At 36.3% G+C, this 72,089-nt stretch overlaps 1 protein-coding gene across 2 annotated transcripts; it reads right to left on the minus strand.

Moving 5' to 3' along the window:
- Nucleotides 1-7,962: 7,962 nt before the first annotated feature.
- On the minus strand, nucleotides 7,963-50,297 carry Emc2 (ER membrane protein complex subunit 2). 2 transcript variants are annotated; one of them, XM_085831802.1, is made up of 12 exons: nucleotides 50,177-50,285; nucleotides 42,885-43,278; nucleotides 36,131-36,244; nucleotides 33,622-33,686; nucleotides 33,180-33,265; nucleotides 31,322-31,379; nucleotides 21,682-21,767; nucleotides 21,485-21,544; nucleotides 18,546-18,627; nucleotides 17,638-17,748; nucleotides 15,337-15,441; nucleotides 7,963-8,341 (listed from the first exon to the last, which is right to left on the minus strand). In XM_085831802.1, the coding sequence occupies exons 2-12, from the start codon at nucleotides 42,940-42,942 to the stop codon at nucleotides 8,255-8,257; spliced, it is 912 nt and encodes a 303-aa protein (XP_085687928.1). In that variant the 5' UTR covers nucleotides 42,943-43,278; nucleotides 50,177-50,285; the 3' UTR covers nucleotides 7,963-8,254. The 2 variants fall into 2 exon arrangements, with proteins under 2 accessions (XP_085687928.1, XP_021039030.1); XM_021183371.3 differs by lacking the exon at nucleotides 42,885-43,278 and having other exon boundaries at nucleotides 50,177-50,297.
- Nucleotides 50,298-72,089: the final 21,792 nt, after the last annotated feature.

Genomic DNA, 72,089 nt, shown 5'->3' on the forward strand with positions numbered 1-72,089 from the left:
AATGTAAATGAAATAAATACCCAATTCAAAAAAAAAGAGTAAGGTTAAAAATGAAAAAAAAAATTCCAATGAAAAGCCAGTGCCCTGTCAACTGACAGAGTACAGTGTTCTTGATCTTTTGGGGTTTTATATTATTAGAAACGCCTGCCTCATGTATAGAACAAGGGAACACGACTGTAGCTACATTTTGTGTTCTTGGAATGAATCAATGCAAGTAACGAGAAGCTTTAGTTTCATTGCCCAGAAGTCAAGTTTAATATGCTTTCTTTCCCCTTCTCTTCAACTGGCTGAAATACAAGTTCCACTGCAAATGCAACAACCAGCAAACACAGATGCCATCATAAATATATTTTGTGCCAAGCAGAAAACTCTGCACTGACGAACAACAGAACTCCCCATGGCAACTGCAAGATACTCTGGGCACCATAAAGCCATAAGGCAATATTATAAATAAAATGTATATATCCTTTAGAACTAAAACATAAATTTGGGTTTAAAGGGTTTTTTTGTTTTGTTTTGTTTTGTTTTAAAGCCACTGACATTTACTGTAACTTAGTGGATAATTTTTCTGTCTGGTTCATATTCTTAGCAGATTGGGAAATTTCATAAATCTTTCACTGTAAATTTCTGCAAAATGTAAGCTGCTGTCAAGGGGTTCCTGCTGGGCTTTAAGCAAAATTTGTCATAATCAATTAAAAATAAACCTAGCATATAACTTACAAATGTTGCTAATTAAATTCACAGTCTGATAACCTCACTTTGAGTGTTGAGAAGCTTAGCACTTCTTTGATACTCCTTGCGGACATCAGTTGGCATGGAGACAAAATATGAAGTCACCACACTTTCCTAAGCATTCTCTTTAGGACAAGTATATGCTAGAGGAGAAGGGAAATTGTCAAGAGACATTCTTACTGGGAGCTTTTCTCTCGTTGGTAGAAGACATAGATAGAGAACACCAGAGAATGAGAGCGCTGCTTCAGCAGCAACCTGAACTCAGCATGGCCCATCTTGTAAGCAGTATCATCTGCCCTCAAACATTCCAATAGTGAAGTAAAAAACTGCAGCTCTTACAAGTGCCATTTGTAAGAACTATGAGGAATAGGGATTTTTTTTTTCAAAGAACTGAGGATTTTGGTAGTTGTAAGTAGCTCAGGTTTCAAATTTTAAAGTTTTTTTTTTTTATCATTGTTGATGAAATCTCTATCAGAATCTCTAGTATATATTAATGCTTTCTCTCTCTCTCTCTCTTTTTAGCACTGTCCAGTTAGTTGAACAGCCTAGAGAACTCAACATCGTAAGCAACAGTATCTTCATTAAAAACCTTTATTTTAGTGGTGAATTGTTAATCCGCTCTGAGCTCCTAGTGGCGATCACACTTCTTGCCATCTGCTAGAGTTTTCTGGATTCACAAATGAAAGAAACACATTCAACCTTTCTTTATATTTTGATATGCCATGACCAGCTCAATGGTTGGGTACTTCCAAACCTCCCCCGCAGCTAGCACACACTCACCTCTGGTATTTCTCAGTTAACACTTTCTAAATCTGTTTTGTACCTTTCCTGCCCTGTTTTCCTTCTGGGCAGCCCTCCCATGGGGCTGCCTTCCTTCTGCACTTCTGCTGCTGGACGTTTCTCTTCAGAAGCTCTGAAATCTGATCAGTTTCAGTGTCATGGCACTTCTCTTCCTTCTCTCTTCTGCATTTCTTGCCTGGGAATCCTAAAAGTCCTTCTGCTTTTACCCTGCCCAGCCTTTGGCCTTTGGCTCTTTATTGATTAATCAAAAACCAATTGGGGATAGGGACTCTTAGCATCTGGAGATGCAGACTCCTGTGTGATTTGGGGAGCTGAATTAAGACAAAGCTTTAGAACCAATAAATCTTAAAACCAGCCCTCCTTAGTTTTTGACGTTTTGTTCCAGGTCATGTCTGCCTGCATATTGGTTACTTTTCTCATTGCTATGACAAAAGAAAATTCAAAGAAGGGTTGTTTTAATTTTTTTTTATGGTCATGCTTTAGAAATGAATACAGTCTATCACAGCAAAGGATGCCGGCAGGAACACGAGGTAACACTGCCTAAAGAATTAGGAAGCAGAGGGTGGTGAGCAAGGGACCCTGTCTATGGAATCTCAAGTCTTGCCCCAAGTGAAGCACTTCCTTCAGGTTCCAAGCCCTCCCCCTCTACAGGTTCCAAGAACTTCTACAGCAGCAGCAGCAACTGGCCACCAAGTGTTCAAACACATGAGTCTATGGATACTATTCCAAATTTAAACCACAATAATACTTGAAAAGCCACAGGGATCAAATCAAAGGGTTTTAAATTTACATTTGTATAAACATTTGAAAATGTTTCCTACTGGAATACAGGCTAATGTGCATCCAAAATGCAAATTTCCATCATCAAACAATATTCAATGACTAGGACCTCAATTAATACAATTACACTTATAATCCCAATGAACACACCAAGGATAAATGACGCTGCCCTTGTTAGATATACACATAAGTATTGTTTTATGCACATTATTTAACTAATAATCATATATTCAAATTAATCCTAAGGCTTTAAAACTTGTAACTCTTGAACTTAATTTCTTATTTATGACAAGTTGGCAAGTTAAGTGAATTGCTGAATTGGGATAATCAAATAAGAAAAACATCCATCAAATATATAACAACTTTAGAAAAGTCTGATGTCAAAAAGCATATATAACAATGTTCCACAATTATTTTAACCTCTGGCATGATTTGAATAAAACATGACCACATTTTGTAGTTTTAAAATAAAAAACTGCCCCTAAATGGACTTCCTTGTCTGTCCTCAGTGGGAGAAGATGGGACAAGTCCTGCCGTGACTTGATGTGCAGGGGCTAGGAGGAATACACAGGGGAGACTTCCCCTTCTCAGAGAAGGGGAAGGTGGAATGAGGAGAGATCAAGGGCTGATAAGGGGTTGTAAAGTGAATAAATAAATTTTAAAATAATAAAAAAATACCAACCTAGCCTGCGGATTCTATAATTTAAAAAAGGTAAACACTAGGTGGCGTACTTCTACAGGCTTGTGAAATAGTATAGAACTTGACATGAAAGCTTTGTTATTTCAAACCAATAATTGCTAAATTATGAATTTTAACTAATCAACTAAAATTGATATTTTTAACATATCAACTATAGATATAATGCTATTACTGCTACAAAATATGCTATAGAATAGTCACTATTTCCTTGTGGGAAGCTAAAGAATATGATCAAGAATGTGAAGTCTATAGCTTCCTACCTCAAAATGAAAACAAATATTTCATTGAACACCTTTTACTGTTTTCTTTAACCTTTAAAACAGTTTTCTTTCTAATCTTTATAATAATGTTTTTTGTGCAGGAATTGGAGTCATATGGAATATACATCATTAATTACTCTATTTCAAAATTATTCTACATGTTCACAAAACATATTTTTGGACAACCAGGTGGCTGTTAAACACACTAACTGAGCTCCTGACACTGGAGGGTGTGTTTGCTACCCACAATCTTGATTATTACTGGTGATCAATCATTTGTTTGTTACCATGTAGAAGGTACTATTTGGAGTTCTTTTTAAGTTCTTTTTAGTAAGATGTGTGTGTGTGTGTACATACACGCATAATATATATGTATTGTATCTTCAACATTTTCTCACTACCCTGATTCTGCTCATTAAAATTTTAATTACAAAAATGGTAGGCATCTGTATTCCAGTAGTTTGTTTTAAGTCACTGAGGAGTTACCAAACAATGGGGCTGTATTTTCTCTGATCCTCTCTGACCCACTAAGAATGACAGGTAGGCCAGAAAACTGAAATTAGATCCAAAACCAGTTGTCATTTGAGCTGAACATTTAAAAGCAGTGGTTCCTTCTTACCACTCTGGAGACCTTCACTTTGACTTCCAATTGCTGTGGACAGCCAAAACTGTTACAAGGGGTCTCAGAAGATATGGCACACTTACCCTTTCATGTAATTCATAACCCATTTGCCTAAGAGGTACTTGAAAATAAATTCAAGTCACAAAGGACACTCAATACTTTATCACATTAGATGGGCAGTTCTTCAAATTTCTAATTCATTCTCTTATATAATTTTTTTTTTACTGTTACATGTATAAGCTTTCCTAATTGTGACTTTCTTGCAAAAGGATGGTCTCCAAAGTTACACAGTAACTTTACAGAAGTAGAGAATTTTTTCACATATCTAAAAATCTTAAAAATGAATTTTGTAAACTGGAGAGCTGTTTCTGCAGTTAAGAATACTGGTGGTTCTTGGAGAGGACCAGAGGTTAATACACAGCACCCAAACGGCAGCTCATAACTATCAGTAACTCCAGTTCCAGAGAATCTGATGCCTTCTTCAGGCTTCCATATGTAGTGCACAGACAATAATGCAGGTGAAACATCCATATACATACGATTTTTAAAATGAATTTTAAATTCTTACAGTTTTTAAATTCTTGTGAGCAATAGAGATGCAAATATCATATTGGAATTCACTCATTTTTTAATGAAGGTTACTTCTAATTTAGTTTTTGAGATATATCCAAATTTACTATAAGCTGTAGAAGAACAATGGCTAAGGAACTCTGTATTCTTGCTTTCTGCTGTGTTATTTTGTGTGGGGCAGCAGTATTGCATACTATAATACAAAGCATGTATCTTCCATACATTATGGTGATGATAATATTTTGTTGCAAAAAACCCCTGCAATTATGAATGTATACGGATGTGTACCTATAGACATACAGGAAAATATTTACATATGAATATCAATAGGGTACTTTATAAATGTCTAATGTTTCTCAGGATATTGAGGGCACTTAACATAAATAGAAATAATTAACCTTAACTTCTGAGAAATTAAAGTGATAGTTACTTAAAAGTGATAAACTATTCTTAAATTAAAAAGAAAAAAAATACTCCAAAATATAAAATACATGGGGTAAAAGGTTTGTGGTAAAAAGAAGTTTGAGTTAAAAAAAAAAAGAAAAAAAGATACAAAGCAAAAAGAGAAAAATATAATACAATGAACACTAACATAAAAAAAGGCTAAGCAGCAAAGAATGCAACATACAGAACTCCACAGCAACAAGTCTCCATTGTCCACCAACTTAGTATAACAATGGGTTTCCAATTTCAGTGGCTCTCAGGATTACCTTTCAGATACACTAAAACGCAAATTGCTGGAATTAGTAGGGCGTAGCTCACTTGATAAAGCATTTGTCTAAGTGTGGGTTCAAGGTCAAGGCCCTGGATTTGATCCCCGCCCAACTCCTCCAAATAAAAGCACATGTAAACTACTGGTCTGTAATTCTGATATTGTAGATTAATGTAGTAGGGTCCCTTCTGTGTTCTAATCATAACTACATACTCCTAAGACTCATTAACTAAGGCCTGTTAGAGCAGATTAGATATTAGAAGTGACTTCCCTTGCAATTTCTTTTGCTAGACAGCAGAGTGAAGATGTGAGGTTACTCCAGTTCTGTAGCCTATTTTATTGTTATACCTAGCTGTTAATAATGCATTTTACTTTGTGTGCTGGGTACTGAATGCAGGGACTTGTCCGCGCTAGGCAGGCAATACAGCAGACTACATACCCTGCCACCCTCAGACCCCATTTTGTGAAAGGTCTTACTAGGTTGCTCAGGCTGGTCTCAAATACAAGCTTCTCCCGCTTCTCCTTCCAGAATGTTATTTTCCTAATTCACTAACATATATACTGTGCGCAGACACATGCTGGGATATCTTCTAGAAATGTTCAGTCTAACAATTTATATGGCCCATTTTGAGTTATTTTTTTTCCATTAAAGTAGATTTGAGGACAGACTCTTTTGCTGTTTTGTTAACTATCTGTAACTGCTCCAGAGTATTTTGAAAAGTTGCTCCAACACATTGTTTCAAACAGTACTGTGGAAAATCAAATGTCCATCCAGCTACGGGGCTGTTTCTTGGTTACCGATTCATACTGACCACTCCAGGAGTCCTCCTGCTCACTGCAGCCTTCTATCTTAGCACCTAGCAGCACCATCCCTCAATTTTCTTGTCTTCAAGTGCTAATGCTCCTCTCTGGCGATGCCTTTTCACACTCAGCAGAATCATCTTTCGACCTACGATAAATGGAGAATCCTGACAGAAATTACATTAATTCTACAGAACCACTTTGAGAAAACAACTGTTAAAATGTTAAAGCCTTTAACCCCGAAAAATGATTTTTATTAGCATGAGTCATATTCATCAAAAATTTCTCTTTTGCTTAACAAAAAACAACAAACAAACAAAAACCCACAAAACCTTATTGACCTTATTGAATTAATGTATGAGTCCAGTATATTTTGGACGCTACCTTAAACTTTTTCTGTGGACAATCTTTTTAGTGGGAAGGAGATGTAATTCTTTCTTCCTTTTCAATTTACGAGTCTTTTATTTCGTTTTTTCTATGAGATTATGTGGCATAAATGAAGAACATTTGTCTTTGCTCAGCACCTTACAGAGAATTTATGTAGTTTTTCTGCTGTTAACTTGCCATTGATTCTACTCATCAAGTAGGGAAAGTTTTCTTTTGTTTCTGAGGCTTTATTCTGAATCATAAATGGAAACTGAAGTTTGCCAAATGCTTTCTCTACATAGATCTAGAGTTTTTCTATTATGATAAAATATATTTATTTTCAAATACTTAGCCTCACATTTCTGACACAGCGTCTACTCATGTCCTGTATCTGTCACAGAAAGGAAATTCTGTCACTGTCTAAACAAAACAGCTCACTGTAAATAAAGAAGAAATAGAAATTATCTGTGTACTTATATTAAAATTTATAAATTACTACTATTAGCAAGAAACTTAGGCAGGAAGTTATTTTAAAAATACCTTTAAAAGATCAAAGGAAACCATGGGCAGCAGCTACGGGAAGAACTAACTTTCTTACTATACAAATACAACTTCAGAAATACATTCCTATCTAGCAAGGGAGAAAAGGTGCAGGCACGAGATTATTTATGGTGAACATAAATGCTTCATAATGCTGAAGATGCAGTAAGTAGGTTTGTATACACAAAACTTATATCTTTATGCTAACAGATCGGTGGTGAAAAAGTATCTTCACATGGGCAGCATTAGCTCACAGAAGACTACAAATTTCTGTTCATTGCTCATAAGCTTATAAAATGAAAATACCTATAACATGTAAGATTAGATAAAACACCAAAAACAATTTTCTGGTACAAAGAATTATTTAAACAGTTAAAAGTAGCTGATAATGGAAGTAGTTGTCAATATTTTCCCTAACCCCTACTCACAGCTGGAGAATAAACAGCCCTGTATAGACAGCTGCCTGGAGCTTAGCACTCAAATCTTTTCTAACCTATGGAGACAAGCAAAGTGCTGTTGAAGGCAGAGTACTGGCTATGCACTACTCAAAGAAACAGACAAGAAACTGTAGTAAAGAGTTGACTATATAAAAGAACAGTAATGATATTTTTAAAGACAGTTCAGATTCTTCCTTTCCCCTGAAAACTAAGGAGAACCCAGTGATAACAATATCCTTGATATTTTTATGATCCTAAATATATTATATGTAATTCACAATTAAAAGTTTTAATAACTATAATGTGTAAAAGGGTTAATTCTAACTGTTTAGCCTATTATTGCCTTTGAGGCATTTTATGGATAAAAATGTCTACATCAAACAAAACCTTCACAGAGCTATCATCAATTTTAAACAATGTTATAATTTATATAAAATTTATTATTAGAACAATTTGAAAGAATAAAAACCCCAACAGCCCACTGAAATGTACAAGAAAATCCAGCCTGACATTGTAAAATACTCAAAATAATTTGTTTCCGCAAGCTATATATTTGTATGTTTCTCCTCACCACGAGAACTTAGCTGACAAATGAGCTCTACAATAACACACGAATTCCAATAAAACAAAAGAAACTGGAATTTTTCATACATGAGTTTAATAAACCATGGTTTATTTAATAAGGTGTAGGGGTGATAGACAAGGATGGATATACAATCAATAGGTCTTAACTCTCTGTCCCATGGATTACCTCCATCTCCCTGCTTCCTAGCAGTACAAGGCAAGCTGAGGTTTAGTTAAACATTCTTTATAACGACCTCTTCAGAGAAAATTAGAATACAAATAGCACTAGATATTTAGTAAATTAAGTCACAGGCCAAAAAGTTCAACTGTGTAGTTTTGAAATCTAACGTCAAATGGGTTCCTGAAACCTTAAGACTGAGTGATCTGCAATGTCTCCAACATGTCTTCAACTGCCTTAAGAGAGTATTTGGTTTCCTTCTTACTTCGACCTGCAAACTAATTAAAAAGGAAAAACAGTTCAGTTAGGTAGGTTCAATTTCATTGCAAAGTTTAAACATCATACCTCATCTTCATACTGTGCAAGAAAATATTATTTTATCATTCCTGTGAAATCACATGTACTTTACAGTCTGAGCAAACTCTGAGTTTCATGGATATTTGCAATAGGGTTTCATCTTCAGTTAAAGTGTACAAATATTTCACTACATACTTGGGTAGTTTAAGCTTATTTTAATTAGCATGATAACTTACAAAAGTTTAGATTGAATTTTAAAACTACCCTAGGTTCCAAAACATTTATGAGGAATTGAATAACTTAGATGAAGTTTAAACACACACATAGAGAGAAATAGAGTTGATATTTACTCGTCTAACCTGGAAATGGATGTTTGGAATTTCAAACGAGGTGCACTATACGTGCAAGTACCTTAATTAAACATTTAAAAGTGAAAATGTACAGACTTTGACATTATTTAAAATAGGTCACAGTTTTCAAACTTGAGATTTGTTACTTTGCTGGATGATACACTACTTGCCTACAAAGTTCTAATTCACTTTATAAAACTAATTGGGATTAAATTTTATAATGAAAACAAAATATATTATATCAAGTCCTAGGTTCCTGTATACAAAAGCAAATTCAGAGCATATTAAATTCAAACTCATCCACTGGGGAGTCAGTGCTGACTACCCCATGCTGATTTCAAAATGAGCTTTCTAACTGTGCTGACAATCACCGTCATTTGCATCAGGTCTGATTTAACACAACAGATTTACCCAATAAGTGCTTGTTCCCTATGAGGGTGGGGGAAAGTCTATTAATCTGTAGTACTTATTTTCCCATGGTTTAAGTATTGATTAAAATGTGGTATTAGCAACATCTAGCATTCCTAGTTAACACATTTTCCAGCAACTGTCTTTTGATGTAAGTACTTAACAGTTGATTTACTCGTGTTTCTTTTTTTTGGGATGCACTGAATGTGGCAAATGACCTGTTCAGAAGATGGAATGAAAGCACAGATTACAGGAGCACAGGCTTCATGACTGGTAACCTCCTCTGACCTGACTACATTTAGCGCAGTAAATCCCACAGCATTCGGTGCTGCGGCTCAGAGTCTATTTGACAGAGGAGATAATACAAGAACATCCTAGAGACAGTGAGGAAATGCAAGGCACCAGCCTGCCATAAGGCATCACAGCCTAAAGGACAGAAATGTTAAAAATAGCAGTGCTGTTTAGGAATTATGGTAACAATATCATATTTAAACCTTTAAAACTCCTGTTAGCAATTAAAGATTACAGAGAAGGTATGCTTCTCTTGCAATTATCCAGCTGATAAATTTACCTGTGTGGGATTTACCAGAACAGAAAGACTTTTCTTTTACCACTGTTTACTCAGTATAAGCAGGAATAGCTCTAATCAAAGAATTTATGGATTAATTTTGAGGAAAGCTTTGATGGGTTTGGGGAAAGGGTATACAATATGGTACCACACAGTAATAATTATTCTAATTTCTTTAAATACAAAGGAAAAATAAAAATATGTGAAGCTTTAAAATCTATTTTTAAATATAGGATTTTAAAATTAATATGAAATATATTTTAGAAGTGAAAGTATGATGTTTTTCATAATTAGCCATTTATAAATACACACATAGGCTAGTGACACCTCCATTGACAACCACTGCAATTTAGGATAAGCCAAGCTTGCTCATTCATGTCAGAACATATTGAAAAAGGTGCACATATAAATCTATCATTTCAAACTCTTCATGACATGCAATTATTTCTGTCTATTCTAGAATTATATAGCAAATGAAATGATTAAGCCAGGATCTCATTTTTTCCCTCAAATCATAATTTAGTTTTCCGTTTTCCAAATGAACAATAACAGAGCCACATCTACAGTTATATAATAACATATGGATCGCTGACAGGCAAATTTACCAGTGTAAGGAAGAAGTGCTGACCTGAAGAACTGTCAGTAAAGTCCATAATAACCTCTTCCTGAACACTAAGTCCATGGCTATTCTCGTCAACATGCTAGACCAGGTTTCTAATTAAAGATCAGGCAGTGCTCACATTTTGTCTCATTAAGTGGAAGGAAAGAAAATCTGATGATAAAACCTCATTTTATCAAATTTCTAAATACTTAGAAAAACACTACAGTAAAGAATATATATTTGCTTTATGCTTTGCACTGGTTCATATGCCTAGATACGCATTCTTAAATTTTCAAATGCATCTTAAAATTTTATTTAGTTACAAACATGTGAGCCGGGCGTGGTGGCGCACGCCTTTAATCCCAGCACTCGGGAGGCAGAGGCAGGCGGATTTCTGAGTTCAAGGCCAGCCTGGTCTACAGAGTGAGTGCCAGGACAGCCAGGGCTACACAGAGAAACCCTGTCTCAGAAAAAAAAAAAAAAAAAAACAAACATGTGAGTCTGGAAGCTATACTTCTGATATCATTCACAAATTTTCTATTTATCACAGTTATACTTGTTTGAACAAACTAATCTTAAAAATATAACAACAAAACTCACCAGGAAGAACATTAAAACAACCAAATAATAAAAAACATCATTCTCCAATGTACTGGTGTTATTAGTTACCCAGGATAAGTGAGAAACTGAGCCAGACAGGAAGACATCTATCTACATGGAGACCTGTAATCTATCACTGTGGAGCCTGAGTCAGGAGGACTGAAACATGGTCAAGGCCACAGCCTGTGTTTCACCAAGGCCACAGCCTGTGTTTCACCAAGGCCAGTTACAAAGGAAAATCCATATACTGCCACTCCCACAAAAGCAAAAGCAGAACGGAACTCCACCTCACTACATAGTATGGAACTTACAGAGCTGAAGCCAGAACCTCAAGCACACAAGAAATGCTCTCAGGGCTCTTTGTATTGGACGGTGAGATTTACAACACTTTATAAAAATAAAATGAATCTAACAACAAAATAAATAAGGGAAGAAAATACTGAGCTAAACGGAGAGGGTCGGAGAGAAGACAGAGGAGGAAGGGAGAAGATGAACATTAAAGCAAGGATAAATGCCACCAAGAACAGGGTTTAGGTCTTCAATGGCTTAAAACATCAAAATGATGTCAGTTGGTGAAGTGGGTCTCACAAAGTAGGGGAAAGATGTTTGTTTAGAAATGTAGGGACTTTCTATAACTGAAAAGATGGTGTAGGAAGCCACCCCAAAATCAGATTCTTTAATTATTATAGAGTATTTTACATCTAAAATGAAGATACAAGTAGGGCCAGATATGATATCAATTACTTACATGAGATTATAACTGACGAAGGTGTTAGAATTATGATAGCACCTGTCTTTGTTAGAAGTATCATACTGTGATTTTAGAATAGCAACCTTGAAGGTATTAGAGTTCCTGGGTTGTAAAACAGGAGATGCAGGTCAATGGTATGTAATTTATCAATGCTATATAGGCAGTATATGTCATAGTCAAATTTAGAACCAGAAAATAGAATCTACCATTTGTGACTTTAAAAAAAAAAAAAAACAAACCACTAGATATTAATGTGGGCTGTGGGCAAAAACTGATTCTACTTCAATTCATAAATTAGTTTTTTCCTAATGAATAGGAATCTTAAATGAGAAAAAAAAATATGTATATAGTCACTCTTGACCCTTTAGTAGCCACAGATTTCTTATACAAAATATACAGATGAAAAACTGTAAAGGAAGTGATTAATGAATTTGAACACATTTTACTTCAGAAGATCTACTTCTGAAACTCATTTTAAAGAGAAAGCAAGCACTTGAGAAATATCTGCCATCATACACTCAATACATGGGTCAAAAATTAAAGGTTATATGAACAGATAGGCAATAGACTTTATGAAAGAAGGTATCTAAGTAGACAAGAAGATATCTATGTAGACACAAAATATACAAAAATGTTCAACCTCTCTGCACATTAGGTAAATACAATATAACAACAAGAAGTAACATTAGGTGCACACCAGAACATATGCTAGTAAAAAGACGACTCCTTACAAGTACAAATGAAAGTAAATGCTGATTTAGAAAACTCTCCTCCTTAATAAATATGCGCATGTTCTAAATCAGCGCTACCAAGTAACACACCAGATGCACACAGGTACTAAGACCAAAACATGTGGATAGAAAATTAAGTGTACGAGCATTCCTAATAACCTTGAGCAAGAAATAAATTACATACTAACAATTAAAAGTAAGAGACTTTGTACAACCAGAATAACTAAACTGCAGACATATGGAAGGCTGACCTCAAACCTAGCAGTGAATCAAACAGAAAAGGCAAAACAAATACTACAGTATGGTTCAGTAACCTAGGAGGGGTTAGCCAGGACTCCTGAAAAAGACAGAAGGAACGACCATTGGGAGGACCGCCTAAGACGTAATGTTTATACTTACTAGCCTAATAAACTTATTCCATGTTGTTCATTGAAATGCCTACTCATAACTTAGGTTCTTGTTTCCACATGTGGAGTAATTTAATAATAGCTGATTTTAAAAATGTATTCATGCTATGTCAAAAGATCAATTTCTCAGTAGCTTGTTGTTTCTAATAAAAACCTAAACATACTCATACACTATACATGCTATTAGTTTATGTTATTACATTGGTCCTATCTTTAAAACACACAGACACACACACACACAGACACAGACACACACAGACACACACAGACACCAGATATAGGCCATGCCAACTGTATTTGAAGAAACACAGAGTAGCTATTTATAAGGATTTTGAGTTGTAATATGCTAACAGAACTAAGATTTTCTATAATATATAATATACATAAATAAAGGTTATTTTCATGATATAATTAAGGGGCACAGTTTTTAATGGCCCCAATCTTCTCCAACCAAGGAATGCTAAAACAACATGAAAACCAAATGAACAGAAGAGAACACTAGCCCTCTAATGACATCTTTCAAAAACTCCATCATAAGCAATTTTCTAAAAATTCCAATGTGATCATGTGGCCAGTGGCAGCAGCAGGATTGCAACAGACAATTGGGTCTAGGCTGGAGCAGAGGAGAAGAGAGTAGATCACTCCTTATATTAAATCAAAGCTGAAAAGTTATGAACAAACACTAATCCTGCAAAGAGTGAGACCTGAAGTGATAAAATCTACAAACACCCCAAAACAAACAAACAAACAAACAAACAACCTTGGTAAGTATCTTCCTAGCCTTCAAATTACAGGCACATTTGAAAACTGTATGTAAACATGATTAAACAAATTGAACTATATATAAGACCTCAAACTAGCAGCCAATTACTTCTGTTTCTTGAAGCATAAATCCTTCGAAGTATGAAGAAAAATACTAACATCCGAAACCAAATTGCATAGGACAGAAACATGGAACAGGAGGAAGAAATGGTCCAAGGAAGCTGAGGAGAAGCTAACAGCAGAGTGGACACCACAGGCTCAGAGGACTCCAGGCCTACAGAACTCTGTGAGGTGTAACTGAAGACCAGAATCAGAAAATCTTAGTCGGCTATCATTGGGAGGAGAGGCCCTTGGTCTTTCGAAGATCATATGCCCCAGTACAGAGTAATGTAAGGACCAGGAAGCCGGAGTGGGTGGGTTAAGGAGCAGGGCGGGGGGAGGGTATAGGGGACTTAAGGAGAGGAAACTAAATGAAGAAAATAATAAAATATCTAATAAAAAAATAAAATAAAATTTTTTCTAATAAAAAAAAAAGAGAAAGAAAAGAAATTCAAGTCAGGCTTAACTGGCACAAAGACCAGACACCCAGAGCGGTTATAACGGAGATCTCAGCAACAAAGGGAGGAGGACACAGTAAGGCCAGGAAAGCTACCTTATCACATCTCCAATGCCCATCCCACACAGTTTCCAATGGACCAGGGCCTCACTCAATGTGGAAAAAGAAAGTGAACAAACACCACAGCGTATTATTATGTTAAAATGACAGAATTACAGAAAAAAAAGATAAAGAAAAAGAGTACGAGGCAAGAACAGTGAAGGAATGCATTTATAATTGGAATCTTAAAAGAGAAAAGAAACTGAATTCCTAAGACTATCTTTCTCAACAAGACTAAATCCTAGAAACAATGGTTTTGTGCGTTTAGACATAGTGATCCTAAAACAAAGAAAATAAGTTACATACTGACTTAAAGATAAACTTCTTTTGGACAACAAAGTAAAAGTCTAAGTCACTTGTGAAAGTCAGGGTGGCATTAGGTTTCTGGACAACATTCTATCGAAAAGCCACTGGGAAAATATGGCTAAAATATGTAAGTAAATGATAACCAATGCATGAACTGCCAAAGGATTTTATAAATATAAATGCTGTCAAAAATATACAAGCATGAGCCGGGCGTGGTGGCGCACGCTTTTAATCCCAGCACTCGGGAGACAGAGGCAGGCGGATTTCTGAGTTCGAGGCCAGCCTGGTCTACAAAGTGAGTTCCAGGACAGCCAGGGCTACACAGAGAAACCCTGTCTCGAAAAACCAAAAAAAAAAAACCATGAACAAATTTCCCATGAACAAAGTCCCCTGAAAAAAATAATTCCCCTAGAGGAGCTCCCAAACACTAACAAACAGAGGTTTGATGGAAGCTCTGCAGCACACACAGACAGGGCAGGCTTCAGGGTGAGGTCTGCCTAGTTGGCCATTAGGCCTTTCTCTTTATTTTCTGGGGCACATCTAATCAAATTGCATTCTCAATTCCAATGTGCTTCTAAGCTGCATCTTCTAGTTTAACGTCTGGGTTTTATAATTCTTTTCTATTTAAGAAATGAAAATTTACAAATAAGAGATTAATTATATCATAGCATTAATAGATTGTTTTGTTGGGGAAAGGTCATAAAGATAACATTTGTTAAAAGCCTAAGGCATTAGAAAAAACTTTCAGTGATAGACATTTAGCTTTGTACTTTACAGAGATCAAAGTGACAAAGAAATACATCCAGTAATATACATAGCAAAATTGCCAATACTAACCTGATAAGCCCTGTTTATTTGATTAGCGGCCCAACTAGCATATTTGATGTTGTCTTTTTTCATTTTTGCACTTGCTTTTGGATTAGAAGCAATATGACTTGCAGACTAAATCAAAACAAGAAAAAGAAACATTAAAAGTAAAACTCTTTCTAGTTAAGATAATAAAGACATGAAAGTCATAGCTGTAGAGAGTTGATAACAAGTTTTAACACTGAAGCAAAAACAATTTTTAAATAAAAGTAATATTGAGTGAAATCAATACTCTAAACTTAAAATATAAGTTAAAATGCAGCATAGTCCAAAATAACATGACAAAGAATATTTTTAAAGTGTATTTTAAGTGTAATTACTTATGCATTTATATCAGCCCTTAGAGCTAAAATCTCTATAACTAGGGAAAGATACTTTATACATAACAAAGGATTTGCTTAGGTTACTGTTATTTCTTGACACTGAAGAATAGCAAATCTCCAATATTTAATTGTCAAATATTAACAGAGAGATCTCAAAAACAATTTAGCACAACTACCAATATTACCAGGTGAAAACATATTCAGGCCGATAAGAATTATCTAACTTGAACAAAGCAAGTTAACTGAGCTCTGAAATAAAGAGGATATTTATCTCTTCCTGACTTGTCTTTTACTCTAGACCAAGAGCTTTCCAATTATATTCTAAACACCAGAATAGTCACAAACATTTGCTGTATCTTTAAAAATAAATGTAGTTTAATGAAAAATCCTTAGTCCATCCAATATCTATTAAACAACCTATAAACCTCCAAAATAAGAGGTTGATTTTAAAATATATGCTATATTTTTGGGAAGGGGGTTAAACTTTGGTCATATTACTAAATATACCTTGTCCTTATAAGGATCTGCCTAGTAGACTTAGGGAAGGTTAACTTTTTCTTTTATACCTGGTCTCCTTCACAGTCTTTCCGCTCTCTCCTCTCCAGTCAATGGGTTATCTGTATTCTTATAGCAATTTCTATACATTTATGAAATATTATTACATTTTTGGTGTGAACTTAGGCAAATACAATGGCTGAAAAACTGAATAGTCAACTTCTGGGGCTGGGATCCCAGTTAAATATAGCAGCATTACGGTCAGCTATGAAATTAATTATATTTGTATCTCAGTTGCACCATTTGTGAACTTCAGGTAGCAACTGGAGAATTTATTTAAATGACTGATGTGAATAACTACTGATTTAAAATGAAATTTCGGACTCAGAGCAATGCTCTGTATAAGCAAGCGCTTGTTAGTAATCACTGCCACGGAGTTTCTAAGATGGTTGTTTAACTTATTAGATAGTGTTAACAGCAGTACATCTCCAAGCCACCGGAACTGTTTCTGGTAGAATCAAAGAAAACTTCCTTCGCATTTTTCAGAGGCATATTTTAACCTTATTTCTTTCCTAAAAATCATCTCATTTGTTTCTTGCTATTGCTGCACTTTCAAACAATTCTCTTTCACTGGTATTAACAAGAAGACATCCATAAAGAGTCCATAAAAAAAAAAAAAGACCAGTGAAATACTGTCAGCACTAATTAGTATACTTGTAAAAAGTGTGTATGAATCTGAGAGAGGAAGGGGGAAACATAGCAAAAGGCAGAAGGAAGTAGAAAGTGAATTTTATCAGAACATTACATCCATGTTTGAAATTCTCAAATGATAAATATTCGAAAATAAGCAAAAACAGGTATACCACAATTTCAAAGATGTAAGGACCCATTAGAGTTTATTTTCCTAGCCTTCCTTTCTGCTTGCAACCAGGTGCTCATTTTAGTAATACTCTAGAGCTCTGCAAATTGCCCTTCTTCCCATAGCTCTTGTTAATTGATTTTTCTAAGCTGTTTGTGTGGCATACATAAATGATAACTATTTAATCTCACATATAATTTCCAAACTGCTTTTTTACACTTTTAAAAATATTTAAAATTTCATGTACTATAGATTTTTTTTAATACTTTTTATTGACATAGCTTAAAATATTAGGAAATAAGTACAATAAAAATTGGCACAAATCCCAAGAACATCAAAACAAATGGACAATATACATTATGCTTTAGTATTTAATACTGTTTAGTTCTGATAAGTCATATATGTCTCAATAGAAATGTCAAACGGCAAGAATGTACTAAAATTCACAATTATAGCATTTTTTACCATCTTGTCATAATTAACTATGCGCATCAATAGAATACAAAAGCAAGCAGGGGCAGTTTGGAAGGACAGTTAAATGCATTTTAAATGACAGCCTCTGTCAAGTGACGTTGAACACGTACATCAACTCACCATGTAAAGCCCAAACAGAGCTCTCATGTTTCTGTTGTTGAGTTTCAGTGCCTGTGCAAAATACTTTCTTGAAAGCTCGAGGTTTTCAAGCCCACCTTGGGTGTATTTGACCTGTTAAAAGTTGCAGATTGCTGAAACCTGTTTATTTTACTACTTTGAAATGTAGCATGTTCCATCATACATAGGCATTATGTAATGAGAACAGATATTCTCTAAACAATGAAACATGCTAAAAGAATTCACATTAAGGTAGTTAATCTAAAATGTAAAACACACCCTAGCTCTTGCTGAACTATTCTCTCCTATGAACATTAAGATCTTTGAGTAGCTATTATAACCAAAATGTCACACTAAAAAGCAGAGCACAATTTTCGTATCAATAGCCATGCTGTTACACAACATTGTATTTTCTATTACATGAATTATAAATCTAGACCTTGACAAATTTCCTATTTTACATGTGTACTTTAGAAATGAGAGCAATAGTCTTTTTATATTCTTTTATAATGACATATTTGTAACCTTGTGGCATTTAGTTATACTGTGATTCTTAATAGTGTGCAAATAAAACACATTATTTTCAACATGTCAATATTCTAGTTTTCTAGAATATGTATTCCATTATCTTTGTAAATGTCTCATAACAATTAAATATGATGTAACTGATTCATAATTAGGAAAGAAACCGACACATAGAAACCCACAAATACTGTAATAAATCACAACAAAATTCAGTTTATCTAAACTTTTCATTGAAAAGTATTTCATTTCAATTTTTACATTTTAGCTTTTATTTCCTCACCATTCACTAGACAAGCTTGTCTAATGTGAGGAAAATATACTTAGTAACACACAACAGACAGAAGCAGCAAAATTCAACTCAATAGTGTTGTCGCTACAAGACTTACTTCTGCATACTGCTGACAGTATAAGTGGTTATGTGGATTTGTCATCATCAGCTCCTCTAAGCAAAAAGCTGCTTTGGCATAGCTGCAAAATATTAATGGGAGAGACTGACTTTAAGTCATTAGTTTTCATAAACACACCTTAAAATTAATTTAAAACCTTAGTGACATTAGATATTTTATTTCTAAAACTATTTAAACAGATTTAAAGCATTTGTTGATTCAAAAAATTAGTAACATCAAAACCTTTATTGAAATAAATAAACAAATCTATGTCTAAATTCCAAAGTAATCTACAAATACTCAAAGGATATTCCTTTGCTAAAAGTGTGTTATTACCGAGGCACCTACAAATTAGTAACACAGGCTTCCACAGGCTCTGCAACTTTTATAAATCCACGGATCATCTAATATTAATGTTTAAATAGAGTAGCAGAAAGAAATACAGTATTTAATGAAATAGTTGTTAGTTGCTACACAGTCTTCATAGACATCTGTATCAATATGTTCTATTGTAAAGATTTCTCAATAAGTTTATATTCAAATATCAACTCAAAAATAAAATTATGTGTTTCTAGAGCTATCAATAATAGGTGAAGTTAGTTCTGATATGCCCTCCATTATTATTAAATCACGTGGTGCTTAAAAATCTATGGACGTCTGCCAGAAGGAGTTTGGTAAAGTCGCTTTTAGAACATGTGATTATAATTCACCTTAGCTTTTTCTATGCTCAGAGCTATGTACTCATCCTCATTATTTACAGAAAATTCTAAAGAATACTTAGATAATGCAAGATTTATTCCCACTGAGGTGGTAACCCTCCTCAATAGAACAAGGCTAAGTAAGGTCATTGTTTAGTACTTGTTATCAATATGTGAATATTAACACTTGGTACCTTTTCTGAAATATATACAGTCTAAATCCACACCTACCTACAGAGTAATATGTACATTTTATAAAATACTCATTACACATCCTGCACTGCTTAAAATATTTAAGCGTATTAACCCATTTTATCTTAACAAAATCCTAAAATGTAAAAATTATCGTTATAATTCCCTAATAGAGAACATAGGCACAGTGAAGGCAACTGTAACCCAGGCTGTCGCACTGCAGAGAGCCGTTATATAACCACTACCTGTCTTACCTTCATAGCTCCACACACAACAAAAATCTATGCTGATATAGTAATAAAATGTCAATGGGTACAAAAAAAAAAAAAAAAACCCACAATGACATCAAGGAACCAAATTCATCTCATAAACTCCCCAAAATCATATTTTAGATTTTGGGAGGATCTTACATACAGATTCCCATCCAACTTCTGCAGTTTTTTAGCCCTACTTATTTTATACCTAAAACTTAGCATTTGTTCTTGAAAGGGTATCCATTCAATAAGTAGCTGAATGAATAAATAAATACAAATCTGAAACAAAACCAGGAATGGCACACTTAATATCTACTCATCTAAAAGATGAGGAGAAAGTAGTCTTAAACATTCAGTAACTAATAAAGTCTCCCTACCTACAATGTCACCATCTATTCAGTTAAGAGATTTAAATGAGTTTAACCGCAGTCTGGTTCAGATGTAGGTAAGGCAGGGAACACTGAAGGTAGATGGGTGGAATTAAAAGTAGATTTTATCATGCCTTTGTTTTATTGGAGTTTCTAAGTTTTATGTATTAGATATTTCTTTACCTTGAACAGAAAGATTTCCTTGATTATTCAAAATTTTTAAATGCCTTTACTCACAGAAAACTTTGAAAAGGACAAAGAAATTGTGAGTGTCTTGTGTTTCTTAAAAAAATAAAACCTAATGTTAGTATTGTAATACATGCTGAAAACCCGGTTTTCTATTAACTTATATGTGGTCTTACATGCCTGAGAGAAACCTGAAAAAAAAATATATATATATTTAACATAATTCAGTAAAGAGATCCCTTACCATAAGAAGTGATTTTGGCAGAATCTGACAGAAGGGAAACATGGCTCTTGAATGTAAAATCTTTTTCACTATATATCACTTATGGCTTTTATTCTAGATACCATTTTCACTAAAACTACCAATGTGATTTCCAGTCTTTTTTATAGACTTTGCATGTATAGACTTTTGCAAAGGCAACATACATATGTCTTCATTCTACTTTATTTCTGGTGTCATCTGTGCGTAGTATGAAACCAAAGTTAACTGGTAACACAAATAAGAAAATGTGCGTGGGAATCTAATTCTATCTTTTCAAATGAAGGAATGATACAATGTGTTATAGACTTCAGATTTAGAGCTAAGAGGGAAAAAGAAGTAAGCTGTCACACCCTATATGGAAGGTGGCACTAATGCTGAGATATCGGCAAACCTCCACTAGGACTCTGTGCTAATCCTTTCATACTGGGATTTCCTCTTGTCACTACAGCAATAAAAAAGCTAACAAAAACATTAAATATCCAATAACCAAGTTCCTACAGCATTCAACATTCTTGATTACACTTCATTTTTAACCCAGGCAACAGAATGCTTCTGCTCTGGAAACGTTGATTCTCTTAGTACTGAGGCTAATAAATGCATACAATTGACTGCATTTTTAAACAGCAGGGAGCATAATACTCTTTGTGCATGGGAACAATTTGAACTCCAAAATTCACAATTTTGATTTCCCCAAAGTAATAGCTTAGGAAAAGGCCTTTCAGATTCCAAAGGATCCCATTTCTACTTGAAAGAAAACCTTATTTATTGAACAAAAATAATTTAAACCAAATGATGCAGTTAAAAGATATTCACATATTATAACTGGCAATTTTAATTTATGATTTTTCACTTATTTGCTCATTTAATTAGTTCTTTATCTAAAGTGAGAAATGACTGACTTCTTTCCAATCTTCTGGAAATAAGTCTACTGAACTTTACAATTTCATTCTTAAAATTCTACGTGTTTTTAACAACTTACTCATGTTCATTGATATAAAGTTCTGCAAGTTCATGCCAGGCTTCTTGGTCTCCAACAAACCTGATACGGGGGGGGGGGAAAAGGGTTTGTGTAAATGTTCTATAAATGAACACACTAGGAAATCAAATGCAAATTCCATTTTAATTAAAAAAGATTTATCAGAATAACAAAACACAATCCTCTTGTAAAACACTCACTGTTCCAGATACTCATTCAGTTCTCGAATGGCCTCCACATTTTTCCCCTGGGCTTTTCGAATGGCAATCTTACGCTTTCTGGCAGCCTATGGGTTGACATTAATAAAGGATTAGGTCCTCATGATTTTTTGTAAAGAAAGTAATTTGACTGTGCAAATTATTATCTCAATGCCAGTGAAATTCCATTGTAGAAGAATTGCTTTAGTGAGAGTTTATAAACATACCCATGCCATCCCACTGGGGAATTCAGACATTCCTCCAACAATCACACACGCTTGACTTTTGATGCATGCAAAACCGTATGCATCATTTCATCCAAATAAATAACCGTCCAAAGTCCTGTAATTACAAGCCAGCAGGGAATCTTAATCTCTACCCAACCTAATGTTCTTTGCTCTGCCTCATTCGCAGGATCGGTATCTTAAGAGGCAGTGGAGATTAGGAGGAAAGAAAATTACACAATTGACACTTGAATGTCATTCCACAAATCTGGCTCCTGACAACTTTTTCACAATTTTAAGAAAAAAATAAATTACTTATGAGCCTTTAAAACATAAAATAGGTATTAATAAAAGTACTTTATAATAAAATTATTTAAAACGTATATTTTAAAGTTATAAAATGATAAATATAGGAATTAATGATATTAATTCATTATAGAAATTAACGTTACTAATTCATGAATTCTTCAAATAACTATTTGATAACCTGATCGTTGTTCATCAGGTACTGTGCCAATAAAAAATGACAAAAATAAAACAGGAAGTAAATCATTCCTTATAGTAGCTATCTTATGAGAAATATGTATTTTGTACAATTTTAATGTAGTAAGAGCAATGAGAGATATATCTAGGATGTTACCGCAAAAAGGAAGAGATCCCAAGAAACTATGGCACAGTGGAAGGAGCGAAATGAGAAGCAGCAATGAGGATCCCATATGAAGATACCCACACTGAAATATAAAAGTTAAAGGTAGGCAGCCACCAACACAGCCAGCCAGGGAGCTCACGTGGAGCACTACACCCAGCAGACACAAATAAGCACAAGTAGAAGAAAGTACCACCTTGTGACACTAAGTTCAAGACCACTGTGAGCTGCTAGGATCAGACAGCACTGTGTATAAAGAATTACATGTATACCAGCACTAACTCTGAGAAATTCAAATACAGGATATACAAAATGAAATATGACTTAGGTCAAGTGACCTTATATTACGAACATGATTTAGTGCTTTATGGAATACATTATCTACAAGATACAGACAGAAAAGGAAAAATGGATGAAAGCCTCTTTAAAGAGTTACACATAGTGGAATGGAAGCTCATTGGTTCGGATCTGAAAAAAGAAGAAAAATTAGAAGAGACTCACTATTAAGCCTCAGAAAAATATAATGAAGCCAACAATACTTTACTCATGGCATAATTAAAAAATATATCTTGATTATTCTGCTCACAAAAGACAACCACACAAAGCCACACAGTAGGTACAGTCAATTTTTAAATTTTTTTTTCAGTGGGGGACTGAAGAGATTTGCTTTATTATATAAAACAAAAGCCCCAAATAAATGTAAAATTTAGAAAAATCTAAAAAAACTCGTATGTTAAAGCTTTGAAAATAAGTCAAGCTGTAAGGTCACTAGAATATTACATAGTGGGACCCTTATCTCATGTACTGAAAAGGAGGGCATAACCCAGTTCATTCTCTCATATCTGCCCCCTACCCTCCCACCTCAACCCCATCTCTGTTATTTATTTATTTATTTTGAGACAAGAGTCTCATTATCACGCTCAGGTTAGCACTGAATTCATCCTCTTGTCTCAGTCTTCCAAGTCCTAGTATTATAGGGCTGTATTACTAAGCCTGAATAAGAAACTGATTTGAAGACTTCAGTTGACTTCTGTAGACCTTCCTTAAAGAAACAAACTTAGCTTGCCTACAATCGATCTATCCAAGCAGTACAGGGGGATTAATTACACTCTCTAGAAATGTGTGTGTGTGTGTGTGTGTGTGTGTGTGTGTGTGTGGTCTATCTGTCTGTGCCTGTGTGTCTGTCTGTATTTGAAGCAGATTCTATGTAGCCCAGGTTGACTTCAAACTAATAACCCTCACCAGCATCCAGAGTACTGTGCCTAAGAGCATATTTTAACAGATGGAACTTAGAAATGACTAAATGACTCTATACCTGATTATAACAATCATCACTATAAATGTAAATTATGAATCAAAATTCACCCCTAAACAAAGCACATGCCTTTCAGCTTGTGAATCAAAAAATATTTTGTTATATGCTCTTAATTCAGAGTATCAATTTTTTGTAATAGAAATTTATTTATATGTTGTCACAAAATCTGTAATTCTTAGTACTGAATAAAATTATATCAGCTGTTTGCAAAAAAAAAAAGAAAAAAAGAAAAAGAAACAAACCACAGCCATGCAGAGAACCAAAAGATGGTGTACAGAAGGCAGTATTAGCACTCAAACACACATTTGTAGTCTAAAATGTTCATCCACCATCTTTTTGTATGTATTGCTTGTGCCTTATCTCATCCAGAAATACATAACCATTTTCTGAAATTTCATTTCTCAAATGTTTTATTTGGATAAATCTTGGCAGGAGTCAACTGAAGTCTTAAATTTCGTTCTATATCTTCTAAGTGATTTCAATATCTGGATTAAAATCTCTATTATAAAAAATAGAACTTCAAAACATACTCTTTTGCTGTAGAATCACAAAGGAAAAGTATTCAAGTCTTGAAGCCTTGCCATTGCCTCTAAATTTTATGTAGAGAATATCATATATGAAATCCTCAGTCAATTGTAATCACAGTGTTTCACAGATAGAGAAAGAGGGAAACTGAGGCTCACATGACAATGAGCTCATTCCCACTGAACAGCGCTGGACACTGAGAGAGCATGCAGATACACAGGGAAGACAGAAAGCAGCTGTCTCATATATGTTACAACTGGAAAGAACCTGAGAATGAGCAGTGATAATTAAATCTCTTCATTTTATATAAACAAAAGCCAGTCTCAACTTCCACAGCAAAGCTTAAAGCTCCTGTACACTTTCAGTCTGCTTTCCAGCAGCGTCTTGTTCTGGGGACACTTACTCAGAACAATTACAACTGACAAAATCTAACTCACAGGTTTCTTTGGATTTTAATCAGAACACATAAAAATGTATATAGCCGGGAGGTGGTGGCGCACGCCTTTAATCCCAGCACTCGGAAGGCAGAGGCAGGCGGATTTCTGAATTCAAGGCCAGCCCTGGTCTACAAAGTGAGTTCCAGGACAGCCAGGGCTATACAGAGAAACCCTATCCCAAAAAAAACAAAAAAAAAAAAGAAAAAAAATGTATATAAAAAATGGAAGGGGGGTATTTTTCCTATTATGACTTCACTAGTATAAAATTCACTAGAAACTATATAGACTCGGGACATAGGAGGGGATAAAATAAAAGCAAGTGGTTTGCCTTCCTATATACTCTATAGTACCAATTACAATATAGTTGAATGACATTTACAAAATGGAATTTTTTGTGAAGAGGACAAAGTGGAATCCCAGCTCTCTTCATTGCCACAGCTTTCTCCATTATGGTCATGTGCTGCCTCTGAACTCAAACAGTTCCAGAATCTGTGACTTACTGACTGCATGATGCTGCTGAGGTCTCTTAACTTTCTTATGTTGTTTTGGTTCCTTCATAAGTATAGTAACATCTGACAAAAATCATAGGATTACAGTGATAATTATCAGAAGACACATAAATGTTCATCTCCATGAGGACACATAGCAAATATTCAAGAAACAAAACATTTCCCCTTCAGTCTCCGTAGCTCATCTGTAGGCACTCATCACACCTTTGTTTAGTAGGAAGTTACAACATTACTCTAAGGTGGGTAGAAAATATAACAAACTATTCTTCTAAATATATATGCCCGACTTATGACAGAATTAGCAAAACCAGAACACATTAAATAAGTAATATCGCCTTTCAATCAATTCTAACACCTACATTTTTGAACTGATAAAAAGTAGAATTTCAGGAGCTGAAAAGATGACTCAATACTTAAGAGTAATTGTTGCTTTTCAAGAAGACTTGAGTTCAGTTCCCAGCTCCCACATCCAGTGGCTCACAACCACCTGTAACTACAGCTAAAGTGATCTGATGCATCGGAACTCTGCAGGGACCTATACTTAAGTACACACACACACACACACACACACACACACCCCTTTAAGAACTTTATATGCCCCAATACAGGGGAATGCCAGGGCCAAAAGAATGGGAATGGGTGGGTAGGGAAGTGGGAGGGGGGTATGAGGGACTTTTGGGATAGCATTGGAAATGTAATTGAGGAAAATACGTAATAAAAAATAATAAAAAAAAAAACCAAAAAACAAAAAACAACAACAAAAAAAACAAAAAAACAAAAAAACAAAAAAAAAAAGAATTTTAGCCTGAACTAACTCCGATTATGTATTCCGTAACCTAAATCAATATTCTGAATTAACAATTGGGCTACATTATTAAATACAAGAATAGTTCTGAAGAAACTATGTACAACAGTGGAAACAATTCAACTAAAAATACAACAGACCACAAACAATTCATTCTACTGCTCAAAAATGAATAAAGTGGCTAATAATACATCCTGTATCTAATTCTGTGTTTTGTCTTGTTTTCCGTCAGGAACCAAATAAATAATATCTAATACCTGGTTTCAGAGAATTGACTCATCTAGGCTAAATCTGCTTAGCAAATATAATATACATACTTTTGCATCCTCATTAGGGCACATAGGATATTCTCATATAAGTTTTCAAATAATAAAAGGGGAAGTAAACACAGGAAAGCCAGCCTAGGAGATAAATAGGATGTGAACAGAAATGTTTCTATAAGATTTTTCCAGTTCAGATAATGTGGAAGCTATTTATAGGCACAACTTCACATGTGTATACTCCCCAAACCTGGGAAGCTGACGCAGAAAGACTGAAGTTCCAAGGCCACTCGGGGCCAAAAGTGATCTCCAGGTTAGCCTATTTTACTGTGCTTATAAGTTTTATGTCAACTTGACATAAGCAAGTCATCAAAACGGAGGCAGCCTCAATTGATAGAATGCCTCCGTAAGATCTGGCTATAGGTAAGCCTATAAGGGCATTTTCTTAATTAGTGATTGATGGGAAGGTCCCAGACTATTGTATGTGTGGTCACTCCTGGGCTGGTGGTTCTGGATTCTGTAAGAAAGATGGCTGAAGGAGTCATAAGGATCAAGACAGTGAGCAGCACTCCTTCATGGCCTCTGCATCAGCTCTTGCCTTCAGGTCCTACTTTATTTGAGTCCTATCCTGACTCCCTCCAATGATGACAGTAATATAGAAGTACAAATCAAATGAACTCTTACCTCCCTAAGTTACATGGTGTTTCATTACAGCAATGATAACCCTAACTAGGACAGTTACATAGAGAACCTGTCGAAAACAAGCAAACAACACATATACATACACAGACACAGATACACACACAGACAAACACACAGACACACACACTGCTTTAAATTTTAAGATCATAAATAAATCTCCATCAAATTAGTTATATATCTTCTAAAAACTTATACATGATTGAGCTAAGCCATAACAAATTTTGTGGAAGACATGACACATCTTTTAAGAATAGATTACATGCAGAGAAAAAACCTCTAGAAATGAATTAAAGGATTACCATATCCCACCCAGTAAAACACAATTTCCAACTCTCCAAACTCTGAATTTCAAAGGCACAGAAACAACAGTTCCAATATAAACCTTAAAGTATTTAATCAATGACAAACACACATGTGCGCACGTATGCATGCATGCATATGGAGACATTCACATGTATGCATCTTGTCTGTGATTTTAAAATCAACAATAACAACAAAAAACCATTTCTGAAAGCAAACTTAATCAGTAAATCATGGAGTAATGAGCGGATCTCATCCTAAAGGGAGGAGGACTTGAGCTCAGGGGTATAATATTTTTTCTCATGTATCATTTTTTTCTAGTTATAGTTTTTTGAGTATCCAATACTTTAAAAAATAAAAATTAGGTAATATTCCTTTTGACTACTACTTCTCAAAAGTCTGAAACTTAATTTTAAACATATTCTTCCCTTCCCTAAGGAAATCTTACACTTAACAATGTGAAGCCTTACACCATCCACTTGGGATTTAATATCTTTCTCCAAGTCACTGTCTTTGTTTCACTTAAGCCACATTCATTCTTTACAGCCTTTGAGAGGCAGAACTCATATAGGACATCACAAAAGAATCAAATTGAATCAATCCATTTCAAGGTTCAAAAGATAGTTGTCATGTAATAAAGCCTCTTGAGAGACAAAGACAAGGCAACACTGTATCTAATGCGCCCTCTGTCCAGCACCAAGAGCAAACACTCCATGTTTTTGAAGGAATAATGAATGTGTGTGAATGAGGTGAGTCTTTAAAACTGGATGTACAGATCCATTTCTTCATTGAACATAGAATCACAAGACAAAAGGGTCAGATAAGTATTAGACAATGCAGGGCTTTCACCTCTGAGGTTATGCCTTAAAATTTGCTTTATAAAAGTGATGCCTTCAACACAGCAACTCAATTGTTTAATACTAAAGTGAGGTCTTCTACTAGATATGTTAATCTTAAATCTTGAATGGCTTTATGTACTCTCCATTGATGCCTAGTATACTGATTCCTAAAAAGAACAGAGCTGGGTTTTATTGCTGTGTCATGAGAAATACTCAAGAGATATCTGGGAAAGGAGGAGCTTGGGAAGATCTGATTCGAGAAACCTGAATGCAGTCACCTTGCTCAACAGGTCTAACTAATGGGATCTATCTACTGTCACCTCATCCATACTCTGAAAGAAATAAGGTGGATTTCTCTTTTCACCAGTCTTAAAAACCACCAAAAAAAATCCATAAAATAATGAAAAGCAAGACAAAGATAAAGTCATATTAAATTATAAACTACCAACTCTTCCTTGTATGTGGTCTTGGAGATGAAAACCAGACTTCACAGGTATTTTATCATTAAGCTACATCCTCAGTCCTTGCCTTTAAGTGAAGTAATTTATTAAAATTATTCCCACTTAAACTAATGCAGAAGTAACATGTTTTATTCCACAAAACAAATTATTTACCAGTCATATTAGCTTATATCTGAAAAGCATAGGAAAATCATAAACTAAATTTTCCTCCTTTTCAATATATGGCTAAATGGCAAAGGAAGCCAGTAAATTCTTAAATCAGTTAAGTACTTGTACAAGTACTTTAGCAATAGAAAAGTGGTCCTTTATAATTTATGTTATTTTATGTGTATGGGTGTTTTGTCTGGATGCCATCATGTCTGTGTATCGTGTATGTCTGGTGCCTGCAGAAGCCAGAAGAAAGCATCAGACCCACAAGAACTGGAGTTACAGACTGTTGTCAGGAGCCACTCCATGGTGCTAGGAATTCAACCTGGGTTCTCTGGAAGAGCAGCCAGTGCTCTTACCACTGAGACTCTCTCCAGTCCTTTTTAAAATTAACTTTTTCTAAAACAAATGATTACCTATTAAGATAGTTAAGATTAGAAAATTATTTAAAAAACCAATTTTTACTCTCTTTATAGTAATAGTATCTAGACAAACTAATAGTTGTTATTCTCATTTTGTTTTTTTGTAACAGGTGTGCTTGTCACGATCTGAACTTTTACCTCCACTTTCTAGATTCTGAGAACCATCGTGGAGTAATGAAACCTTTCTATTCCAATAACTACAATAACAATAAACAACAAACAAATAAGCAAAGCAAAATTGGAAATTTCCCTAAGATAACACTAAAGTTAGAAATCTAGCATATTCATGTCAGCTGCTGTAACACTCTGTATCATTACCTAATGGCAAAGGGGAAAGCAGGAAGGAAGTTTATGATCAATGTCTCTACTATGTGCTTTAGGAATACATTTATTCAACTGTATAATTATTGTATGATAATTACTTTCCAATATTTATTGTTAAATTATGTACTACTTGTTTCCAATGTTAACATCATCAATCCTGTAAGCTGAATAGATACCATTGTTCAATTAAACATTTTTAGATCTAACATAAAATCTTTAAAAATATATCATGTGATTTTTAAAGAGTGATTTTTAAAGATATATTTGCCAAATAGAAAAACATTTTCTTAATTTATCTTATATAAACATAACATTTTTTTATAAAAAGAAAACTTGATGTTTGTTTAAAAATTCCAAAAGTAAAGGCTAGAGAGATGTCTCAGCCATTAACAGTAGTGGTTACTCTACCAGAGGAGCCAGGTTGAATTCCAGAGCACCACAGGTGGCTCACAACCATCTATAACTCTAATACTAAGCAATCTGATATTCTCTTCTAGCCTCCACAGGCACTAAACACCAACTGGGTACAGATTTACATGTGAGCAAAACACCCATACCCATAAAAATAAATCAATTTTTAAAACATTTTTTATTCTAAAAAATATTTTCTTGCTGCAGTTACATCTGTACATGGAAATATAAAAAGGCATAAATATGAGTATTATCTAAAAGTCCTCTGAAACTTTCCATTTAGTCAAAGACAGAGAGGCAAGTTATGATGTCAGTATATTAAATTAAATATTTCCACATTTAAAAGGACAACTGGGAATTTAGAGACTGCCCCACCCTGGGATCCATCCCATAATCAACCTCCAAACGCTGACACCATTGCATACACTAGCAAGATTTTGCTGAAAGGACCCTGATATAGCTGTCTCTTGTGAGGCTATGCCAGTGCCTGGCAAATACAAAAGTGGATGCTCACAGTCAGCTATTGGATGGTACACAGGGCCCCCTATGGAGGAGCTAGAGAAAGTACCCAAGGAACTTAAGGGGTCTGCAACCCTATAGGTGGAACAACAATATAAACTAACCAGTACCCCCCAGAACTCATGTCTCTATCTGCATATGTAGCAGAAGATGGCCTAGTCAGCCATCACTGGAAAGAGAGGCCCCTTGGTCTTGCAAACTTTATATGCTTCAGTACAGGGGAACGCCAGGGCCAAGAAGTGGGAGTGAGTAGGTAGGAGAGCAGGGTGGGGGGAGGATATAGGGGACTTTTGGGATAGCATTGGAAATGTAAATGAAGAGAATACCTAATAAAAAATTGGGAAAAAAAAGACAACTGGGAAATTTTAAACAATTATATTACTTTGATTTTTAATTCAAGTATTAAATAAAAAATGACATAGATGTACTACTGCCATATAACAATCACTGATGACTTCTTTCCTTTTTAATTATGACAACCAAAAAGTATTTGTACATACTAAATGGTACATCCTAAGCTTCATAACATTATAGAAACAGAGCCTTGCTGGGGTTTTGTGTAAGCATATTCTGCTCCCCGCCACTAAGTTTTAACTAACTTATTTTTAAAATAAAACAAAAGTCAAATCTTACTAGGGAGCAGCAAATGTCTTTAAAGTAAAAGTGGCTCACCTAATCTATAGAAAAGAAACAGAAACAGTCTGGTTCCATCAATAGCTGTTGAGTATTTCCTCAAATAATTCATTTTATCTTTACATTAATCATGAAGTCACCTGCAGGGCAACGGACAAACTTACAGTGTTAGTTGGATCTTCTTGCAAAATCCGATCATACAGTTGTATAGCATCATCATATCTATTTAAAAAGAAAGATATATCAAGTAACATTACCTTAGATGTCACGGTACAGAAAAATACTAAGTAGGGCTTTAACTCATTCATAACTGCTAAGCAAGTCTCCTTACCTTCATTTAATGATAAAAGAATATTTAGCCTACTTTTTAAGAAAACAAAAATCATAAAGTATATACAGAAAAACCTTCCACAAAACCCACTAATTTCATGTACATACAATGGTAAAAACTAAAAACCAAAGCTAAAAAATAGGGTTTTTGTTTGTTTGTTTGTTCATTTTTGTTTTTTGTTTTTGTTTTGAGTTTTGAGACTGTGGCATTAAAGTCATAAACTACAGAGGAGAACACAGAAACACAATACATGACAAAAACTGAAGGTAGAAAAGAGGCCATCAGCTACATCTTGGAAATAAAGAGAAAAGACTTAAAAACAACAGCAACTTCAATACTGCAGACACACTGGCTTTACCAGACAGAATGAACATGAGTGCTATATGCACACATAGTCAGGCTCAATGGAGAAAGTTGACAAGATGCAAAACAGATGAGAGTTATAAACATATGGACCAACACTCACTTCTCTGTGTCTAATGATCAGGAAAACCCTAGGATGGGGACTTTAAAATGCCAAACAGCACGAACACATTCAAAACTCCTGGCAACCCAGGTAACACTAGTTGGCATTTCTCACTGTCTGTTACAGTGATGACATACACTGCCCACAGATGCAGGTAGACAAATCTAAAGGGTAATCGTAGTCTCCCATGGGCACTTCTCTCAGGAATTCAAATTGCTCATATTCAGTTTGATATCCATGATAATACCAAAACCTACTATTTCTTATTTTTGTCTTTTTTGTTTTCTTATATTGAAAGCAACTCAGCATAAAAGACAGAAAGCCAAGTCATTGTTATATTTTCCTTTACTTCTGCAATGCTATTGTCTATTTTCTATTTCTTATTTATTTTTACCCATCCTCTATGTTCTGCTATCATTCATAACAATAGTATAAGAGGCTCAAAAACTGTTCTTCAATAGACTATAATCAAATAGAATGTTTTTACAGATAAATACATGTGTTGTCATTTTTTAATAACCTAAAGTGCTTTGTTCATATTTTTTAGTAGATACCCACTTACTGGGCATATTAGTGGTTCATAACCTTTAACTGCCTCTTATCTCTAGCTTCAATCCTAGCCCAAAACTCCATCTCACCTTATACTGTAGCCACAATGAACTCTTAATTCTCCTAGACTTCCCTACAGATGTGCTTCAAATATTTCAACAAGGGTCTAAATGGGTCCCCGCCTGCGATTCAATTGAAACAAACCATCTCTTCTCTAGATTTCTAGGCTAAATGTATTTTTCAAAACAGATTTCTTTTTCTAAAAGGTTAAAAACGTGTGGTCTAAATGATGACCAAGCATTCCATGTACTCTGAGAGTCTATGCATGTGTATGTTTCCCTCAAAGTACAGGAATTAACAATTCCCTTTTTTTAGAGGAATAAAGCTGAGAAGACAATATTGATTTGTCAAATCAAAAACTAGAAAATGCTAGAATTGGAATAAAAACTCAGTTCTTCTAATAAAGCATGACCTAATTTCATTAGCCAGAAGTGGCAGAGGAATTATACTTCATGCCAAATGCTGCTTCCTAGAAGTATGGGTGGGATTTGTACTAAGAAGCACTCTGATGTCAAACAGAGCTCAAGAGCACAAAGCCCTTCTGCATCGGTGATGTACTATGGACACAGCTTCTGCATCTGCAGGTAGGATTACATTGTTCACTAGATATGTTTACCTTTCCATAGCTTCAAATCGCATGCCTGTTAACCGCTTAACTCTGTGACTACCAGGGAATTGTCTTCTTAATTCCTGAAGACAAAACTAAAAACATAATGGGTTAAACAAAATAACGACTTGAGCAACCACCATTACATCTTCAAAATAATCCATTAAAAATGGTCTAATGAGTTTCTAATGAGAGTTTCACTTAATATTTTATTGGTATGGGTATTTTATTCATTTAATTTGTGTTCATGATGCTAGAGAGTAAATCCAAAACCTTGTACAAGCTAGCCAAGCATCCCACAACTGAGTTTCAAGGCTAGTCTCATACTTAGAAAAGCATTCAAAACTTGCTACAGAAAGTACTCAGTACATGCCCCACAGCAAACCTTAACTACTTCCTAATTTATAACTCATAAAACAAATACAGAGTAAAATACAGTTAAAGTACTTACCAATGCCAAGTCATCCCGACCATAGTCTAGGGCTGCAATCATGACCTGCTCATATATGATCCAAACTAGAGGTATGAGATGAAAAAAAACCTGAATTTAATATACAAATTTCCCAAACAGAATTAATAAATTCCTCTACTCTAAAATATTTTAAAGATATTATTTGTTGCTCAAAATTAGTAATTATACCATTATTGGAAATAAAATATATTTAGAATTTATTTTTAATTACTTTATTTTTAGAATTATTTTATTTTTATTTATTCTATTTATATTTGTTTTAATATTATTTTATTTTTATTTATTATTTACTTTATTTATTTTAAAATTATTTTTAGAAATAAAGAACACTCCTCCATTGCTGGTGAGATTGCAAGCTGATATTACCACTCTGGAAATCAGTTTGGCAGTTCCTCAAAAAACTGGACATAATACTACCAAAGGATCCAACAATACCACTCCTGGGCATATACCTAGAAGATGCCCCAACATGTAATAAGGACACATGCTCCACTATGTTCATAGCAGCCATATTTATAATACCCAGAAGCTGGAAACAACCGGATGTCCCAAAACAGTGAAATGGATACAGAAAATGTGGTACATTTACACAATGGAGTACTACTCAGCTATTAAAAAGAATGAATTTATGAAATTCTTAGGCAAATGGATGAACTGGAGGATATCATCTTGAATGAGGTAACCCAATCACAAAAGAACACACATGATATACACTCACTGATAAGTAGATATTAGCCCCAAAGTTCAGAATACCCAAGATACAATTCATAAACCACATGAAACTCAAGAAGAAGGAAGACCAAAGTGTGGATACTTTGATCCTTCTTAGGAGGGGGAACAAAATAACCATGGAAGGAGTTACAGAAACAAAGTGTGGAGCAGAGACTGAAGACCATCCAGAGACTGCCCCACTTGGGGATCTATCCCATAAACAACCACCAAACCCAGACACCACTGTGGAAGCCAACAAAAGCTTGTTGACAGGAGCCTGATATAGCTGTCTCCTGAGAGGCTCTGCCAGACCCTGACAAATACAGAGGTAGATGCTCACAATCATCCATTGAACAGAACACAAAGTCCCCAATGAAGGAGCTAGAAAAAGTACCTAAGGAGCTGAAGGGGTTTGCAGCCCATAGGAGGAACAACAATATGAACTAACCCATACTCTCAGAGCTCCCTGGGACTAAACCATCAACCAAGAAAACACGTGATGGGACTCATGGCTCAAGCTGCATATGTAGAAAAGGATGGCCTATTTGGTCATCAATGGGCGGGAAGGCTCTTGGTCCTATAAAGGTTCTATGCCCCAGTATAAGGGAATGCCAGGGCCAAGAAGCAGGAGTGGGTGGGTTGGTGAGCAGGGGAGGGTATAGGGGTTTTCGGACGGGAAACCAGGAAAGGGGATAACATTTGAAATGTAAATAAAGAAAATATCTAATAAAAAAATAAAATAAAAAATTCTTAAGTTTAGACTTAAGAATACATCTTTATGCATATTCAGCAACATAAAATCTTCTAAAATCTTCTAAATTAAATATATACTAAATTCTAAAATTCTCCATGAAATACATTTTGACCAGATTAGAATATCATTCTGAAATATACATTGACCAAACATTTATCAGCTTTGTGAGCCTTTCAAACAATGCTTGTTTAATGGTTTTACTACTGCAGTGATTTCAGTAAGACTCCTCCACAGTCTCTGGCACTTGAAGACTTGGTCCCTAGTTGTCTGGGGAGGTCTAAGAGATGTGGCCTTGCTAGACAAGTCCATGTCTGGGGCAGGATTTGAGGCTTCAAAGCCTCTGTCTGCTTCATGATTATTGTCCAAGAAGTGAGTCTTCCACTTCCTGCTCCTGCCACCATTACGAACTGTAGCCTAGAACCATAAATCCAAATAAGCTGTTGTAGCTAGATAAAGACCATGGCTAAAAGCAATCTGGTGAAGAAGGGTTTATATCCTCTTACAGCTTTAAATTTATCATCCAAGAAGGTCAGAGCAGGAACAAAGGCAGAGGCAATGGAGGAGCACTGCTTATTGGCTAGCTCAGCCTGCCTTCTTTTATAACCTATGATCACCAGCCCAGAAGTAGCCCCGCCCACAGTGAACTGGGCCCTCCCATACACATCATCAGTCCAGAAAATGTACAGGGGCTTGCCCACAGGACAATCTGGTAGGAACATTTTCTCAGTTGAGAGCCTTCTTCCATAAAGACTCTAGCCGGTTTCAAGCTGACATAAAACTGGCCAGCTCAGACTTTTCTTTCTATTAGCTGTCACAGTCATGTTACCGTATCACAGTAATAGAAAAGTTAACTGATACAACTACCAACAACTATAAATCCTCCTTAAACTAAAGTACCATTCATTATATCTCCTGCAACAGAATGATGTAACTAACTTGTAAGAAAAATGTTAATAAAGATATATTAAAAAGAATAATCATAAATATGACATGCTGAGCCTACATAAATTACTGAAAACTTACTGTCATCCCCAAGCTTAGAAGCATAATCATTAATTAATTCTTCTCCAACTTCCATAATTTGTTCACTATTTCTTGAGTTTTCTTCTCGCCATTTTCTCATTTTATCTCGCATTTCTAAAAAAAAAAAAAGTAATAGTCAATTTCTTTACACATACACATATATGAACATATGATGGATGTCAAAATACTGAATAAATGAAATCAACTATTTACATAAGGAAATGAACTCTAATGTGTAGGAAAATCTGTGATATCACAACCATCTTTAAATGTAGAGAACATCATGCCATGGGTCTGTTACAATGCCCTCTATCACTTTGGGCTACTGTAGGCCTTAATTGGAGGGGTGAGGGGGTAATATAGACTACTTTGTAGGGTTTGTTAAAAGGCCAGAGATCATTTTTTAAATAATAATTTTAAAAAAGCATACAATTACATACAGGTAACTCAAAATATTCAATATATTCTTGCAATTTACTTAGGGCTATAATATTGCTCAATAATTTTCATAATACTGAGCTATCAACAACAAAGGGATATTCACCTCACATTTCCTTAACTAAATTGCCATGCAAGGAAGTAAACAAGAAAACAATAACAAAGGAAATCTTTGATTGAACTTAGGAGACAACATGAATGCCAGTAAGATCAATTGCATTGTTAGCTGCATTAGACCAACTCTGCAAATTACAATTCAGCAGGAAATTCTGAACTAAAAAACTCTATCCAGTCACAAAAGAACACACATGGTATGCACTCACTGATAAGTAGTTATTAGCCCAAAAGTTTGGAATACCCAAGATACAATTCACAGACCATATGAAGCTCAAGAAGAAAGAAGACCAAAGTATGGATGCTTCAGTGCTTCTTAGAAGAGGGAACAAAATACTCACAGAAGGAAATATGGAGACAAAGTGTGGAGCAGAGACTGAAGGAAAGGCCATCCAGAGAGAGACTGCCCAACCTGGGGATCCATCTCATATACAGTTGCCAAACCCAGACACTATTTCAGATGCCAAGAAGTGCTTGCTGACTTGAGCCTGATACGGCTGTTTCTTGAGAGGCTCTGCCAGAGCCTGACAAGTACAGAGGTGGATGCTCCCAGCCAACCATTGGACTGAGTGCGGGGATCCCCAATGGAGGAGTTGGAGAAGGTACTGAAGGAGCTGAGGGGGTTTGCAGCCCCAGGGAGGGAGCAACAGTATCAACAGGCCAGAACCCCCTGAGCTCCGAGGCTCTGGACCACCAACCAAAGAATACATATGGAGGGACCCATGGCTCTGGCTGTATGTGTGGCAGAGGATGGCCTTGTTCAACAACAGTGGGAGGAGAGGCCCTTGAGCCTGAGGGGGTTCCATGTCCCAGTGTAGTGGAATTCAGGGGCAGGAAGGCTGGAGTGTGTGTGTGGGGGAGCACCTTCATAGGAGCAAAGGAAGGGGGAATGGGATAGGGGGCTTCCAGAGGGGTGACATGGAATGGGGATAACATTTGAAATGAACATAAAGAAAATATCAAATAAAAAAAAAGGGGGGAGGTGGAGGAAGTGCTCTGACCTTGGGACCAGGTGAGAACACCATCTTGTATATGGGTCCCTAAGAAACCAGTCTGCACAGGAGAGCACACCAGTGGCAGATGCAAGATAGCTTCTGGGACAGGGTCACTTTTGGGCCTATATCTTCAGCCAGGAGGCAGAACTGAGCTCTAGACCTCTGCGCATTTTCCCTCCAGAGGAGGGTTGACCTCCAGAGAGGGCTCTGACCATGGGACCAGGTGAGAACGCCATCTTGTATCTTGGGTCCCTCAGAGACCAGTCTGCACAGAAGAACACACAGGCAGCAGAAGCAACATGGCTTCTGGGACAGGGTGCCTTAAGCAGACCTTCATCTTCAGCCAGGAGTCAGAGCTGAGCTCCAGACCTCTGGGCACCTTACTTGCAAGAGGAGAAATTGCCTGCAGAAAGTACTCTCACCACTGACACTCAGGAGAGAGTTGGACTCCCAAGAGTGCTGACAGAGGCTAACAGAATCACAGGAGGAACAAGCTCCAGCCAGGGACAGCTATAACAAATAACAACAGAGATTAACAGATGGCAAAAGACAAACATAAGAATGTTACTAACAGAAAAGAAGACCACTCAGAATCATCAGAACCCAGAACTCCCACCACAATCAGTCCTGGATAACCCAACACACCCGAAAAGCAAGGTTCAGATCTAAAATCATATCTCATGATACAGGTAGAAGATTGTAAGAAGGACATTAATAACTCACTTAAAGAAATACAGGAGAACACGGCAAAACAGGTACAAGGCCTTAAATAGGAAGCACAAAAATCCCTTAGAGAATTACAGGAAAACACTGCTAAACAGGTAGAAGCCCTTAAAGAAGAAACACAAAATTCCCTTAAAGAATTACAGGGAAACAGAACCAAACAGGTGATGGAATTGAAATACAACCATCCAAGATCTAAAAAGGGAAGTTGAAACAATAAAGAAAACCCAAAGGGAGACAACTCTGGAGATAGAAACCCTAGGAAAGATATCAGGAACCATAGATGCAAGCATCAGCAACAGAATACAAGAGATGGAAGAGAGAATCTCAGGTGCAGAAGATTCCATAGAGAACATCAGCACAACAATCAAAGAAAATGCAAAATGCAAAAAAGATCCTAACTCAAAACATCCAGGAAATCCAGGACACAATGAGAAGACCAAACTTAAGGATAATAGGTATAGATGAGAATGAAGATTTTCAACTCAAAGGGACAGCAAATATCTTCAACGAAATTATAGAAGAAAACTTCCCTAACCTAAAGAAAGAGATGCCCATGAACATTAAAGAAGCCTACAGAACTCCAAATAGCCTGGACCAGAAAAGACATTCTTCCCAACACACAATAATCAGAACAACAAATGCACTAAATGAGGATAGAATATTAAAAGGAGTTGGGGAAAAGATCAAGTAACATATAAAGGCACACATATTAGAATTACAACAGACATCTCACCAGAGTATGAAAGCCAGAAAATCCTGGACAGATGTTATACAGTCCCTAAGAGAACACAAATGCCAGCCCAGGCTGCAATACCCAGCAAAACTGTCAAATATCATAGATGGAGAAACCTAAGTATTCCATGACAAAACCAAATTCACACAATATCTTTCCACGAATCCAGCTGTTCAAAGGATAATAAAGGGAAAACACCAACACAAGGACAAAAATTACGCCCTAGAAAAAGCAAGAAAGTAACCCTTCAACAAACCTAAAAGAAGACAGCAACAAGAACACAATTCCAATGTTAACAAAATAATAGGAAGCAACAATTACTTTTCCTTAATATCTCTTAATATCAATGGACTCAATCACCCAATAAAAAGGCATAGATTAACAGTCTGGCTACACAAACAGGACCCAACATTTTGCTGCTTATAGGAAACCCACCTCAGGGAAAAAGACAAACACTACCTCAGAGTGAAAGACTGGAAAACAATTTTCCAAGCAAATGGTCTGAAGAAACAAGCTGGAGTAGCCATTCTAATATCAAATAAAATGGTCTTCCAACCCAAAGTTATCCAAAAAAAGAACACCCCCCCCCAAAAAAAAAAACAAGGAGGGGCACTTCATACACTTCATACTCATCAAAGATAAAATCTTCCAAGATGAACTCTCAATTCTGAATATCCATGCTCCAAATGCAAGGGCAGCCACATTCATTAAAGAAACTTTAGTAAAAGCTCAAAGCACACATTGCACCTCACACAATAATAGTGGGAGACTTCAACACCCAGCTCTCATCAATGGTCAGATCCTAGAAACAGAAACTAAACAGAGACACATGGAAACTAACAGAAGTTATGAAACAAATGGACTTAACAGACATCTACACAACATTTTATCCTAAAACAAAAGGATATACCTTCTTCTCAGTACCTCATGGTACCTTTTCCAAAATTGACCATATAATTGGTCACAAAACAGGCCTCAACAGATACAAAAATATTGAAATTATCCCATTCATCCTATCAGATCACGGTGGACTAAGGCTGATCTTCAATCACACAAATAATAGAAAGCCAACATTCATGTGGAAGCTGAACAACACTCTACTCAATGATACCTTGGTCAAGGAAGAAACTAAGAAAGTAAAGACTCTTTAGAGTTTAATGAAAATTAAGCCACAACATACCCAAACTTATGGAACACAATGAAAATGGTCCTAAGAGGAAAACTCATAGCTCTGAGTGCCTCCAAACAGAAACTAGAAAGAGCATACACTAGCAGCTTGACAGCACACCTTCAAGCTCTAGAACAAAAGGAAGCAAATTCACCCAAGAGGAATAGATGGCAGGAAATAATCAAACTCAGGGGTGAAATCAACCAAGTGGAAACAAAAAGAACTATTCAAAGAATCAACCTAACCAGGAGCTGGTTCTTTGAGAAAATCAACAAGATAGATAAACACTTAGCCAGACTAACTAGAGGGCACAGGGAGAGTATTCTAATTAACAAAATCAGAAATGAAAAGGGAGATATACGAACAGAACCTGAGGAAATCCAAAGCATCATCAGATCCTACTACAACAGGCTATACTCAACAAAACTGGAAAACCTGGATGATATGGACAAATTTCTAGACAGATACCAGATACCAAAATTAAATCAGGATCAGATTGATGATCTAAACAGTCCCATATCTCCTAAAGAAATAGAAGCAGTCATTAATAGTCTCCCAACCAAAAAAAAAAGTCCAGGACCAGATGGGTTCAGTACAGAATTCTATCAAACCTTCAAAGAAGACCTAATTCCAATACTCCTCAAATTAATCCACAAAATAGAAGCAGAAGGTACTCTGCCCAATTCATTCTATGAAGCCACAATTACTCTGATACCTAAACCACAGAAAGACCCAACAAAGAAAGAGAACTTCAGACCAATTTCCCTTACGAATATCAATGCAAAAATATTCAGTAAAATTCTCACTAACCAAATCCAAGAACACATCAAAATGATCATCCATCTTGATAAAGTAGGCTTCATTCCAAGGATTCAGGGACAGATTAATATATAGAAATCCATCAACGTAATCCACTATATAAACAGACTCAAAGACAAAAATCACATGATCATCTCGTTAGATGCTGAGAAAGCATTTGACAAAATCCAACACCCCTTCATAATAAAAGTCTTAGAAAGATCAGGAATTCAAGGCCCATACCTAACATAATAAAAGCAATATACAGCAAACCAGTAGCCAGCATCAAACTAAATGGAGAGAAACGTGAAGCAACCCCACTAAAATCAGGGACTACACAAGGTTGCCCAATTTCTCCCTACCTATTAAGTATAGCACTGGAAGTCCTAGCCAGAGTAATTAGACAACAAAAGGAGATCAAGGGGATGCAAATTGGAAAGGAAGAAGTCAAAATATTACTATTTGCAGATGATATGATAGTATATATAAGTGACCCTAAAAATTCCATCAGAGAACTCCTAAACCTGATAAACAGCTTCAGTGAAGTAGCTGGATATAAAGTTAACTCAAACAAATCCGTGGCCTTTTTCTACACAATGATAAATAGGCTGAGAAAGAAATTAGGGAAACAACACCCTTCACCATAGTCACAAATAATATAAAATGCCTTGTGTAACTCTAACTAAAGAAGTGAGGGATCTGTATGATAGGAACTTCAAGTCTCTGAAGAAAAAAAATCGAAGATCTCAGAAGATGGAAACATCTCCCATGCATGGATGGGCAGGATTAATATAGTCAAAATGGCTATCTTGATGAAAACAATCTACAGATTCAATATTCCATCAAAATTCCAACTCAATTCTTCACCGAGTTAGAAAGGGCAATTTGCAAATTCATCTGGAATAACAAAAAACCCAGGATAGCAAAGGGCGCACACCTTTAATCCCAACACTTGGGAGGCGGAGGCAGGCGAATTTTTGAGTTCAAGGCCAGCCTGGTCTACAGAGTGAGTTACAGGACCCCCATGACTACACAGAGAAACTCTGTCTCGAAAACAAAAAACAAAAAACAAAAAACAAAAAACAACAAAAAAAAGAAAAACAAAAATACCTATTCTCAACAATAAAAGAACCTCTGGTGGAATCACCATGCCTGACCTCAAGCTGTAACTACAGAGCAATTGTTATGAAAATTGCATGGTACTGGTACAATGACAGACAGGTAGATCAATGGAATATAACTGAAGACACAGAAATGAACCCACACACCTATAGTCACTTGATCTCTGCAAGGGAGCTAAAACCATCCAGTGGATAAAAGACAGCATTTTCAACAAATGGTGCTGGCTCAACTGGCAGTTATCATGTAGAAGACTGTGAATTGATCCATTCTTATCTCCTTGTACTATGCTCAAGTCTAAGTGGATCAAGGAACTCCACATAAAACCAGAGACACTGAAACTTATAGAGGAGAAAGTGGGGAAATGCCTCGAAGATATGGGCACAGGGGAAAAATTTCTGAACAGAACAGCAATGGCTTGTGATATAAGATCGAGAATCAACAAATGGGACCTCATAAAACTGCAAAGGTTCTTCTATAAGGCAAAAGACACTGTCAATAAAACAAAAAGGCCACCAACAGATTGGGAAAGGATCTTTACCAATCCTCAATCAGACAGGGGACTAATATTCAATATATATAAAGAACTCAAGAAGAAGGATTCCAGAAAATCAAATAACCCTATTAAAAAATGGGGTACAGAGCTAAACAAAGAATTCTCACCTGAGGAATAACGAATGGCTGAGAAGCACCTGAAAAGATGATCAACATCCTTGATCATCAGGGAAATGCAAATCAAAACAACCCTGAGATTCCATCTCACACCAGTCAGAATGGCTAAGATCAAAAATTCAGGTAATAGCAGATGCTGGTGAGGTTGTGGAGAAAAAGGAACACTCCTCCATTGTTAGTGGGATTACAAGCTGGTAAAACCACTCTGGAAATCAGTATGGAGGTTCCTCAGAAAATTGAACATAGTATTACTGGAAGATCCAGCAATACCTCTCTTGGGCATATATCCAGAAGATGTTCCAACTTGTAATAAGGACACATGATCCACTATGTTCATAGCAGCCTTATTTATAATAGCCAGAAGCTGGAAAGAACCCTGATGTCCCTGAAAAGAGGAATGGATACAAAAAATGTGGTACATTTACACAATAGAGTACTACTCAGCAATTAAAAACAATGAATTTATGAAATTCTTAGGCAAATAGATGGATCTGGAGGATATCATCCTGAGTGAGGTAACCAGTCACAAAAGAACACACATGATATACAGTCACTGATAAGTAGGTATTAACCCAGAAACTTAGAATATCCAAGATACAACTTGCAAAACACATGAAACTCAAGAAGAAATACCAAAGTGTGGATACTTAGTTCCTTCTTAGAATGGGGAACAAAATACCCATGGAGAGAATTACAGAGACTAAGTTCAGAGCTGAGGCAGAAGAAAGGACCATCCAGAGACTGCCCCACTTGGGGACCCATCCCATAAACAACCACCAAACCCAGACTCTATTGCATATGCCAGCAAGATTTAGCTCACGGGACCCTGATATAGCTATCTCTTGAGAGGCTATGCCAGTGCCTGGCAAATACAGAAGTGGATGCTCACAGTCATCTATTGCATGGAACACAGGGCCCCTAATGAAGGAGCTAGAGAAAGTAACCAAGTAGCTAAAGGGGTTTACAACCCTCTAGGAGGATCAACAATATGAACTAACCAGTACACCCCAGAACTGTGTCTCTAGTTGCATATGTAGCAGAGGATGGCCTAGTTGGCCATCAATGGGAGGAGAGGACCTTGGTCTTGTGAAGATCATATGCCCCAGTACAGGGAAATGCCAAGGCCAGGAAGCAGGAGTGGGTGGGTTGGGAGGGCAGGGGGAGGGTATAGGGGACTTTCGAGATAGTACTTGAAATGTAAATGAAGAAAATATCTAATAAAAAAAAAAACTCTACTTTGGTTTAAATGCCTCATGGGTTGAAAATTTGATTCTGAATACAACCATATTGAACCTTTAAGGTATTATCAGATCCTTATGGCTTCTGTCCTACTGAATGGATCAATATCCTTATCACAGGAGTGAGCAGAGAGGAGTATTAGTTATCTCTTATGTGTTAATTATGACAAAAGAGAAGAGGGTTCCTGTTTTTGTTTTTTTTGTTTGTTTGTTTGTTTGGTTGGTTGGTTGGTTTGTTTTGTTTTGTTTTTGTTTTTGTTTTTAAGAAAAATGAATTCAGCCCCTTATGTCTAACCTGTGCACAGCCTTTGTTCTTCCCCCAGAGAACCAGAATGCCTTCCCCAGAACCACTGGCCAAAAATAGGTAGTAAATAAATAATAAAATAAAATAAAAATCCCAGTCTGGAGAACTAAGATCTGAAAATCTTAGTTCATAAGATTTTATACGGTTTATAATAATAAAAACCAAAACCAAAGTATTTTAAAAGCATGTTTAATCTGATTCCTTTTACACAATATTACAGGATAAATGTTTGTGATTTTTCAAGTTAATTAAAAACTAAACTAAAACTCCCAAGACCTTAAGTGGCAAACGGGCCATTGGAAGGCAGTCGATCAGTGCTCTCACAAGATGTAAAAGGCTCTGTCTTCTCTGCTTTATGCCATTAGTTGTCTATTCCTTGCTAGACACTGGATCTGCCAGGACCTGCCTCTCCACTTCCTATCCTCTGGAACCATATGGAGACAATGTATGATTTAAGACATCCACTGCAGTGTATTTGTCTATTGACCTGAATTAAGACAGACAGCTAAGGTACAATTAAGTATCTACCTTAGAACATACATCTTTCTTATTTTCATCTGCACACACAGATCAAGATTGGAAATGCAATACTCAAACATCTGCTCTTCAAATCTCAACATTGACATTTTCTACAATCACTTTGCATTTCAACATTCTCATCTACCAAGTGAAGATTAAAAAATAATAGTCATATAATTTGGCTACCGTATGAGCATTATTGTGTGTGCTGAAAACAGAAATTTTTGTTCGTTTGTATGCATGTTGCTACTTTGATGATTCTTCCTCAGTCAGCCTCTATTCAATAATAACCCCAAACACTATTAGTCTTGTTCTAACTACACTATCTCTGGCTTGTTCTTCACTTTGCATTTATAGCAGAAAATTTAAATTTGAGTCAAGAAACTACCACCTTATGGCCAAAATTTGTAGCCAATTGTTTTGCAAGCCAACTTTTATTAGAACCTACGTTTAGGGAGGTTGGTTTTCTGTGCTGTAATGTTACAGGAAGAGCCAATACAAGCCAAATAATACACAAAGCTGCTGACATTTAGAACATTTAGATAGAAATACTTGCTATCAGGTTCTTCTTTATTAAAAGAAAATATGCTGATGCGTGTCTCTAGGCACTAAGAAGCAGAATGACAAGGGATGTAGCTGGAGAACTAGTATTAAATCAACTTCCTCAACCTGAAAGTGGTGATTTGGGACTTATCACTGAACATTTCTACCACTTTGGTTATTAAATACACAGGGTTAGAAGCTTTAACAGGCTCTTATGAAACTTAAATACAGCAAAACCGAGAGCCCAGGTTTGGACAGTGCTGTGGTTTGGACTTTTCTTTTACTTCTAAGTCGATTTAAATTAATAGCCCTTGTGAATTCCTCATAAGCACTGCTACAGTCTTTCAGCCAAATTCATACATACGCTGCCCCCATTTATGTAGTCTGAGTTTAGGACTCCTACTATCGAGTAATTTATAGAAAGCATTCTAGTAAACATAAAGCAGTACGAAAGGTTAGGCTACCTTAAGTAAGCAAAATAAGGGAAAATCTCTGGCTAGAAATAAAAATTGGGGAGCATTCCTCCTTTGAGTATACTTCTTGTTAAAGCTGTTCCCCAAAGGCAGCATGCTCTTCAAATCCAAGCTCATTTTATTGTATACTTCAAAGGTAAGCTACTCATCACTCTCTGTATGCTATTAACTTCTGTCTTTGTACTAAGGGTAATAGCAATAGGAGAGGTTACCAAGGGGCTATCCTGTTCATTTTTCCCTAAGGACTAGGTCTCACTGTGCTAAGACACCTGAACCTCAAGAAATAAGGAAATAGCCTGCTTCCTACTCTTGTTTCTTTTGTACAAAACTCCTTTCTCCCTGTATTTCCTCCATTCCAATATAAATACTCAAAGACCATTTACAGATTCACTTATATGAATCAATATATACCTTCTAACAATTATTCATAGTCCCAAAATTTGGAACACCAAATCAGTGATAATGAAATTGCCATGGCTCTTAATGGATGGGGTGGGTACTAAATTTGAAGGCAACATGTAAGTTATTACAATGTATAGAAACTTCAGTAGAAGTGTTCTTCCAGCTATGTATGGCAGTGCACTAGTGAGATGCGAAGTCAATCTAATGTGTTCCAGCACTTGGCAGCAAATGGATGCAGAGAACCCATCAAAAGAACAGTGTGAAAAAAATGAAGTAAACATAGAAATCACTATTCAGAAACAAAAACAAGGGGCAGGGGGGAAAGACAATTCACCTGATACAGGGCTTACTGCAGAAGGATATAAAGACCTTAGTTCCAATCCCTAGAACCACTGCAAAAACCTGGACATGGAGACACTCTCCCTCAGTTATAAAAACACAGAGAAGTGGATCCTGGAGACCCACTGGCCAATCAGTCCAGCCAATGAGTGAGTTCAAGATATAGTGGGAAAAACTGTTTTGTAAAATTAGGTAGAAATCAATAGACAAACACCTGGCAGGAACTTATGACATCTACATACATACACACACATACATACAAAAAGAAAAAAAATCAAAATATTACAAAGAGGGAGTTATTTGTAATGGCAAATATACCAGATGTATAAAATATAAACATTTGAACTGGCACAAGGTGTTCCTAGCACCTCAAAGAAAAAGTAAGATACAGAAACCAAACTGTTGATACTTATACAGTGCAGTGCCTATACCCCAGTCTCAGAGAAAATTCCAAAAATGTGGCTGAAAAGTTGAGAGTCAGCAAACCATAATGTTAGCTATGAGACTATGTCTTCTAGATATGAGAGGGAAGCTGCATCCATGAACTGTCAAAATGGTGGCTTCTTAAGGTATGAAGTAAAAAGGGAGGAATACAAACAAAATTCTCTACAGTATCTTAAAAACTCATTTCACATCTATTATGCTAGGCTCTGCACAAGGCACCCTATCCAGCCATGCCTAAATATATATTCTCAAGAAACTTGACTAATTTCCTTACAAGTCTAAATTCTAAATATTCTACTTAACAAATGCTTTCAACTGGCTTATGAAATGAACATTTTATTTGTTTATATCATCTATTTGAGACTTAAAAGAGTGTTAAACTTACTAAAGTCTTTTATATGCATTCCTATTACAAAAATTACAGGGTCTCGGGAGATGCTCAATGGTTAAGAGCTCTTGTTGGGTAAGAGTCCTTGTTTTGCAAGCATAAGATCCTGAGTTGAATCCCTTGCAAAACATAAAGAGCCCTGCTTAGCTCTAACCCCAGCACTAGGAAAGAAGTCAGGGGAGGAGATATTGCTCACTGGTGTTTGCAGTCTTCTAGCCTGGCTTCAGGTTTAGTGATAAACCCCGCCTCAAATAAAGAGTATACAGCAAGATATATAACTCCCTCTCCTGGCATCTTTGTGCCTATGCACACCCACACTCTCATGTATGACATGTAACAAACACCACACAAAGAGACATATATATGCACACACACAGACACCCCACACATACACACTCTATAGTGTTCTTTGGATCCATTTATGATGCTAATGGAGGTCCTAAGGATACAGCTGACTCTGTCTGTCCACCATATCCAAACAAAGCTCCATCTGAGTGTCATCTCATCAACCATCCATATTCTCATCAAACAGGTTTTCAGGAAAATTAAGCCTTCATTTTACAATAAGGAAACTGTGTCCTAGTCACTGGGGTGCCCAGGTTCACATAAGATAGTGGCCAGAAAGCTAGAAAAAGCATGGACAACTTATTAGTGTTGGTTGTAAACACTCTGAATAATTCAGTCCATTAGTAAATTGTTTCTTCACTGTGCCAAGCACTAGTTACATAAAAATGAGCAAAGTAGGCCTAGTTTCTTTCATTCTAACAGAGAAAAAATTTTGAGGTAACAGAAGCAAGCAAGTGCTTCAATAGAAAGAAAGCACACAATCCAGGAGGTTTTGTTCCATTCAGTTGCTTGAGATTTTCATTTTCATGTTTTCTCCTCTTTACTTCTCTTGTAAATATGGTGGCAGGGGTGAGAAGATGCGTGCTTAAGGGTACAGCAACCTGTAACTTTTGAGCACGATTCTGAGAGACTAACATTTAAGAGTGAGGAGAGAGGCTATGAGGGGAGAACTCTGTTGATGGAAGGAATCACTTGTGCCAACGGTGAAGACAAGTGCATGCCAATTTAGGCAATCTAGGAAAGACAAGCTGAGCCAGCTCAGAGTTGGGACAGGCAGTGGCTCCAGCTAGATGCCATCGAGAGCCAGATCATTCAGCAGAGTGACATAATAATCCCAGCACTCAGGAGGCAGAGGCAGGTGGATTTCTGAGTTCGAGGCCAGCCTGGTCTACCGAGTGAGTTCCCAGGACAGCCAGGACTATACAGAGAAACTCTGTCTTGAAAAACAAAAATAAAAAACAAACAAAAAAACTATCAGCCAACAACAAAATCTTTTCTCTCAGGTTAGAAGCTTACTGACCACTTTAAAAATAATTTCTTCTTTCGTTGCTCAACAAATTGCACAGCAGTCACTATTCCAAATCTAGTTATATCGCTATACCTTAGAATGCCCACAGGACAGCATGAAGCTACACATAATCGTTTTGCTTGCCAATAGTAACATAATCTTTGTCTCTTGATTGTACACATTAACAGATTTTAAAAGCTATCCTTCACACACCTTAAAAATATCACTTTTCAACAATCTTAAGGTATTTATAACATGTTTAAAAGCAGTGAAAGGAACACCTACTAACCTATCTACTTTACAGTGGGAGGGTATGTGTTGACATGAACTTTTTAAAAATGAATTGACAGGTCTGTTGTTCCATTAAACTGTAAACTCTTTGAACATTTGTCTTATATGACATAAAGAACTAGGACTAGGATTTTATTCAATATAAAATCTTTACCTTCTAATACTATTTGAGATTTATTTGCATTCAAACAATTCATGTAAATTTCACTCTACATGTTAAAGATCCTACAAAAGTATTCAATGGGCAAATTAGCTACTGAAGTACACTGTACTGTGCCAACTGCTGGGGATCTGGACAGAAATCTCATGCTTTTAAAAACATTTATTTTCTTAAGCATGACTCCCACCAACGTTTTTTGAAAGAGATAACAGCTCATACAGAACTGATCCCAAGATTTAAATATTTTATTTAAAGATTCTCCACTCTTGGTCAATCAGACAGGATAAGACTATCACATGTGAACACATACCTCCAATTTAACCAGTTACAATCTCCTTCAGAAAATGAATTAGTTGGCAGAAAGTAAGTAAGAAGCTACATTGTATGTGCTTTAAATAGGACTGGCCAAGGAAGTTAAAATGGAGAGTTTCTAAACCCATGGAAAGTGCATGTTGAAGAAACAGATCCCACTGCACTTATTTCTTGGCTTCAACACATTGATCCCGCCTCCTCGCCTCCCAGAAACCACATGCTGTGTGACAGTCGCAGCCCCGCGTCCCTCCTGCCTCCTAAACAGAAGATAACAAAACCGGTGCGCAGGGAGGCAGGTGGATCGGTGTACGGGCCAGCAATCGCGACATGGTACGCCGCAGATTGTGGCCGGGCCCAGGAAAGAACCAGCCACAGTGTCCACTCGGTTCGGGCAGTTCAGAAAGAGCTGCCCGACGGAGGACACAACCGGGTACGAATCTCTCCGGGGATTCTGGGTAATTCTGAACCATTTCCCAGGGCTTTGGGTCTTCCTGCACCCTCCCCGCCCAAAATTACCTTCCCAAGTCACATCATAACGCTCAGTGACCTTCGCCATCTTCCTAGAACCCGGAGGCGGTGAGGAGAGAGGGCGGGGAGACGCAGCACTTCACCCGCGACCGGGAAGTGGCAAATGACGAGGCCAGTTTTTATTGGTCGATAGCGGGGAGTGGCCGGAATCTTCCTCTCATTTGTAAGCCACTCAAGGGGAGAGAGGGCGGAGCCAGAGAGGTCTGAGTGGCCAGACTAGTGGGAAGAAGCCGGAGAGGCGGGGCCGGAGGGCGGGGCCGGAGGGCGGGGCCGGAGGGCGGGGCCGGAGGGCGGGGCCGGAGGGCGGGGCGGGGCCAGCGGGGACCTGAGGGAGCTGCTGAGGAAGGAGTCTGTGACAGACAGCTGAGGCTGAGGTTCTTGGGCTGAGGTAACTTTCTACTTTTACTGCGAGTTTAGATAACTATCTACTTTTCCTGCGATTTTATCAAATGTAATATCTTTAGTGTCTGCCGCTCCAGGTTTTTTCATTTTCCTTTAGTAAGACTCATTCAATTCTTTCACAGTTCTCAATGATATCTCAGTCTTAATGAAGTATCATTGACAAAAGTATATATATATATTTAAGGTGTATAGGGTAACGATTTGAGATTATTACTACAATTAATTAACTTATCTATCTCCTCAAATAGTTACCATGTTGGAAGGTAAAGAACTCCTAATAGCTTTTACCAAAATAACAAATATACGATGTGATACTATTGTTGACTAAAATCTCCATATAAACAAAAAAGATTCTCCTCAGACTAAGCAGACTTAAAAAAACATTTCATTCAAAACAATATTAAATGCTTCAGTCAAATTCATACCAATGCTCTGATAAAACGGAGCAGTGTAAATATTATCCCATACTGTTTCTTTCTCTTTTTTGCTTTTCCTCCATCCTTCTCTATTTATCTATATCTATCTCTATGTCTACCTCTATCTCTCCTTTTCCCCTTTCTCTTTTCTTATACCCATTCCTCTTACTTTTCCATTTCTGAAAGCTCAAAGGCAGACCTACTTTAAACTTACGTCTTCATTTTAGTCTATCATTAACCAAATGGCCCACACATCCCCCCCCATTTTTGCTTTTACTCAATTATTTAAAATCCTATGTGGGCCAATCTCCTCTACTTCCAGTCTAACAGCCCAATACTTATTGCTAGTCACACTGCAGTTGTGACCCTTTTGCCTCCCTTCCACCCATACTATCAGTATACACAGTGGCATTGACTCACCACTTCAAGAACTAATATTTAAGAAGCATTCATTTTATACTCATTTTGTATTCTATTATTATCTACTGTTATGAAAAATGGGTTAGTTACTGAATAGTTGCAAATAGGCAATACTCAAACTCAACTCTCAGCAGCAGTCAAAAGATAGAGCCTGGTACCTAGAACACCAATCTAACATAGCACCACACAACAGCAGACCTCCAGTCTTAAGCAAAAATTTGACCCCCCAATAGTCATATCCCAGGAGATAAACCTAAGAAGCATGAAAATTTAAGACAACTTGATACCGCCAAAAATTACCAACCTCATTCAAATGGCCTCCAGCAAAAATGATTAACATAAAAGTTCATATACAGATTTTTAAAAATCATTTTAAATATGGCACAACAACTCACAATGGACTCAAGAATTATCACAGAGAATACAGACAGCAAAATGAAATAAGGAAGTTCATTTATGTTGTTGAAACAATTTAATAAGGAGATAAAATACTGGAAAAAATAAAACCAGAATGATAATGGAAGTAAAAAAAAAAAAATAGGTCGGACTCCAGAAAATCAAATAACCCCATTAAAAAATGGGGCTCAGAGTTAAACAAAGAATTCTCACCTGAGGAATACCGGATGGCTGAGAAGTACCTGAAAGAAATGTTCAGCATCCTTAATCATCAGGGAAAAGCAAATCAAAACAACCCTGAGATTCCACTTCACACCAGTAAGAATGGCTAAGATAAAAAAATCAGGTGACAGCAGATGCTGGCAAGAATGTGAAGAAAGAGGAACACTCCTCCATTGTTGGTGGGATTGCAAGCTTGTACAACCACACTGGAAATCAGTCTGGCGGTTCCTCAGAATATTGGACATAGTACTACTGGAGGATCCCGCAATACCTCTCCTGGGCATATAGCCAAAAGATGTTCCAACTGGTAAGAAGGACACATGCTCAACTATGTATATAGCAGCCTTATTTATAATAGCCAGAAGCTGGAAAGAACCCAGATATCCCTCAACAGAGGAATGGATACAGAAAATGTGGTACATTTATACAATGGAGTACTACTCAGCTATTAAAAATGAATTTATGAAATTCCTAGGCAAATGGATGGGCCTGGAGGGCATCATCCTGAGTGAGGTAACACAATCACAAAAGAACTCACATGATATGTACTCACTGATAAGTGGATATTAGCCCAGAAACTTAGAATACCCAAGATACAAGATACAATCTGCAAAACACATGAAACTCAAGAAGAACGACGACCAAAGTATGGTCACTTTGCCCCTTCTTATAATTAGGAACAAAACGCCCATGGAAGGAGTTACAGAGACAAAGTTTGGAGCTGAGACGAAAGGATGGACCATCTAGAGACTGCCATATCTGGGGATCCATCCCATAATCAGCCTCCAAACACTGACACTATTGCATACACTAGCAAGATTTTGCTGAAAGGACCCAGATATAGCTGTCTCTTGTGAGACTATGCCGGGGCCTAGCAAACACAGAAGTGGATGCTCACAGTCAGCTATTGGATGGATCACAGGGCCCCCAATGGAGGAGCTAGAGAAAGTACCCAAGGAGCTAAAGGGATCTGTAACTCTATAGGTGGAACAACAATATGAACTAACCAGTACCCCCCAGAGCTCATGCCTCTAGTTGCATATGTATCAGAAGATGGCCTAGTTGGCCATCATTGGAAAGAGAGACCCATTGGTCTTGAAAACTTTATATGCCTCAGTACAGGGGAACGCCAGGGCCAAGAAGTGGGAGTGGGGGAGTAGGGGAGTGGGGGGTGGAGGAGGGTCTGGGGGACTTTTGGGATAGCATTTGAAATGTAAATGAAGAAAATACCTAATTAAAAATAAATTAGAAAAAAAGAAAAAAAGAAAAGGTGAACATGAAAATAAAAGAAGCAAAACACTACTAAGCATTCAAAAAAAAAAATAGGTCAAATAAAAAGTTAAGTGGACATCCTCACAGACTGAATGAATGGTATTGGAGATAAAATATCATGTATGAAGATGTGAAAACAAAAATGAAGTATGAGTCAGTCAAGGTCGATGATTTTTTGAATGTATGAACAGAAGATGTCAAAAACTATGACAATACCTACATATTCTAAATATCCAAGAATAAATTTTTCATGCAAATGCCATAAAAATTTTAATGACATCACGGAACATATTTTATCAAATATAGTGAAAGAAAGCCTATCCAGACACAAGACACATATAGAACAGCAAAGAAGCAGAACAAGAAGAGTAACTCTTCATTTATACTATATTTAAAACCCTAAATCTACAGAACAGAGAGAGTGTACTGAAAATGCAAAGATCCAAGTCACATAGAGAGGCGGGCCAGTCAGAAAAGCTGCTGACTCTTTCTTTTCAATCCATTAACTCAAGAAGGACTAATATCTCTCAAACTTTGAAAGATTATAACTGCACACCCTCTCTAATATACCCAGCAAATGTCTGCCATAATTCAAGGTGAAAGAAAAGCTATGATAAAAAGCAAGCTAAAGGAATTATTATTGACCACTAAAGTAGCCCAACAGAGAATATTGGAATAAATACTTCAGTCTGAAGAAAAAGATGAACACAATAAAGGTTTTAAATAAAGAAAAAAATAATGCTGCAAATGTTTCATCTCTCATTAAACAGAAGAATGAGAAATTCTCAAACACGAAAAGATTAATAAAATGACAGAGAACAACATATACCTTTCAATAAAAACTAAAAGGACATGCTCCACTATATTCATAGCAGCCTTATTCTCAATACCCAGAAACTATAAGCAAATCAGATGTCCCTCTGAAGAACGGATACAGAAAATGTGGTTCATTTATACAATATTGGATACTATTCAGTTATAAACAAAGACATAATGAATTTTGCAGGCAAATGGATGAAACTAGAAAATATCATCCTTTTGAGTGAGGTAACATAGACTCAAAAGGACATGCATGTCAGGAGTCTAACGTGGTTGTCCTCTGAGAGGCTCTACCATCTGATACAGATGCAGATACTCAGAGCCAAGCATTGTATGGATGTTAGAAAACTCTATGGAAGAATTAGGGGAGGGATTGAAGGGATTGAAGAGGATAGTAACCCCAAAGGAAAACTGTGAGGAATTGGAGGCTGGTCTCCAGTTGAGCTGAGGTCTGAACCCTGAGAGTGGTGATAATTCACCTACATGACATGGTAGGCATTCCCTCATGCTCATGGAACTCTGGCTCCTGCCTAAGTTACCGCCCCCTACAGCCCCCACAAGAGAAGCATCGTCAGTGGTCATGTAGGCAATGGCCCAAGCTTCTGACCTTCAGGCTAAACTCCTCCCCAGTAACCTAGCAACAGTGAAGACCATAAAAAGGGCTATTCATCCCCTGCTTGTTCTCTTACTTGTCCCTCTTACTTCTCACTCTCTTACTTCTTACCCTTCTCTCTCACCCCCTCTCTCCTCTCTCTTTGTCTTCTCTCCTCTCTCCTCTCTTTGTCTTCTCCTCTCGTCTCTTCCTCTTCCTCTCTTTCTCTCTAGCGCTCTCTCTCTCTCTCTCTCTCTCTCTCTCTCTCTCTCTCTCACTCTCTCTCTCTCCATTCCTTCTCTCTTTCCCCCTGCATTTCTATAATAAAGCTCTAAAACCACAGAATGTCTCTGCTCATCAAGGCCTACTGCACTTGGAGGATGAGACAGGCTTTCTCCTAATGAGCTGTTTCTAATCTCCCCTTAGAAGGCCTTCCTGCGCTCCATTCAGGATCCACTGCCCACACTCTCACAGGTGTTGGGAACCTCTTCCCTCATCCCTCTCTCCTATAACCGCTGGCTTTAGCAAGGTAGCTCCTGTAATCCCAGGTAGGGATGCCCCTTGGCCAACCCCTGAAGAGTGGAATAGAGGAATTCCTACCCAGGGATGAGTGGAAGGTGCCTGGCAGCCTCCCATGCCTGACAGACCAGAGACTAGGTGAAACTCTGGTGGGGTGTGGGCCTTTTCCCTTCCCCCTCATCCCTAGGGCCCCCTTTATTAGTTCTCTACAGAAAACCAAAACTGTCAACCTAACTGGACCCCTAAGAGTTCCCAGAAACTGAGCCACCAACCAAGAAGAATACATGGGCACATCCAAAGGCCCCAGCACATATGTAGCAGAGGGCTGCCTTGTATAGCCTCATTGAGAGAGGATGAACCTAATCCTTATATCAGATACTGAGAAAATTTCAAGAATCATGTGGATTTACATTAAATATATATTTTATCATATTGAAACATTTAAAAAAAAGTATAGGTAGATATTTATATTTTGTAGCAAAATTAAACCATTATGGAATGAATAACTTAAATACAGCTGAACAACCAATGAAATAGAATCAGTAATTAAAAGTTTCCCAACTTAAAATTCAGAACCCAATGGATTCGTAATACAATTACATTAGATCCTAAAAGAAGAAGTAACAGCAATACTCCTAAAATTATTCTGTAAAATAGAAAAGAACACTTCTAAATGCTTTATTCAAAATCAGTATTATCCTGATAGAAAAACCAGGTAAAAGTCCAGAGGAAAATAGAATTATAGACTAATCTTACTGGTGAACATAGACACAAAAATTCTCAACAAAGTCCTTGCAAACTCTATTCAAGTTTCAACTCTATCCAAATATAATTCAAGTTTGTGATGAAATTGGCTTCATTCCAGTGAAGCATACATACATACATACATACATACATACATACATACATACATTCATAAATCAATAAATATAATTCACTACATAATTGTGCTCAAGTACCAAAGTTATATGATAACTTCAATTGATTCAGAAATAGCCCTGTGACAACCTCAACATCCATTCATGATATTTGAACATAATAAACATCTGTGACAAATCAATATTCACTTTTATGTAAAATAAGGGGAGAGGGATATAACAGGAAGAACTAGAACACTTATAAAGAGACTTGGAGAGATGGTTTAAAGGTTAAGAGCATTGACCACTTGTCCAGAGTACCTGGATTCTATTCCAGCACACATGGCATCTCATAGTTCTCTGTGACTCCAGTTCCAGAGGATCAACGTCTTCTTTATCACTGCACATGAATGGCTCACAGACATATGTGCATACAGAAAATCCATACATATAAGATAAAAATAAAATCTTAGCACGCCTTTAATCCCAGCACTTGGGAGGCAGAGGCAGGCGGATTTCTGAGTTCGAGGCCAGCCTGGTCTACAAAGTGAGTTCCAGGACAGCCAGGGCTATACAGAGAAACCCTGTCTCGAAAAAACAAAACAAAACAAAAAAAATAAATAAATAAATAAAATAAAATCTTAAAAAACATGAGATGAGGATACATATAAGAGAACACAGGGGGAGGTTTGGGGGTAGAAATGGGAGGGATGGGAGGGTAGATATATTTTCTTTGTTATTTCTTTGAGAAGTTTATACAAGTGTGATGTGCATTTTGATCATATGCATCCCTCCCCCAATTTCTCACAGCTATTCTTTTTTTTTCTTTTTTTAAATTTTTTTATTAGGTATTTTCTTCATTTACATTTCCAATGTTATCCCAAAAGTCCCCCAGACCCTCCCACCCACTCCCACTTCTTGGCTCTGGCCTTCCCCTGTACTGAGGCATATAAAGTTTGCAAGACCAATGGGTCTCTCTTTCCAATGATGGCCAACTAGGCCATCTTCTGATACATATGCAACTAGAGGCATGAGCTCTGGGGGGTACTGGTTAGTTCATATTGTTGTTCCACCTATAGAGTTACAGATCCCTTTAGCTCCTTGGGTACTTTCTCTAGCTCCTCCATTGGGGGCCCTGTGATCCATCCAATAGCTGACTGTGAGCATCCACTTCTGTGTTTGCTAGGCCCCGGCATAGTCTCACAAGAGACAGCTATATCTGGGTCCTTTCAGCAAAATCTTGCTAGTGTATGCAATAGTGTCAGTGTTTGGAGGCTGATTATGGGATGGATCCCCAGATATGGCAGTCTCTAGATGGTCCATCCTTTCGTCTCAGCTCCAAACTTTATCTCTGTAACTCCTTCCATGGGCGTTTTGTTCCTAATTATAAGAAGGGGCAAAGTGACCACACTTTGGTCGTTGTTCTTCTTGAGTTTCATGTGTTTTGCAGATTGTATCTTGTATCTTGGGTATTCTAAGTTTCTGGGCTAATATCCACTTATCAGTGAGTACATATCATGTGAGTTCTTTTGTGATTGTGTTACCTCACTCAGGATGATGCCCTCCAGGTCCATCATTTGCCTAAGAATTTCATAAATTCATTTTTAATAGCTGAGTAGTAATCCATTGTATAAATGTACCACATTTTCTGTATCCATTCCTCTGTTGAGGGACATCATGTAGAAAAATGCAAATTCATCCATTTCTATCTCCTTGTACTAAGGTCAAATCTAAATGGATCAAGGAACTCCACATAAAACCAGAGACAGTGAAACTTGTAGAGGAGAAAGTGGGGTAAAGCCTCGAGGATATGGACACAGGGGAAAAATTCCTGAATATAACAGCAATGGCTTGTGCTGTAAGATTGAGAATCAACAAATGGGACCTCATAAAATTGCAAAGCTTTTTAAGTAAGCAAAAGACATTGTCAATAAGACAAAAAGGCCACCAACAGATTGGGAAAGGATCTTTACCTAACCTAAATCAGATAGGGGACTAATATCCAATATATATAAAGAACTCAAGAAGGTGGACTCCAGAAAAATCAAATAACCCCATTAAAAATGGGGCTCAGAACTAAACAAAGAATTCTCACCTGAGGAATACTGAAGCACCTGAAAAAATGTTCAGCATCCTTAATCATCAGGGAATGCAAATCAAAGCAACCCTGAGTTTCCACCTCACACCAGTCAGAATGGCTAACATCAAAAATTCAGGTGAGAGCAGATGCTGGTGAGGATGTGGAGAAAGAGGAACACTCCTCCGTTGTTGGTGAGATTGCAAGCTTGTACAACCACTCTGGTAATCAGTCTGGCGGTTCCTCAGAAAATTGGACATAGTTCTACCAGAGGATCCCGCAATACCTCTCCTGGGCATATATCCAGAAGATGTTCCAACCGGTAAGAAGGACACATGCTCCACTATGTTCATAGCAGCCTTATTTATAATAGGCAGAAGCTGGAAAGAACCCAGATCTCACAGCTCTTCTAACCAGGAACTTTTTCTCTCTTTCCTCTCCCTCTCCCATGTGTATCTCTCTTGAGCATCAAAGATGCTCATATGTAAAAAAAACTAATATTACCTAATCTAAAAGAAAACACTTTGGGGCTTAATGAATATAACATTATTTGGACCTGCAATCAACTAAGAGATAGGTCTCTGGAAAGATATGAGAGTATGTTTATAGGAAAGACTACTGTAGGGAGAAAGACCCTTCTCTAGTGTGAGTAGCACCTTCCCAGAACAGCACAGACACAAAGGAGTCAAAGGGGAAAGGTGCCTGCTTCACTTCTTATTTATGAATGCTTCTGTCCTGTCACTGCATTGCTGCCATCCTCTGCTCCCATTGCCTTTGACACGTGGACTGAAAACCAGTCCCTTTCCAAAACTCATCTAGTTATTCAGCACTAAGGCTACTGATACAAGATCTGTTATATCCTGATTACTCCTAAATTCATAAACCTTCCAATACCTTGTTGAGATCACTTAGCGTTCTCATTTAGAATGTTAGCTAATATGTAATCAACTATATATTCCAATCAGAACTTCAGGTTCCTGATGGCACCTCCCTTATGCACATTGCTATTCCTCTTTACATTTGACTAAACCACTCCCCTGCTTGCAGAAGCTAAATGATATCCAGCAAGAGGAAGTATGCTGAATTCCATTTTTAGTACCTCCCCCTCATCTATTCTGTCAGCAAATTCTACAATTCTCATCCCAAACACTTCCCAGTTGACTTCTTAAATGTTTCTACCTTAATCTAAGCCATCACCATCTCATGCCTAAGTAACTGGTATCTCCTAACTTTGTTTCATTCTGGTACAAACAAAACAAAACAAAACAAAACAAAACAAAAACAACACAACAACAACAACAACAAAAAAAAAACACCCATGTGTTATATACATCAGACCTTAGATGTTCTTTGCTTGAAGCCCTTAACAAATAGTTTGCTATAATACTAAAATTATCCTCCAAAGGTTTCGTGTGGACTTACGGGGCTTTGTTTAATGTAACATAAGTGTATCTTTCTTACTTCCTGTTTTATCTATTTTATATAGACCCAGTCATTCTTATCTGTTTCTAATTCCTTAAACATGTCATGCTCCTACGTGCTTTGAACTTAGAATTTGCAAATTTTTTCCTAAAATGGTCCTTTCCAGGGTGTTAACTATTTTTTTTTTGTCAGTAGATTTTGATTTTTTTAAAGTGCATCTACTATAGAGAGGTCTTTCTTGACCACCCCATGAAAAAACATGGGTTTTTGTTAATGACTAATGCCTATCATGATAACACACATACTGTTTAACATTTTAATCTTCTTCTTAGTTACTTTCTGTATTTTCTCCTCCAATGAGATCATGACTTGTAGTTCAAAATATCCCAATGAGCATTTATGTATTTCTTTGTCTGGGGTCCTAAATAAAATGGTATTCCCAAATTCTCACTACTAAGAGTAACAAAGTTGGAGTACTCATATCGAAGTTATAGATATGTGTTGCTAGATGACAGATACAAGCTGAAATATCTAAGATATACAGAGTTGTGTGTGTGCGCGCGCGCACGTGTGTGTGTGTGTGTGTGTGTGTGCATGTGTGTACTCATGTGTGGGGGTGGTGTGTAATATGAAAATGGAAGGACTATTTATATCTAGGGTGAAAGGTTCAGTATGGGAAACAGAGGAGGAAAGAAAACATTATAATGAGTGGAAAGACAGGTTTTACATGTTTTCTCTAGTATTAAGAATAGAGATGGGAAGTGAGGCCCCTTGGTCTTGCAAACTTTATATGCCTCAGTACAGGGGAAAGCCAGGGCCAAGAAGTGGGAGTGGGTGGGTAAGGGAGGGGAGAGGGTATGGGGGACTTTTGGGGATAGTAATGTAAATGTAAATGAAGAAAATACCTAATAAAAAAAGAATAGAGATGTATATCTCTATATAAGCATATCATATATATGACATGAAAACAGAAAAGTACACTATGCTAAGGAAGGCACCAGTAGGAGAGACAAGAGAGAGTAGTTGGGAAATGACTATGAACAAATAAACTGATATGTATGTATAAAAGTGTAACAATGCAACCTGTTATTATGTATAATAATAATTAATAATAAATATAGGAAATACAATACCTAGGGGAATTTTGTTATGAGTAATATTTCTTGAAGAAAAGTGATTGTTTATAATCTATAGCATTACATATCTCTATTAAAATTTTCTCTACTTAGGCACAGTCAGGAAAACTCTGTCACATCAGTAACAATAATTCTTTACTCCTTAATATTCCATAAACATAACTGAACTATTATAAACTTGCTGTCTTATAGATTAGATCATAACCCTAAAAGTATAGACATGTGTTACCTTCAACAATACTACTTATAGATAATATTCTCAAAATTTTATTCTTAACTTTCTCATTACTTGAAAATGAGTTTTTGTTTATTTAAATTAAGAAATTTTACCTTATCTGAATGGACACTGGCTCCTAATTGTGATAAATATGTATAAAATACATAAACATATAAATATTGAATCATCATACCACCCACATTATGAGTCAATGTGTCAGGCATGATGTGAGTAACTAGCTCATTTGATTATCTCAACACAATGAAAAATAGCAAGTGATTAGAATCTACATTAGGATAGACAGGAATAACTTTGAAGGAGCTCATATTCTTTAAAATGGGATTAACTTTTTATTATTTATCAAACTGGATCCAAAAAGTTTTAGAGTGCTCCAGTTTTGTGGTTTATTCAATCAATTTGCTATCTGCAGATATTATGAGAGACTAAAACAATTTCTTAAAGTTAATAGTCTTTATGACATTTATTCAGCGTTCATTATTTAATAGTACAGAGTGCCATAATGTGTTAATTGATTTTGTAATACTCATCCTCTCCCCAAATTATTTATGTAGAATTGATTTATTGATTTGTTCTTAGTCATAGAGAGTTAAAGTGCCTCATGACGCATAGCACAGTATACTTGCCAGGACAATTATCTATTAAAGTAAACTGCTCTCACTACAACAGCTATATAGAGATTTATCATTTCTATAAGTCATAATGTTACTATTTATAATTATTTAAAATCATAATCCATTTTGTTTCTAAAAGAACAATTGCTCCTTAATCTTCATTTCATTTCAATAAATTTTCACTCCAACCCAAGAAAAGAAACTTAGAGCTTTATTTACCAAAAATCAGGTGGACATGGAGTTGCTGGAGGACAATACCAAGCATTGTTTTTAATACATTTCTAAAGGATTATATGTAATTTAATATCATGCTTTAAAACACAAAAACCCAACTCCCTTTTCTGTCTGAACTATAACATTTTTGGGCACTTTTAACATTTTTGTGTTTTCTGTCATTTGTGATGTGTATGGATTTAAAACACTAGCCATAGATTTCATATCCAGTTACTTCAGAAAGCAAAGAAGAGTCTCTGGGAATCATGTTCAGTGAGGTCATTTCAGCCCTTTCACAGTACAGTTCATACTGGTGATTACCCCTCTGTGCCACAGTTGTGAGAGAGAGGAGAAAGTACATCCAGAAAGAATACACCCAGAAATTTCTCCCACGGGGGTCATAAATTAGAGCTGTTTCTTCTCTTTGAGATTTACAACCATACTTAAGAGTCCACTTTTTCTAACAATTTTTGTTTAATTTTCCCATAGTGCATATTCTATTCAGAGACATGCATACATCTGTAAATGTAACAGTCCTCGTGTAAAATGTAAATTCAAAAATATCCATTGTGAATACTGAATATGCAGAAGTCCCTCAGTACAAGTACCATGACCCAGTGGTCCCTAGAGAAACCCTGCCTCTATTTTGCATAAAACTATAGATCCATAACTTGAAAGAAATGCCCATAAAAGTACTTATTTCAGTAAACACTAAATATTAGTTTATGCATATGCTAATAATTATGTGCTATTCTATTACAGATGTAATTTTCATTTTGGGGGTAGTCCCTCTCATAAGTGAGTTGGTGGTAGCATTCTACATACAAGCTACTAAATCATTCTCTAAGACCTATAATTGTGAACTGTCCACCCTGGCCACCAGCCACAAACCACTTACTTTACTGCTCCTCATTTTCTTTCACTGATCACACTTTTGCCTAGAATTAGCTTAAAGGCCAATAGCCACACTGAGCATAAGGTCTCATCTTTCAGCTCATAAATCACAGGCCATTTTGCTCGTAAGAGAGCAATACTTAGTCAACTCCATAGATTTATTTAGGTAAAAGGCCAATTTCTTGGTAGAATATTTCCAGAAAATGTGCCCACCTTCCAAGTCCATTTCATCAACCCCATGATACTTTACCAGCTTCTCTCCTGAGAAAGCATGTGCTCAAGTTTTAGACATGTTTAGGCAATATAATTTTTACTTAAAATTCTTTTAAATAAAATTATGAAATAAGAACCAACATAAATGTGCTTTAAATGCTATCACTTAATCCATATTGTCACCACTTCATTAGTTTGCCATGATATTAGAGTTTCCTTTTGTTCTTTGTATTTCTGGAGTGTTTATTTTGAATCTTAAAATAATAGATTAAAACATTCATCTAGCAAAAAGAAAAGATTATATAGTAAGGGCTTCCATTTCTATAATTTTATATTAATGGCAATATTTAGAGATTTGAACTATAAGTTCAATCTATATGAGTGCACTGTAGCTGTCTTCAGACACACCAGAAGGAGGCATCAGATCCTATTAAAGATAGTTGTGAACCACCATGTGGTTGGGGGGAATTGAACTCAGGACCTCTGGAAGAGCAGCCATCTGTTAACAGCAGCCTCTTAACCGCTGAACCATCTCTCCAGCCCTATAAGTTCATTCTAATCATGAGAGAGCATCAAACAAACTCAAATAGGGAATCATCCATTAGTAACTAGTAGTGATCACTAGTAACACTAAATTTGCATTTTTCTTCAAAGCTTTTAGTTAAAATGTTGGTCTTAAGCATGTTGACAGATGCTTAACAATTTGTTTACTGAGCCCTAGTTTTCTAAAATGTAAACTAGTCATGGTGACACTTGTTAATTATGACAAGAATTATAAGTAGCGAGCATACAATCCTTCATTCTGCATGGCGACATTTTTTTTTTTAATTTAGTATTTGTAGATGTTTTCTGAGACAAGGTCTAATTATGTAGTCCAGGCTAGCCTCAAAGTCTTAGTGCTTGCACCTTAACTGAGATGCTGATGTCACAAGTATGCACAACCACACTGAGCTCAATAGCAGTATTTGAATTGTTAGATACAACTTGTTGAGTACTCTTTGTAAAGCCATCTTTCCTGATCGCCTCATTCGCCTACACATATACCTACAGCATAGATAACGGACAAGGTAGAAGAGGGAAATAAGTCCTGCTCCCAGACATACTTATCCTATTCTCTTATAAACATTATGTATACTTTTCAGTAAACTTTAAATCCTTCTTGACATTGTCATGTCAGGTTCAACACTTATGCTCAGAGTCTCAGTGAGGATTTGTGGAAAAGCTGAAACCCCATCAAAACATTTATTTTATTTTATTTTATTTTATTTTACCAATTTGGGGACTTTTTGGGCTGGTGGAGTTATAATGAATAGGGTGTGTGAGAAAGTGAAAAATTTGTCTACTCTCTTTTTAAGTAATAGCCACTATTTACCCTCACATTATTGTATCTTAAAATTCCTCTTTTTAACACCAGGGGAATTATAAGGATTTGCTAGAAAATTCCAGGAAAAGGAGTATATCTAAGTTTACCAGAAAACAGTGCCAACTTCCATCTGGAATGGCCTCACAGCACACTTGCAGTAATGCTGACAAAGCTTCTAACGGCATTTGATAGACAACTTGGGACAATAGGAAACAGCATTCACCAATTCTAGAACTTTTTCGGAATAACTCTTCCAAATAAATAGACTTGATTCTTACTCTTATTTTCTGTATCTTTAAAGAAAAAAAAAAGACTCAGAGTGTTGGCACATGGTTCCCAGCTGGGATTTATTTAAATTTTTTTCTCCGCTTTTCTAAGTAAATCTCTGAAGGAGTGAACAGGTTAGAGAGCAAGAGCTACTGTAACTTTGTTTATTTTAAAACCATGTTTGGAGGAGAAGGGTTGCTCCAGTCTGATCTAAAAGGAAAAATAGAATTATACTTTAAGTATCTCATGGCACAAATTTGTGGCAAATTTGACTTGAATATACATCTTGTCTCATAAATTCAACAAAATTGAGTTTCTTAAATTTTACAATGGAGCAGAGAAAGTGGGTTGCACATTATTCACAAACTTAAAAATGACTCCAGTATCAAATAGTGAATATATATATATATATATATATATATATATATATATGTGTGTGTGTGTGTGTGTGTGTGTGTGTGTGTGTGTATAAATTTCATTAGAATAAGAACAGGCAGTGTTGTTATGTCTACAAATATGTGTGTGTTGGTGGGGATATTAACAAATGGAAAAGACAATAAACTTCAGCAACAGTGTTTCTATTTTAAGTACCACTTTTTAAAAAGAAACTGTGAAATAAATTACAGCAGGCTTTGGGAAAGCAGAGTCATTAAAATTAGGAGATGGAAAAGATTAAATCAATGATGTGAGGTAAGACACTTGATGATACAGGAAACTCCCTTGTAAATCCTGCCTGCATGTAGTGCCTGTTGTAATAAATATGAGTGGTTGTATAATTACAGATCTATACTCTCTCCTTATTTTTATCCTACTTTCGGTTGTAATTTCCTTGCTATCCTTATGGTGGGAAAGCATGCTTTAATATTCTCTTTATATTTAATTACAATACTACTGTTAAAAATAAGTCATGCTATTTTCTGTTACAAAACAGTTTTGTGGGTATATTTCCCAACTAAACTTGTAACTTCAAATAAAATAGTAAATCTAGGGATATCTCTATTTAGGGATAAAAATTGGACATACTGTGATTTATAATCTCTTAATACTGTAATCTCACAGAGTTATTTGTGGGTTTTTTTTTACATAGTGGGGTGGATTTTACTTTGTCACAATCCTTTGAAAATATATTTGACTCTTTTTTGAATGAATGACATGCATAATCCAACTTTAAAAGTGTTCTAATAAATTGGCTGTAGTCATTAAGGAACTTCCTAATTTATATTTAAGAGATAATTTAATAGTCCAAAGTGATTCATATATATATATATATATATATATATATATCAACACAAGATGAGTAAAAAGCACAAGAAAGCAGATTTGTATTATATAGTTTTACAATGTGAATTGGTCTTCTAAGTTTTCATTTAGTTCATAAATAGGCTAATAAATCCTCATAAGTTTTAACATTCTAAAAATATTAAAAATGAAAGGATGTGGGTATCATTTTTGAGAAGTGTTAATGAGAATAGTCAAATATTTTTGAACTATCAGGAACTAAATTTGGTTTATCACTCATGAAACTAGTTATAATTGGCAGCATATTATCAATGAATAAATACCCAAGTGTCAACACAGGCAAGACTATCAACAATAAGCTGCATGCTAAGCACAATTAAGTGAAAAACAACAGTTCAACCAAAGTGCACTGGTCAGATTTTATTTTGAGAGTAGTTATCTGCCTTTTCACATTATAGTCACTTAAAATTAAGCTATAGGAAACTAGTTTGAGTAGAAAATTTGTCAAAATGAGAAAAACATTTTGTTTAATATTTGAGAGAGGAAAAGATGTATTTATTCAAAATAAAAATATTTGCTGAAAAACGTGGGTACCTCTAAAGCTTTCCTTGGTTTACCAGCAGACAAATAGAGAGAATGGTGTTTTTGAAGAAATGTCATTAAGAAATAGATACTCAAATGGAATTATAATCATGCAAATAAATTGAACAAACAAGTGGCACAAATATGAGCATATAATATTTGCCACAATCACTATGTATAAGAGAGTCTTCATCAATTGGTTTTGTTTTTCACTTGCAGCTGGTATGCCACCGCATTGCTGTACTTCAGATATTAACCTGGCTCAGCTTCTGGCATTATTAGTATTTAAAAACATAAGCTTGCCAGGCATGGTGGCATACACCTTTAATCCCAGAACTCCAGACGCAGTGGCAGCTGATCTCTGTGAGTTTGAGACCAGGCAGCATGGTCTACAAAGCAAGTCCAGGATTTCCAGGGCTCTGTTACTCAGAGAAACCCTATTTCAAAAAAAAAAAAAAAAAAAAAAAAAAGCAAAGCAAAACAAAACAAAACAAAACAACAACAAAAACAAACAAAACAACAAACAAACACAGAAGCTTATATGATTCTATCATATTGGATAGAAGGTAATCCTACATACCTTAGAAGGTCCTTGAGAAGACTAAATGTAAAAATATCTGAAAATGTAGCACAATACTTAACACATGAATAAGTCTAAAGAGGTTAAAATAATCACTGTAATGAAGTCATCATTTCTTGGACTGTTTCTATTTTCTTTTCCATTCATCATTCAATTCGGGTACAGCATGATCTAGCAAACTCTGTAATATTTGCTTAGTGACAGTTATAGATGACTGATGTAGGTTTAAAAAATCCCAGAATGAACAAAGGTAATTTTTAATTTTTAGCATTTTATCTATACTTCACCAATCTATATATTTTAAGTTGTCAAATATGTAGACAGTTGTCTTGAATATTCAGCAAGAAATCAAAAAAGCCTAGGTATTTCCCTATACTTATAAAAGGAAACCCATGAAAATTTCAAGTACAGTGAGGTTATAGTCACATCTATCTCTCTCATTTATTGACATATGTAATGAAAAATATTATGTTTAGCCATAAAAATGCCAGTGATAAACTTACAAACATACAAGATTTTTTTCTTTTTTTTCTGTTTAGATTTTTCCTTTAACACTTTTAACAATAAAAAGCCATGATACAAGCCATGTCAAATAATACAACTTTAATTCTTTTAATTATTTACAGCTTCAAAAAGAAATGAAGACACTTAGCAGTAAGGAGACATAGAAGTTTCTTTCACAGCAGCAGACACACTAGCTCAGATATTTTGGGTTCTAGGATCTGCTCCTTCTACGTCTCATCTTCCTGATCTTGTTCCTTGTTGCTTGCATATGGAAAAATAAGAAATGGCTTCACATACTTGTTAATACAAATGAAATTTTAATCCTCTAATAATAAGCAAACCAGTAACAGTATGAATGTGAACCAAGGAATATAAACTAGGAAACAAGGCCTTTCCTCATCCTGGTGGCAACCAAGATAAAATCCACAAGAACAACTCACTTCACCAGGGACTCCTTCTGTCCTAAAATGTTGGTCAGTTATAGTAATGTCTGGGGGAAAAAAAGCACAGGACTGAACAGTTTCCTGTAACACCCTTGATTTAAAATCCCAGTGCAGACACATGAAGGTGTAATTCAAGTATGAGAAGAGAGATATACATTCTGTTGTATATGTTTTATACTTTACCACTTCATTTAGAATTCCTGTCAATCATTCCGTATTTATTTATTCTTCACTTTGTTGAAGTTGAGCTAGAAATTGAAAGAGACCATTTTTGTCCATATCAAATGAGCTTAAATAGCAAACTTGTTCACCAATGTGCCCTGTTTTTCCCATGAACTCTTCTTTACTTCCCTCAGTCACTAAGATTATATCATATCAGCAATGCTCCTTACCACCACACACAAATGTGAACACACACAAACACACAGGTAATCACACACATATGCACACACTCACACACCACATATGCATACACACATATACACATGCACACGTGCACATTTGTTTAAATCAGGTCTAGGCAGTTCTCTCAAAATGAGCTGCTCAGATCCTCTTTTCCAACCATTTAACATATGACTCAGAAATTCTAGGTGACAAATTGGGGGCATCTTAGGAGATCGCATAAAAGTGGCCTTTTAGTGGGTGTATTTGGACACACAGAAAAATATCTCCTTAGAGAAAAAGTAATGGTTCAGGTTCAACATAGAAGACATGTTCTACAAAGAGACTAACAACAGGAAATAAATACTTTGAATCTTGATAGTACTTAATTTTCTTGTCCGAGCCTCATACAAACTTTCTTTAAGATTTTCTCCAATGGCACCAGATTGGGAAATTCTCTTGCAATTCTTAGGCAAATGGATGGAACTAGAAAATGTCATCCTGAGTGAGGTAACCCAATCACAAAAGAACACACATGGTATTCACTCACTGATAAATGGATATTAGCCCAGAAGTTTGGAATACCCAAGGTACAATTCACAAACCACATGAAGCTCGAGAAGAAGGATGACCAAAGTATGTATACTTTGGTCCTCCTTAGAAGGGGGAACAAAATAGCCATGGGAGGAGTTACAGAGAAAAAGTGTGAAGCAGAGACTGAATGAAAGCCACCTAGAGGCTGCCCCCACCCAGGGATCTATCCCATATACATTCATCAAACCCAGAAATTGTATATGCCATCAAGTACTTGCTGACAGGAACCTGATATACCTGTCTTCTGAGAGGTTCTAACAGTATCTGACAAATACAGAGGTGGATGCTCTCAGCCAACCTTAGGACTGAACACAGGGTCCCCAATAGAAGAACTAGAGAAAGGATCCAAGTTGATGAAGGGGTTTGCAGTCACTGAGAAGTGGGAATTAGCCAAAAGCTCAGAATACACAAGATATAATTCACAGATCACATGAAGCTCAAGAAGAAGGTAGACCAAAGTGTGGGTGCTTCAGTCCTTCTTAGAAGGGGGAACAAAATACCCATGGGATGAAATACAGAGACAAAGTGTAGAACAGAGACTGAAGGAAAGGCCATTCAGATACTGCCCCCATCCATGGGCATCCATCCCATGTACAGATCTCAAACTTTGCTGATGCTAAGAAGTGCTTGCTTGACAGGAGCCTGATATAGCTGTCTCCAGTGATGCTCTGCCAGAACTTGACAAATATAGAGTTGGATGCTCCCAGCTAACCATTGGACTGAGCACAGGGTCCCCAATGGAGGAGTTAGAAAAGAACTGAAGGACCTGAAGGGGTTGCATCCCCATAGGAAGAACAACAATATCAAGGAACCAGACCCCCCACCCCCCAGAGCTCCCAGGGACTAAACCACCAACCAAGGAGTACAACTGGAGGGTTCCGTGGCTCCAGCCACATTTGTAGCAGAGGATGGCCTTGTGGGACATCAATGGGAGAAGAGGTCTTTGGTCCTGTGAAGGCTCGATGACCCAGTGTAAGGGATTTCCTGGGTGGGTGGGTGGGAGCATGCACCCTCATAGAAGGAGGAGGAGGGGGGTGAGATAGGGGCTTCTGGAGCGGAACACAGGAAAGGGGATAACATTTGAAATGTAAATAAATAAATATCCAATTTAAAAAAAGAAAATGGGGTTTATATTCAAAGCAGTCTTATTAAAGTCCAAAGAAAATAAATTTTCTAGAAAATTCGTGGATTAATAGATCTTTTTATTAAATGACATAAGCCACATTCATGCATTTTTCTCAAATGTGCTTACTTATATGTACAATTGATATAATATAACATGGATAAAAAGAATCCTCTGTGCATAATGGGAGACTATTTGAAGAAAAGAAAGAAATTAGAGAAAAGGGGGACTAGAGAGCAGAAAACAGCCAAAGCACATGCTATACTTGAATGAAAGTTATGCAACCCATCACTGTGTTCATGAATATATTAAGAAAGAGCACAGTGGGGTCTGATTTACTATTTCATGAGATGAGAAGAAAACTAGTTTAAATTCTGTTTCATTTTACTCCAAAACCTCCCAAAAGCCAAATAAATTAATGGGAAAAATACCAAATCATAATAAAGTGGAAAGAAAACAAAGATGGTGAAATCTGTAATGGAATTCTTTAAAAGAGGGAAAGAAGAAAAGATCGGCACTTAATAATAGAAACTATCACACAAGGGTCCTCACATAGGAGAACGGGCATCAAAGCATACTGTCTTGCTTTCTTATGTGTGAATTATTTGTATTTAATTTTTATTAATAGATCTGGGAAGGCTTTAGACTGGTGAGGCTGGAGTGCTTGGTGTGTGATTGTAAAGTTCAATAATGAAAGCACAGAATGGCTAAAAATGAGTATGTTTCCAAGATTTGTTTTGTGACAAATATCCCAAATTAAGCAAATTCCTTTCCTATCATCAACATATAATAGTCCAGAATTTTTCACTGTCCTGCTTGACTTTGGAGTTTCTTCCTTCTGAATGATAAGCATAAAACCCTTGCAAAAAGAAACCCTTATCTGTACTATTATATGGGAAAGAAAATAGATCTACCCTATGATCTAACTAGACAGTTCATGAGTATTTACCCAAAGGAGTCCAAGTCAATATATCACAGGGATACTTGCATGTCAGTTTTTATATACAATAGATAAATAAGGAACCAACCTAGATAACCAAGGACAGAGTAGTGGATAAAAGTACAAAATGGAAAAAAAGTTTAGCCATAAAGATTGAATTATATTGTTAAAAGGAAAATGGAGGTAACTGGCAATAATCACATAAAGCTAATTAAATATCATGTAATTTTTCTTAGATGTGTTTCCTAGATTTTGTGTCGATGCATAAAATCATGTATAAGACATAAAAGTACAAGTGAAATTATCTAAACTGGAGAGAATGGAGGAGAAGGGACAAGGAAGGAAGATAGGTATGGAGGAGCAAATATGTTCAACACACAATACACACTTGTATGAGAATGAATTTATGTTATGCAATAACATGTACAATGAGTAAAAAAAATGGATTGTTTTTAGAAAGTCCTTTGAACAATGTAACTTCAGAAGCCCACCAAAATCACAAATATAACTATTACTAAAACATTTAAGTGGAACTCTCTTGAAACTCCTGAACCTTGACTTGGGCACATACTGTCATTTCCTGAGTGTCTCACTCTCTTGTAACAGTCATACTTAAATCTATTTTATTTTATGCCTCATCTATGCTAATGTAAGAAAACCTAGTTAAATTCATTGGTTCAGCCGACTAAACTTGGTTAGAAATGTGCCTTTGTTCTGTTGCTGCTGTATTTGAGATGACACTCTTTAATAGTGTCATCCAGTCCCAGAATGCTAAATGTCACTCTCTTCTGGTGACTTCTCAGTATGAAAGCAGTTTTCTGACTTCAGACATGTATCTGTCTGTCTATTTAATAACCCCAACTAGATGCCCGGTAAGCATTTCCTACTTACTGTTATTAAACTAAATTCCTGATGCCCTAATCTTCCAACCATTCTATGCCAGCTTCCCCAGTAGTCTCCCTTCCTCAGTAACTGCATCTCTATTCTTCTAGGTTTTCAAGCCAAAACCTTATCATCTTTCTCTCACCCCTCGCATCCTATCAGACAGCATATCCTGTTCACCCTATCTTTGAACACATAGATAGACACAATTTTACCACTTCTTATCACAAATCACTCACACTTGGACTATTACAACTACTTTCTTACTGGTTCTTGGAAAACTT

Source organism: Mus caroli, unplaced genomic scaffold, assembly GCF_978045245.1.
Source record: "Mus caroli unplaced genomic scaffold, Mus_caroli_1 scaffold_16, whole genome shotgun sequence".
In the NCBI taxonomy this organism is placed as follows: Eukaryota; Metazoa; Chordata; class Mammalia; order Rodentia; family Muridae; genus Mus; species Mus caroli.

What these genes read in the sequence shown, in the direction of transcription:
- Emc2 (XM_085831802.1), bottom strand. Translation starts at nt 42,942, where the DNA reads ATGATCAAGGATGTTGATCATCTTTTCAGGTGCTTCTCAGCCATTCGT. An exon ending in CGATTTGAAGCTATGGAAAG is followed by an intron (nt 31,380 to 33,179) that starts GTAAACATATCT and finishes CTTTTTAAATAG; the next exon opens with ATATGATGATGCTATACAAC. An exon ending in ACTGTCAGCAGTATGCAGAA is followed by an intron (nt 17,749 to 18,545) that starts GTAAGTCTTGTA and finishes AACTTTTAACAG; the next exon opens with GTCAAATACACCCAAGGTGG.